This window comes from Pristiophorus japonicus, unplaced genomic scaffold, assembly GCF_044704955.1.
Source record: "Pristiophorus japonicus isolate sPriJap1 unplaced genomic scaffold, sPriJap1.hap1 HAP1_SCAFFOLD_52, whole genome shotgun sequence".
Taxonomy (NCBI): Eukaryota; Metazoa; Chordata; class Chondrichthyes; family Pristiophoridae; genus Pristiophorus; species Pristiophorus japonicus.
In genome coordinates this window covers 4,932,227-5,004,315 of record NW_027254426.1, presented here as the reverse complement: position 1 = coordinate 5,004,315, position 72,089 = coordinate 4,932,227, and the positions used below count along the sequence as shown (strand labels likewise).

At 45.6% G+C, this 72,089-nt stretch overlaps 2 non-coding genes across 2 annotated transcripts; both read right to left on the bottom strand.

The window, feature by feature from the left end:
* Positions 1 to 36,302: 36,302 nt before the first annotated feature.
* Positions 36,303 to 36,376, bottom strand: trnan-auu (transfer RNA asparagine (anticodon AUU)). The gene has a single exon. It is a non-coding gene; the product is annotated as a tRNA-Asn (tRNA).
* Positions 36,377 to 46,497: 10,121 nt separating this feature from the next.
* trnav-cac (transfer RNA valine (anticodon CAC)) lies at positions 46,498 to 46,570 on the bottom strand. Its single transcript has one exon. It is a non-coding gene; the product is annotated as a tRNA-Val (tRNA).
* Positions 46,571 to 72,089: the final 25,519 nt, after the last annotated feature.

Genomic DNA, 72,089 nt, shown 5'->3' with positions numbered 1-72,089 from the left:
CTGCTTCCACCCACAATATGAAATGTGCCACTAACTTATAGAATCATGGAATGGTTACAGCACGGAAGGCCATTCGGCGCGTCGAGCCCGTGCCGACTCTCAGTGAGTCCCACACCCCCGCCCTTTCCCCTGAGGCCTGCAATTGTTTTTCCTTCAGACACTTATCCAACTCCTATTTGAAAGATAAGATTGAGTCTGCCTCCAATACATTCCAGATCCTAACCACTCGCTGCTCAATAGCCAGCTCCTGTTCCTATGTATAAAGTCTGGGAAACACTGGATCAATTCCTACCACACTCACAGCCTTCCTAACTATAGCACCGTCTTTCTGTTCTCGTAAAACCAGCTCCTGAAGTATAGTCCAGCTGTGTAGGTTAAAGCTCTGCTTATGTTCCTAACATTACTTCAAATGCAGTGTTTTCGTAGTGTAGTGGTTGTCACATTTGCCTCACACGCGAAAAGTTCCTGGTTCAAAATTGGGTGGAAACATTTTGAAAACTTGCTCAATTAAATATTGGAAAAAATGGATTGATTCATATTCGTGGTTCAATATTAACAAAACACAATGTCCCACAACCTTGTAAAATTTTCTGATATCACTGTACAGTTCTGTATACACTCAAACTCTACACTTGAACTGAATGCTCATAAAAGTATTGGAGTGGGAACTCACTGGATAACAGCACAGCTGGTAATGTTTGCGGAATATGTTTGTGCAGTCAAAACGCACAATGACAAACTGGAATCATGCAGCACCGAATCCCCGGGGAAAACACAGTTAAAAACTTCGCCTCTGGGTGGGCTTTAACCACCAACTTTTAGGTTAATAGCCCAACGCGCTAAACCATTGCGTCACAGAGACTGACGCAAGTACACACTGCACGACATCCAAAACCAGGGTGTCAGTCAGTTAAACCTTCAGATTGCACCTACCGGGATGGAACTTGTCCAATCTCAGTTGTACTTTTCCCAAATAAAGGGTGGACATTCAGTGTGGATGTATGGAAGCAGTCTGGTCCCGCACACTGCAGACACTTCCATGTCACTGCCAACCAGCTCTTCCACAACCGGTGTGATCTACCTTCCAGCCTTCCGGTGCCTTGTCTGTGAAGAAGTATTCTGATTGTCCCGAAGACTGTTTTCGGTTTTAATTCCTTTTCTGCTCCCGACTGCAGATATTCCTGTCAATAAACGCGAATAAAGTGCTTACAGGGTCAGTTCGATTGACCGTTTCTTTGCTTGGTGAAATTTCAAAGATTGAAAGCAACGCACATCAACCCCAGAAAATGCTGGAAACACTCGGCAGGTCGGGCAGTATCTGTGGAGGTGGGGAAGTGGGAATAATCGATTGGTTTGTTTGCGGCTTTGATCTGCTGCTGGAAAGTGAGACGGTGCTGCAGGATGCTTTTTTTGAGGTGTAAGCAGAGGTTTCCGTCGTGTAACGGTTATCACGTTCGCCACACATGTGTAATATCCTCGGTTTGAGCATGGACAGAAACATTTTTTTGTAGAATATTTTTCTGTGGATTACATTTTTTAAAAGTAGCCCCAGGTTCCTTGTATCATGAGCGATGGGCATTTTAACTCACTCTCCTAAAATACAGTGTGTGTAAAATCAGATAGGGGATAAAACTTCATCAATGATTAAAGTTCCTTAACTCATTAAAGTTCAGTTCTTGAAGTTTCCATCAATTCATTTCATAAACATAATTGAAGTGTGTGAGAGAATTAATAATGGGCTTTAATCTTTAAGGACCCCATTAGTTTATGTTATAGACCCAGGTTACACAATCTCTTGCTTCTGAAAGAGTTGAGGTCCATGTGGGGGTGATTTGGGCACATCTTTCCCCACATTACAAGTGTGTCAGGAAATCAACCATCCAAAGCCCTTTCATTAACCACAGGGGTTCCCGCAATTGTCTGGTCTCAAAGCGGTTTTAGTCCTTGTCAATATCTCTTGTCCATTTCCCGATGTTTCCCGATTCTGTCAGTCTCCCTGGCTCTCTTCAATCTGTGTGTGGCCACCTAGAGATTGGATTTCAATGAATACCTGTGTTTGTGTTTTCAATAACAACAGAAAATGTTTCTTATATATTTCTTATGTTCTCTCCAAATCCTCGATATCCTTCCTAAATTGTGGTGCCCAGAACTGCAAACAGGATCCAACTGAGGCCTAAGCAGGGATTTATAAAGCTTTGGTGTAAGTTCCTCACCGGTGTAATCTATTTCACGTTATAAAGCCAAGGGCCCTGTATTCTTTTTTAATAACCTTATCAACTTGTCTACCCACCTTCAAATATTGCTGTGTGTAAATCTCTCGGTCACTCTGTTTCTGCATCCCCTTTAAAACAACACCATTTAGTTGAAGTTTCCACAGATCTCCACCGTGTGTTTCCCAGACCTTACACAGAGGGACATAGGAACAGGACGATGCCATTTAGCCCCTCGAGCCTGATCCACCATTCCGTGAGATCAAGGCTGATCTGATCTTGGCCTCAGCTCCACTTCCCTACCATCTCCGCCTAACCCTTGACTCCCATATCGTTTAAAAATCTGTCTACCTCCACCTTAAATATATTCAATGACCGAGCGTTCACAGCTCTCAGGGGTAGAAATACAAAGATTCACGCCCCTCTGAGGGAAGAAATTCCTCCTCATCCCCATTTTAAATGGGCAACCCCTTTTTCTGAAACTATGTCCCCTCGTTCTAGATTCCCCCACGAGGGGAAACATCCTCTCTGCATCTACCCTGTCTAGCCCCCTCAGAATCTTACACCTTTCAAAAATATCATCACTCACTCTGCTAATCTCCAATAGGTAGATCCCAACTTGTTCAACCATTCTTCATAAGACAACCTTGTGAACCTTCTGTGAAATGCCCCCAATGTAAGTTTATCCCTCCTGAAATGAGGAGAGCAAAACTGTACGCAGTACTCCAGGTGTGGTTTCACCTGTGCTCTGTACAGTTGCAGCAGGACTTCCGTACTTTTATATTCGATCCCCCTTGAAATAAAGGCCAACTTTCCATTTGCCTTCCTAATTACTTGCTGTATCTGCATGCTAACGTTTTGTGATCAGGAAGGCCAATGGTATCTTGGCCTTTATTGCAAAGGGGATGGAGTATAAAAGCAGGGAAGTCCTGCGACAGCTGTAGAACGTATTGGTGAGGCCACACCTGGAATACTGCATGCAGTTTTGTTTTCCATATTTACGAAAGGCTATACTTGCTTTGGAGGCAGTTCAGAGAAGGTTCACTAGTTTGATTCTGGAGATGAGGGTGTTGACTTATGAGGAAAGGTTGAGTCGGTTGGGCCTCAACTCATTGGAATTCAGAAGAATGAGAGGTGATCTTATCGAAACGTATAAGAGTATGAGGGGACTTGAGAAGGTGGATGCAGAGAGGATGTTTCCACTGATGGGGAGACTAGAACTAGATGGGCATGATCTTAGAATAAGGGGCCAGCCATTTAAAACTGAAATGAGGAGAAATTTCTTCTCTCAGAGGATTGTAAAACTGTGGAATTCCCTGCCTCAGTGAGCTGTGGAAGCTGGGACATTGAATAAATTTAAGAGAGAAATAGACAGCTTTTTAAATGATAAAGGGATAAGGGGTTATGGGGAGCGGGCAGTGAAGTAGAGCTGAGTCCATGATCGGATAAGCCATGATCTTATTGAATGGCGGAGCAGGCTCGAGGGGCCGTATGGCCTCCTCCTGCTCCTATTTCTTATGTTCTTCTGTAAGAGGACTCCCAGATCCCTCTGCTCCACGGCATTTTGTAATCTCTCCCCATTTAAGTAATTATTAGCTTTTTTTGTTTTACCAACCAAAGTGGATAACATCTCATTTCCCACATTATACTGCAGCTGCTAATTTTTTCCTCACTCTCTGACCCTATCTATATCGCTTTGCAGATTGTTTGCGTCCTCCTCACAACTTGCTTTCCCACCATATCTTTGTATCAGCAGCAAATTTGTCCACATTACAAACATGCAGAGCCCAGAACAAATTATTTTGCACCCTGGCGATGTTTTCTCATTGCCTTTGAAGGCGTATATCGCAGATTACCCAGAATGAAACCGTACATTTAAGATTTATACTATGAGGGAAAATTGCACCTTATTTTATTAGTTCGAGGTGTTTCATTAATTGGGTGACATGCTGTATTTGTTTGAGGTGCTGTGGAAAAGGGATCCTTACTCATTGCTGACTCTAAGTTAGAACAAATGAGTGTTCAACTGTAAAATGAGCACTGCACTTTAATTGAGAATTACATATCCAGAGTTATAGCAGGCGGCCGCATACCACCGTGAAGTAGAGCAGACCCGAGAGACTCAGCTAACATTTGGAAAGTAATCACTGAATTAACAGAGAAGAGTGCAAAACATTCATCAGAACAATATACAATCTATACAAAGAGTCTGATTGTGTTTGAAGGAACACGGCCATTGGAGAGATAGTATCGTTTCCAATTATATTATATAATAAGTCTGATCAACATTTTCCAGTTTTGGGACGTTTAGCTTCAATTTCGGAATTTTGCATTTAAACATATTCTATGTCATGAGGGACTCAAATCAGCGGCCGTAATGTGTTTGTTCAAACAACTGAAACTAATTTCAACTCTGTTGCATCTTGACTGTCCAAGTGGGGAGCCCACAGGATATAATTGAAAGGCTCCGGGAATATTTCAGTGTTTAATTCAGAGAGATTGCCTAAAGCACGAAGAGGCAGCATCGCTTAACACAGAAAATGCCTGATACATCCTTACTACACAGTATAAATACACACGAGGCCCATGCTTGAGAGAAGGTCAGTCTGTGACCTGTCCTTTATTCCTTCGCACTCAAGTGATGAAGGTAGGTGGAGCTTCCCCTTTTATACCTGAGGGTCCAGGTTAGGAGTATCTCCCACCTAGTGGCCAGTGTTCTCAAGGTGTACAACTTAGGTCAGTTTATACATGGGTTACAATGCTGGTTGAATACAAGACATCACCTCCTACCCCAAAGTCTTATTGGGATCATAGGTTGAGTCACTCTGGTGGTTTACGCTCCCTTGTAGAGCGCCTGAGTTGGGGCTCCAGTTGTTGGGCGTTGGCCTGAGTGTCTGCTGTTTGCAGTGCTCAGGCCTGTCCGGACTGCCCACAGTGACTGGGCTCTCCTCCCTTTGGTTCCGGTGTTCGGTCACCTGTGGTGAAGTGAACTCTATATCGTTCTCTTCCCCTGCTTCTTCTATGGGGTTGCTGAACCTCCTTTTTGTTTGATCCACATGTTTGCGGCAGATTTGTCCATTGGTAAGTTTAACTACCAGAAACCTATTTCCCTCTTTGGCAACCACAGTGCCTGCGAGCCATTTGGGCCCTGCAGCGTAGTTGAGGACAAAAACAGGATAATTTACATCAATACATCATGCCCTCGCATTCCTGTCATGGTAGTAATATTGTGACTGGCGCCTGCTCTCGACAATTTCTTTCATGGTGGGGTGTATAAGGGATAATTGGGTTTTGAGCATCCTTTTCATTAGTAGCTCTGCGGGTGGAACCCCTGTGAGCGAGTGTGGTCGGGATCTATAGGCCAACAGGAGGCGTGATAAGCGGGTTTGTAGGGAACCCCCTTGGAATCTGAGCATCCCCTGTTTGATTATCTGCACTGCTCGTTCTGCCTGGCTGTTTGAGGCCGGCTTGAACAGTGCCGTTCTAACATGGTTAATTCCATTGCCTGCCATGAAGTCCTGGAATTCAGTGCTTGTGAAGCACGGGCCATTGTCACTGACCAAGATGTCCGCTAGACTGTGGGCGGCGAACATTGCCCGTAGACCTTCTAGCGTGGCAGAGGATGTGCTTTAATTTAAAATGTCACAGTCGATCCATTTGGAGTAGGCGTCTACAACAACCAAAAACATTTTCCCCATGAAAGGACCTGCGTAGTCCACATGGATGCGTGACCAAGGCTTGGCCAGGGGCTAAGGGGGGCTTCCCTGGCCGCATGGCCCAGCTGGGCACATGTGTTGCACCTGCGAACACAAAGTTCCAGATCTGCGTCTATCCCTGGCCACCAAACGTGTGACCTGGCAATTGCCTTCATCGTGACAATGCCCGGGTGCCCATTTTGGAGTTCTCTGATGAACACCTCTCTGCCCATCTGGGGCATGACTACGCGGTTTCCCCACAGTAGGCAATCGGCTTGAATCGAGAGTTCATCCCTGCCCCTGTGAAATGGTTTAAATTCCTCAGGGCATGCCCTGTACGCGGCTGCCCAGTCCCCATTCAGGACACATTTCTTGACTGGAGACAATAGCGGGTCTCTATTTGTCCAGACTTTAATCTGACGGGCTGTCACTGGTGAGCCTTCGCTTCCGAAAGCTTCAACAGCCATGAACATCTCAGCACCATGCTCGGTAGCCCCCTGAGTGGTGGCTAGTGGGAGCCTGCTGAGTGCATCGGCGCAGTTTTCAGTGCCCGATCTGTGCCGAATTGTGTGGTCAAATGCAGCTAACGTGAGTGCCCACCTCTGTATGCGGACCGATACGTTTGCACTTATAGCCTTGTTGTCGGCCAAAAGGGACGTTAGGGCTTTGTGGTCTGTCTCCAGCTCAAATTTCCTGCCAAACAGGTACTGGTGCATTTATTTACCACATATACACATGCGAGCGCCTCCTTTTCTACCATCCCGTAGCCCCTTTCTGCCTGGGACAGACTTCTGGAGGCATAAGCTACCGGCTGTAACTGACTCTTGGCATTGACATGCTGCAACACACACCCGACACCATAGGACGACAGATCGCACGTTAACACAAGTTTCTTACATGGGTCATATAGCGTTAACAGATTGTTGGAACATAACAAATTGCGTGCTCTATTAAAAGCCCTTTCCTGGCTGTCCCCCCAGACCCATTCACGACCTTTGCATAGGAGCACGTGTAGCGGCTCCAGCAGCGTGCTGAATTTGGGAAGAAAGTTGTCAAAATAATTCAGGAGCCCCAGGAACGAACGCAGTTCCGTCGTGTTACGGGGTCTGGGTGCTCTCTGGATCGCTTGCGTCTTGGATTTGTTGGGCTGATGCCGTCTGCTGCTACCCTCATCCCCAGGAATTCTACCTCTGGAGCTAGGAAGACGCACTTCGCAGTTTTCACGCGCAATCCTACCCGGTCCAGTCTGCGTAGCACCTCCTCCAGGTTGTGGAGGTGTTCTTCAGTATCGTAACCCGTAATGAGGATGTCGTCCTGAAGAACCACCGTCCCTGGAATCGACTTGAGGAGGTTTTCCATATTTCGTTGGAAGAGCGCGGCGACCGAGCGAATCCCGAACGGACATCTGTTGTACTCAAACAACCCTTTGTGTGTCGTGATAGTGGTCAGCTTATTCGACTCACTCGCCAGCTCCTGGGTTATGTAAGCTGAGGTCAGGTCCAATTTTGAAAAAGGTTTGCCACCGGATAGCGTCGCAAAGAGGTCCTCCGCTCTCGATAGTGGGTACTGGTCTTAGAGTGACACCCGATTGATGGTGGCCTTGTAATCGCCACATCTCCTGACTGACCCATCCGCCTTGAGCACCGGCACAATCTGGCTCGCACAGTCACTGAATTCGACTGGCGAGATGATGCCTTCCCTCAGGAGGCGGTCCAATTCGCCTTCTATCTTTTTCCGCATCACGTACGGCACCACTCTGGCCTTGTGGTGTACTGGTCTGGCGTCCAGGTTTATGTGAATCACTACCTTGGCCCCCATGAAAGTGCCAATGCCGGGTTGAAATAATGAGACAAATTTGTTCAGGAACTGTGAGCATGATACTCGCTCCACAGAGGAAATTGCATTGACATCGCCCCATTTCTAGTTCATGACAGCAAGCCAACTCCTCCCCAGTAGTGCGGGACTGTCCCATGGGACCATCCAGAATGGCAACCTGTTCTCTGAATCTTTGTGGGTCACGACTACCGTGGCGCTGCCTTGCACCGGAATGATCTCCTTGGTGTAAGTCCGTAGCTGTGCGTCAATCGGCGATAATTTTGGCCTCCTGGCCTTGGATGCCCACAACTTTTTGAACTGTTTGATACCCATCAGGGACTGGCTGGAACTCGTGTCTAACTCCAGTGATACTGGGATGCCATTGAGGAGCACTTTCATCATTATTGGTGGCGTCCTGGTGTATGAACTGTATATGTGCTCCACATGAAATCGCTGAACTTCAGCTTCCAGCGATTTCCCCCAGTGTCCATTTCTGCAATTTCTGCAGGCATTTTGCTCATCTCTGCAAACTCCGGCTGAATGTATGCCTCCACGCCTCCAGCATGAGTTACGGTTTGAAACAAAAGGTCCCTTGCCAGTCGATCGTCCCTGACTGCCCCTGTTATTGTCCTTGAGTGCACCATTAACAGGTGTTGATGGCCCCAGTACTGGCCGCATTGTCCCTTGCAATGGCGTGAATCGCTGTTCAGCTTGCCATTGTCTCTGTCGAACTCCCCCTCTGGGTTCGACTACATGTTGGGGCATGCCTGACTGCCCTTGTCTGCCTGGAGAATTGTGTGCTGCTTTAACAATGTTGAATCTCTTTCCCAACCATTCCTTAACACAGTAACTCTCGTCTGTTCTGCTAGTGGCCATGCTCGCGTGGTTTAAATCCCAGTTTCTTGTCGCCATTGATACGTCCTTACTTCACAGTATAAATGCACACAAGGCCTATGCTTGAGAGAAGGTCAGTCTGTGACCTGTCCTTTATTCAATAGCACTCAAGTGATGAAGGTGGGTGGAGCTTCCCCTTTTATACCTGAAGGTCCAGGTTTGGAGTGTCTCCCACCTAGTGGTCAGTGTTCTCACGGTGTACAACTTAGGTCAGTTTATACATGGGTTACAATGCTGGTTGAATACATGACAATGCCTGCGACATTACCATCATTGATAAAATATTCTACGTGATCCTTGCAGTCACTGCTCTTCCTGGTCAGTGATTATAGTCATTGACGTTGTGTAACTCTGTGTGTGATCCATATTTGGCCTTGTTCTGTATCTGACAATGTAGTGATGACCATTAAATGATAGGGGCAGTGACATAATTTCAATAAATCGGAAGTCTACATTAGCCAAATTCGCACTGCTCATTTATGCCGTTCCTCTAACAGAAACAGTAACTCTGTACTCTGCAGACACGCAAATGATGAAGTTACTGCTGTTGTTGGAACACTTTGTATACTTGCACCTGCCCTCGGCACTAAAAGCTCTCTAAAGTTTGTTTCTCACTGGGATTCGCTGTCACAATAGAGTTGTGAGAACTGAGAGGCACTGGGTAGACTGCAATATCTGACCGGACTGAATCTGTATTACTGGGACTATCTGTCATTGTACAACTGTATTGAGTGCCGTTCATTGACTGGGGTCGAACATCTGACCATAGTGGCCATGTAATTACTGGAATTCTTTGAGGTTACAACGAGCATGGTGGATAGAGGTGTACCGATGGATGTGGTGTATTTAGATTTCCAAAAGGCATTCGATAACGTGCCACACAAAAGGTTACTGCAGAAGATAAAGGTACGCGGAGTCAGAGGAAATGTATTAGCATGGATAGAGAATTGGCTGGCGAACAGAAAGCAGAGAGTCAGGATAAATGGGTCCTTTTCCGGTTGGAAATCAGTGGTTAGTGGTGTGCCACAGGGATCAGTGCTGGGACCACAACTGTTTACAATATACATCGATGACCTAGAAGAGGGGACAGAGTGCAGTGCAACAAAATTTGCAGATGACACTAAGATTAGTGGGAAAGCGGGTTGTGTAGAGGACTCAGAGAGGCTGCAAGGAGATTTAGATAGGTTAAGCGAAAGGGCTAAGGTTTGGCAGATGGAATACAATGTCGGAAAGTGTGAGGTCATCCACCTTGGGGAAAAAAAACAGTAAAAGGGAATATTATTTGAATGGGGAGAAATTACAACATGCTGTGGTGCAGAGAGACCTGGGGGTCCTTGTGCATGAATCCCAAAAGGTTAGTTTGCAGGTGCAGCAGGTAATCAGAAAGGCGAATGGAATGTTGGCCTTCATTGCGAGAGGGATGGAGTACAAAAGCAGGGAGGTCTTGCTGCAACTGTATAAGGTATTAGTCAGGCCGCACCTGGAGTACTGCGTGCAGTTTTGGTCACCTTACTTAAGGAAGGGGTACAGAGAAGATTCACTAGGCTGATTCCAGAAATGAGGGGGTTACCTTATGTTGATTGATTGAGTAGACTGGGTCTTTACTCGTTGGAGTTCAGAAGGATGAGGGTTTATCTTATAGAAACATTTAAAATAATGAAAGGGATAGACAAGATAGAGGCAGAGAGGTTGTTTCCACTGGTAGGGGAGACTAGAACTAGGGGGCACGGCCTCAAAATACGGAGGAGCCAATTTAAAACCATGTTGAGAAATAATTTCTTCTCCCAGTGGGTTGTGAATCTGTGGAATTCTCTGCCCAAGGAAGCAGTTGAGGCTAGCTCATTGAATGTTTTCAAGTCAAAGATAGATAGATTTTTAACCAATAAGGGAATTAAGGGTTACGGGAAGAGGGCGGGTAAGTGGAGCTGAGTCCACGACGAGATCAGCCATGATCTTATTGAATGGCGGAGCAGGCTCGAGGGGCTAGATGGCCTACTCCTGTTCCTAATTCTTATGTTCTTATGTTCTTTTCACACGGCGATGAGAATTGTACAGTGTACTGCAAGTGTGGTCCAAAGAAAATTTTATACCAGTTCAACAGAACTTCACTACTTTTCAACACTATCCATCTTGAATTAACCCTTGGTGCTCCATTTTCTTTTTATGGATGTATAACCCGCATCACGACCTTTACTGTTTATTTGTATTTCTACTCTGAGATCTCTTTGCTCCTCGACCTCACTTAGATTCTTATTCTCACGTAGTATTTGACCTTATTTTCTTACCAAAGTATATGACCTCACTCTCTCTGTGTTGGATTGAATTTGCCAATTCAATGTCCAGTCTACAAGATTATTAATGTCTTGTTGTAGTTTGTTGCAGTCCTCCTCAATAATGTCTATCAGCCCCACCCCAATTTGGCCTCATCTGAAAGTGTAGAAATTGTTTTTTTGATTCCAAAGTCTAAATGGACAACTTAAATTGTGAACAGCATTGGTCCCACACTAATCCTCATGGGAGCCCACTTTACACCTTCTGCACTCAGAATAACAGTCCTTTACTTCTGCTTTCTGTCTTGGGGTCAGCTCGCTATACATTCCATGACTTGTCCCCTAACACCGCAAGCTCTGACCTTATTCATTATTCTAATATGTGATACCTCATCAAAGACTTTTTGGAAATTTAAGTATATTCTATCGACCACATTACCCTGGTCTACTCTCCCTGTTACTTCTTCAATGAAATCAAAGAAGTTGGTCAAGCAAGACTTTTGCTTTTGAATCCACGCTGATTCTACATAATTATATTTTTGGTTTATAGATATTCTTCTATTCTCTACTTTAGAAGGGATTCCATTATTTTCCTACCACCGAAGTTCCACTGACTGGTCTATAGTTCCCCGGACATGTTCTATCTTCCATCTCAAATATAAGTATTACATTAGCTATCCGCCATTCCTCTGACACTACACATTTTTCAAACTAATCATTAAATATTTGTAATAGTGCTCCTGCTATCTCTTCGCTGAATTATTTAAAGTGTATGGATGTAATCCATCCAGACCAGGGGTTCAATCCTCCTTTCATTTGGTTTGTTCATTTAATATTTCTCCTCTTTACTTATTGCAGATATATAATTTCCCATACATTATTCCACCGTCATGTCCATCTGCCCTGTGTCCCTGGTAAATACAGAGGCAAAGTAATTATTTCATATTTTATGTAATTTTTCCATCGCTTCATGTGATTTAATATTGTCCATCGATTTGTGGCCCTATTCCCATCCGACATTCTTTTTTAAATGAATGTGCCTGTAGAAAGTTAGATGAGCGATTATGTTATCGGCCACCTAATAGTGGGAAGGATAAAGAGGTGTAAATTTAGGTAAAATGCAGAAAGATTCAAGATCTGTCGTGATAATGTGGGACTTCAAAGTAAACTGGGAAAATAACCATGCAAAGGGAAAATGCAGGGAGGTTTTCCTGAAATCTGTATTAGAACTTTCTCCATCAGTATGTTTCCAGCACGATGGGGAAGAAAGCAGTTCTGTATATCGGAAATGGATTAAGTAGAGCATGTTTCTGTGGAGGAGCATTGAGGAAACAGTGATCACAATATTATTAGGTTTAGAGTAGTTATGGAAAAGGAGAAGGTATAATCATGTGTGAAAATACCCAACAGTAGGATGACTAATTTTTTGAGTTGAAAGGGATCCGGCCCAGGTAGATTGAAACCAAAGATTACTCGGTAAAACAGTAAATGCACATTGGGAGACATTCAAAAAGGAGATAGATCGGGTAACGACTAGACACGTTTTCATGCAGGGTGCAGAAATAGCATGATAGCTAGCTACAGCTCGGTGGATGAATGAAGATCAACTAAAACACAAAAACGGAAGCTTGTGATAAACTTCAGGCTCATATTTCAGTAGAGAACCTAGCAGAATACAGAATGTACAGAGAAGGACTATCAAAGGAGGAGGAAGTAGAATCAGCAGAAAAACAGGATATTCGCCCATAGTACTTATCTGAGGAAGGAAACACTTGCCTTGGAGGTGGTGCAACAGAGATTCAACAGATTGATTCCTGGGATGAGAGGGCTGTCCTATGATGAGAGATTGTGTAGAATATGCCGATTCTCTCTTGGGTTTCGAAGAATCGGAGGTGATCTCGTTGAAACGGACAATATTCTGAAGGGGATTGACAGGGTAGATGTTGAGAAGCCTGGCTAGCTCAGTCGGTAGAGCATGAGACTCTTAATCTCAGGGTTGTGGGTTTTAGCTCCATGTTAGTCGGTTACTGTTCCTTAAAATTTATGTTGCTTTCACGGGAAAACATCATTAATGAACACATTATCTTCTTTTGCACAACGAAAGAAATACGAACTGAGGGAGAGTTGATCATTTAATCATCTGTTCTGTGCTCTGCATAAGAACACAAAAACCAGGAGCAGGAGTCGGACATTTGGCCCTTCGAGCCTGCCTTCTTTTGCACTGGAACAAATTATAACCGTGAGTTTAAATTAGCAGTGCGAGATATTTACAGGGCACCTTTCAATGCTTCACACACCCATTCCTTTCGCTACAGCCACCCGGGATCTTTTCCCGGTTTGGGAAGTATATTTGATATCAGCGCTTGCAATTGAAGTGGAGTAATTTTATTACGTCAGATGGATGTCCCAAAGCACTTCAGAGTGGTGTCAAAACAAATGAGTTTGCAATTTAGAACACTGAATGTCAGGAGTGCGATTTGAACCTACGTCTCACAGAAGAGACTGCGACCTGAACGCAGCGCCTTAGACCGCTCGGCCATCCTGACGGTTCGATGTTTCAGTTACAAGTTATTACTCAGGAAAGTTTCGGACCGGGCGCTTGTTCAGTGTTGCTGGAAGGCCCAGTGATCGGGATATCCTCTCCCCCGGGGTTTTCCTGAGCCTGTGATCGGTGCACGAGGAGGTTTGGCCCGGGTTGGAGGTAGCTTACATTCCAGGGATGGACAATAACACTCTGAGCTCAGGAACTGGGGAAGAGCGAATAATTAATGAGCTGTTTGTGGGTTTCAAATGCAACTTAGATCTGATGGTCTAAACCGATAGTGTTGTTTCACAGAATGAAAGAAATGCGAACAAGGACAATCGAAATTTCAATAACTGAACTTTAATAATGAGTGAAACTTTAACCCTTGATGAAGTTTTATCCCCGATCTGAATTTACACACTCTGTATTTGAGTAGATTAGTTTTAAAATGTTCATTGCTCATGCGACAATGTACCCTGGACTGCTTTTGTTCAATTTTATTGCAGACAAGTTTTTGCTTCACAAATAATGTTTCCGCACAGGCTCGAAACAGAGACTTTTCGCGTGTGAGGCAAACATGATAACCGCTACACGACGGAAATTGCTCCTTAGCTCAGTGCCCAGAGAGAAGTGTTCAGCAACAAGCTGAAATGCTCAATCCCTCTCTCTGCAAAAAGTTCATTTCACAAACATTTCTCTGACCGGAACTGCACCAAACAACAATGTTCTCCTTTCAAAGTCATTAAACTCCCAATTTCCACATCTGCAATGTTAAGGACAAGGACTGAAAGCGCTTTGCGATCAGAAAATTGCCGGAAACCCCTGTGGCTAAGGACAGGACTTTTGATGGTTGATTTCCACACACACCTTGTGTTATGTATTTAACCTTTGGCCACCTGCATCACACCACCACCAGAGGGCCGACCTGTTGGAGTCCAAAGGGTTCCCAGCATCCATTGGTATATATAAGCACGCTGGAGTCTTATTAAAGGAGCTAATGTCACACTAACTCATTGTTCTTTATTATGAGCGTATCAATTGGCGACGAGACAACGAACAACCACGCGAAAATGCAAGTAACAGTTGGTATAACTTGATAACAGCACAGATGGCAATGATTGCGGAATATATTCGTGCAGCCAAAACGCACAATGACAACCTGGAACTGCAAGGCACCAAATCCTCAGGGAAAAACAATTAAAGGCTTTGTCCCTGAATGGGCTGCGATATAAAAACCTTGCAGTTAACAGCTGAACGCCCGAATTCATTGCACCAAAGAGACTGATAGATGCACATATTGCAAGACATCCCTGTGATATCTTCACAGAGCACAGCACACACAGCTTCCGAACATGCAGGCTGCTCTCTCGGAACTCTCCGGAAAGAGCCTGTTCTCTTTCATGATTAACTGTTCAGTTGCAGTACACAATACGTCCACATCCACAGTGTGGCGCTACAAGCATTACATGCTTACAGACATTACAATCCCAAACCAGGGTGTCAGTCAGTTAAAGCTTCACATTGCTCTGACCAGGATGGAACTTGTTCACTCTCAGTTGTACGTTTCCCAAATAAAGGGTGGGACATTCATTGTGGTTGTGTGGAAGCAGTCTGGTCCCGCACACTGCAGACACTTCCATGTCACCACCAACCAGCTCTCCCACAACCGGTGTGATCTCCCTTCCAGACTTCCGGTGCCTTGTCTGTGACGAAGTATTCTGACTGTCCCGAAGCCGGTATCCTTTGTCATCAATAGGGTTTTAAGTTGTTTCGGTCATTTTTACCAGCTGGACAGTCGAGGCACAATTTGTAGAGTGGAACACTTGCGTGGACCCCGGTTTTCTAGTGGTTGATTATCCTGGTTGGGTCCGTCGGTCGCGGTGGTCCGGTTGATGCCTGTTACCAAGTCAGTTGGTATTGATGTTCCACTGATTGGTTTTTTGAAGTTCTTTTCTCTGATGTCATGATGTCTCTTCCTGTGTTTTCTTGCCGTGTTCTCTCGATCTTGATCTAGTTGTTCCAAAGTAATGGTCAGAAAAATAGGTTGCTCTTGGTACGATAGGCCCCCAGTTATACTCTGAGAGGCTGCTTAATCTTCGTGCCAAATCTAACGTTTCTTTTGTTTAAGTTTTTCTGCCCATTGATTTAAGTGGTCTTCTTTGCATAAGTTTTGGCGGACTAGCTAACTGAGACTTGATTAAATGTTTTAATCTGGTGTTGATAGACTTTGGGACGGCGATACTACTTCTTTATGAACTGATGAACTCTTGTCCATTGTAATAGCACTGCTTTGGCTTCGGGAAGTCTGAGCTGAGCCAGATATTTCTATACATATTGAAAAGGTGTTGGAATATGGATGTGATATTTGGGTCCTGTGGGTAAGGTGGATAATGTTTCTTCCGTGGTCGATTGTTTAAATGCTAATGTTTTCTGGGAGCCTGACTATGGTTAAAGAGCTCCCCAGACAAACTGATTAGCTACAATATCCAAACTCTAAATCCCACCCCTCTGTCACTGCAGCTTTTCCCCACAGGCCCAAACATGTCTTTTAAAAACCCAAACTTGATTAAGAATTGTAGATTTCTTCCATATGCTTTTTAGAATCCCAAACTTAATGTCTACTTGTCCCAAATCGAATTTCCTTTTCAGTGAGTCCAAACACTGGGGGGTTTCAACGAATTTTGGAATCTACATAGGCAGTCCCTCGGAATCGAGGAAGACTTGCTTCCACTCCGAAAATTAGTTCTTTGGTGGCTGAACAGTCCAATACTAGAGCCACAGATCCTATCACAGGTGGGACAGATAATCGCTGAGGGAAGCGATGGGTGTGACAGGTTTGCTGAACGCTCTTTCTGCTGTCTACACTTGATTTCTGCATGCACTCGGCGATGAGACTCGAGGTGCTCAGCGCCCTCTCGGATGCACTTCCTCCACTTAGGGTGGTCTTGGGTCAGGGACTCCTGAGTGTCAGTGGGGATGTTGCACTTTATCAGGGAGGCCTTGATTGTGTCCTTGTAGAGTTTCTGCTGCCCACCTTTGGCTCGTTTGCCATGACGGAGCTCCGAGTAGAGCACTTGCTTTGGGAGTCTCTTGTCTGGCATGAGGACAATGTGGCCTGCCCAGCGGAGCTGATCGAGTGTGGTCAGTGCTTCAAAGCTGGGGATGTTAGCCTGAATAAGGTCGTTGATGTTGGTGCGTCTGTCCTCCCAGGGGATTTGTTGGATCTTGCGGAGACATCGTTGGTGATATTTCTTCAGCAACTTGAGGTGTCTACTGTACATGGTCCATGTCTCTGAGCCTTACAGGAGGGCAGGTATTACTTCAGCCCTGTAGACTATGAGCTTGGTGGCAGTTTTGAGGGCCTGGTCTTCAAACACTCTTTTCCTCAAGCGGCCGAAGGCTGCACTTGCGCATGGAGGCCGTGTTGAATCTCGTCGTCGATGCCTGCTCTTGTTGATAGGAGGCTCCTGAGATATGGGAAGTGGTCCATGGTGTCCAGGGCCGTGCCGTGGATCTTGATGACTGAGGGGTAGTGCTGTGCGGTGAGGACAGGCTGGTTGAGGACCTTTGTCTTACGGATGTTAAACGTAAGGCCCATGCCTTCATAGGCCTCAGTAAATACGTCGACGATGTCCTGGAGTTCAGCCTCTGTATGTGCGCGGACGCAGGCCTTGGTGAGGCCAAACCTGGAATATTGTGTACAGTTTTGGTCTCCTAATCTGAGGAAGAACGTTCTTGCTATTGATGGATTGCAGCGAAGGTTCACCAGACTGATTCCCGGGAGGGCAGGACTGACATGTAAAGAAAGACTGGATCAACTAGACTTATATTCACTGGAATTTAGAAGAATGAGAGGGGATTACAAGGAAACATAAAATTCTGACGGGATTGGACAGGTTCGAGGCAGAAAGTATGTTCCCGATGTTGGGGAAGTCCAGAACCAGGGGGCACAGTCTAAGGAAAAGGGGTAAGCCATTTAGGACCGAGATGAGGAGAAACTTCTTCACTCAGAGAATTCTGAACCTGTGGAATTCTCTACCACAGAAAGTTGTTGAGGCCAGTTCATTAGATATATTCAAAAGGGAGTTAAATGTGGCCATTACGGCTAAAGGTATCAAGGGTACGGAGAGATGGCAGGAAAGGGGTACTGAGGTGCATGATCAACCATGATCATATTGAATGGTGGTGCAGGATCGAAGGGCCGAATGGCCTAATCCTGCACCTGTTTTCTATGTTTCTATGTTTCTATGTTACTATGCAAAGCACAGAAAAAAATGGTTGAAGTATCGACTCTGCCTCAGTTAGCATTTCTTTCATTGTGCAAAAGAAGGTGACGGGTTAATTAATGATGCAATCCCGTGAAAGCAACACAAAAGTTGAACAAAAAAACATACGGTGACTGGCAGGTGAGCGCTGCTTCTGACACCCGGTGGGAATGGGCGTGGATTTAAAAGCCCCTTGTATTGTGAAACCTTCAGATAGTCAAACATTTCCGATGTGCTGTATCGACCTCGTGGCGCAACGGTAGCGCGTCTGACCGCAGATCCCGTCGAGGTCACTATTCTTCAGGGTAATTCGGGAATTAATATTTTCTTTGCTGTTTGGCAATAACCAGACCCTTGCTCCAAGTTCTGTCTCACTGTTTCCCCGGTGTCAGACAGAGATACGCCTGCTGCCCTCATTTATTTCATGTGACAGGACACAAAAGTTCAAAATCAACCTGCAGATGGCCACATACAGCATTAAATAGTCAGGATGGCCGAGCGGTCTCAGGTGCTGTGGTCAGTTTTAGTTTTTTTTTAGGAAGCGTGGGTTCAAATCCCACTTCTTCATTCTCGTCATTGAGCAAAACTCATTGTTTGACACCACGCCCAACTCCTTAAAAGTGGGATTCAGCAGTTCACCTGCTCGCTTCACATTTCTGTCTGACCAGGTGCTGAAAGTGGTGATGATTCCGCAGTATAGCGGCTAACACGTTCGCCTCACACGCGAAATCTCACCGGGTGGGAATATTTTCTGGAACTTTCTCCTCCTGCTCAGAGGCGAGTTTGTTCTCCTGTGAAGGTCATAAGAACATAAACATGTAAGGATTAGGGGCCGGAGTAGGCCATTCAACCCCTCTAGTCTGGTCCACCATTCAAGAAGACTTTGGCAGTTCATCGACAGCAAGTTTAAACATCTGGGGCGGAGCCAACAGGCACCTGGCTGTAATCAACGACAAAAAGGTCTTTTTTGCAGAAGCCCAGCAAACTCAGTCAGGAGATCATGAGATTCTAAAACGAGCCCCACGTTGGGTGATTATTTTTCATAGAATTATATAATCAGAAGTTTACAGCATGGAAGGAGGCCATTTCGGCCCATTGTGACCGTGCCGGCCAATAACAGGCTCTCCAGCCTAATCCCACTTTCCAGCTCCAGGTCCATAACCCTGCAGGTTACTTCACTTCAGGTGCACATCCAAGCTCTTTTTAAATGTGGTGAGCGTTTCTGCCTCGAACACCCTTTCAAGTAGTGAGTTCCAGACCCCCCAACCCTCTGCATGAAGAATTCTCCCCTCAAATCCCCCCTACACCTTCTACCAAGACTTTACATTTATGCCCCATGGTTGTTGACACCTCTGCGAAGGGAAATGGGCCCATTCTATCCAATATATCACGGCCCGTCATGATTGTATACACTTCAATGATGCCTCCCCTCAGCCCACTTTGTTCCAAGAAAAACAACTCCAGCCTATCCAATCTGTCCTCATAGCTAAGATTCTCCACTCCCGATAACATCCTCGAAATCTCCTCTGTAAGTCTCCAGTGCAATCACAGTCTTCTTCCTGTAAAGCGGTGACGAGAACTGCACACAGTACTCCAGCTGTGGCCTAACCAGTGTATTATATTCAAGCATAACCCACCTGCTCTCTTATTCTAAGCCTCGGCTAAAAAAGGCCAGCATTCTGTATGTCTTCTTAACCAGCTAATCCACCTTGCCTGCTACCGTAAGGGATCTGTGGACATGCACTCCCAGGTCGCTTTGTTCCTCTACAATTCTCAATGTCCTACCATTTAAGGTTTAATCTCTTTCTATTGTGTCTGTCAGCATTCAAGTAATGATTCCATGAGGCAAGGTATTGCACTTGAACTGTGGTGACCTTAGTCCATTTATTGCAGTTCCTGAGCGAGGGTACAGTATGGTGAGCTCCGTTTTATACCTGGTTACCTGTCGTGTACCGGTGATCCCGAGGTCTCCACCAGTTGCACCCTCTGGTGGTAGAGGCATCGTATATACAGTGTGAAGGTACATCCAGTAGTCTTATGTAACTGTACATTGAGTGTACAGGGAGTATACTTATATTATACAGACACAACATCACTCGCCCCTTAGTCTTGTGCCACTGGCCTTTTCATTGTGTGCTCTGGCCCGAGACGTGAGTGCCCAAAGCCCTTGCACCTTGTCAATGCTTTGGCTTGGTTCTCTCCCTGTGGACCCACAAGTCCTTATTACCACGACATTGGGAAATGGGCAGCATTGGATGGTTGGAGGTTGCAGTGGGGGTTGTGTGAGTTCTGGGTGTGATCCATGTGTGTCCATGGCGACATACATCCATTCCCCCGCCCCATACATAGACCCTGTGTGTGGCTCAACATCTGCATGTGCAGACCTGTACGAACAGAAAGAACAAAAAAACATCGGATTAGTTACATCACTGTTTGGGTTCTGCAGTAGTGGTACAAGTACATTTTACAGTAACACACTTGGTGTCACAGTCTTGCCCCTGGGTTGTGCAGGTGCAGGTGGGTGAGGACACTAGTTCCAGAGTAACCAGACTGTGTCCAGTTTGTCTGATGGCGGCGCTGTGTCCCCTGCCAGCTGGGTGGGCTCAGATCGCTCACCTGGCTGAGTCTCAGAGCATTTGCCGTTGCCTCGTGGTCGGCAGAGCCACAGGAGTGTGTGGCCTCCCTGTCCACCTTTGAAGGCTGCGGTGTCTCCCTGCTGCTCTTCAGCGATAGTGGGAGCCTGGTCATCCCAGGTCCTGTTGGGAGGTCAGGAGGGTGCTTTCCGCTCGCTCCCAATACTGGCCCTGGTGGCCAGAGAGGTGGAGCCAAACGGGGGCAGGCTACCGGTAGTGGTGCCTTTGACGTCCGCCGATCACTGGCCCTGCAGCTGGTATGCTCCCTCTGTGTGTGGCCACATTCCCTGGGGTATCACATTGGTCCCGGAGGGGCAGGCTACATGGTCGCTGGACCTGGGTGCTGACGGGAGGTTGCCCTTGGTTTTGTCGGCATGCTTGTAAATCGCAGCATCGCACGTCATCACTTCGTTTACTCTCACAATATATCGGTTCTGATCGCAAGTGCCCGACTTATCATGATTAGTTACATTTACAAACTTGAAATTGTCAGTTACATCTTTTACATATGTATCACCATCATCGCTGTTTTAACATAGAAACATAGAAACATAGAAACATAGAAAATAGGTGCAGGAGCAGGCCATTCGACCCTTCTAGCCTGCAACGCCATTCAATGAGTTCATGGCTGAACATGCAAATTCAGTACCCCCTTCCTGCTTTTTCGCCATACCCCTTGATCCCCCTAGTAGTGAGGACTTCATCTTCTCCCTTTTGAATATATTTAGTGAATTGGCCTCAACTACTTTCTGTTGTAGAGAATTCCACAGGTTCACCACTCTCTGGGTGAAGAAGTATCTCCTCATCTCGGTCCTAAATGGCTTACCCCTTATCCTTAGACTGTGACCCCTGATTCTGGATTTCCCCAACATTGGGAACATTCTTCCTGCATCCAACTTGTCTAAACCCATCAGAAGTTTAAACGTTTCTATGAGATCCCCTCTCATTCTTCTGAACTCCAATGAATACAAGCCCAGTTGATCCAGTCTTGCTTGATAGGTCAGTCCCACCATCCCGGGAATCAGTCTGGTGAACCTTCGCTGCACTCCCTCAATAGCAAGAATGTCCTTCCTCAAGTTAGGAGACCAAAACTGTACACAATACTCCAGGTGTGGCCTCACCAAGGCCCTGTACAACTGTAGCAACACCTCCCTGCCCCTGTACTCAAATACCCTCACTCTAAAGGCCAACATGCCATTTGCTTTCTTAACCGCCTGCAGTACCTGCATGCCAACCTTTGAATGACTGATGTACCATGACACCCAGGTCTCGTTGCACCGCCCCTTTTCCTAATCTGTCACCATTCAGATAATTGTCTGTCTCTCTGTTTTTACCACCAAAGTGGATAACCTCACATTTATCCACATTATACTTCATCTGCCATGCATTTGCCCACTCAAGAGTGGAACTGTCCCTTTAATTGTGATGGGTTGCCGGTCCCCTTTTTGAGGGTCTTGCAAACTTTACCCCAATCCGGTTCCCCGCTCGGCATCACGTGTTGCTCCCTTTTGGCCTGGCTGCCGCCATCTTGACTTCAGGCGCTTCACCTCGTGGTTTGGACGCCATCTTCTTTCTCTCCATGGGGTAGGCTGCGGTGATCCTTTTCTCCCCAGGTTCTGCCACGGAACCCGGGAAGTTACCTTCTGCGTGAATTTTCTTCTCTAGAGTCCTGCCACTGGAGCCTGGAAGGTGAGCGCTGGTTGTTTGGGCTGCATCATCTCGCCGTTGGGTTGAGCGGTCTGTGTCGTCGCCTCACAGTCGAGTTGGGCGGTTGGTTTTTCAGGTGTTGTGCTGGATCCAACTTCGGGGCCGCGGAGGACGTCGATCGCTGGAGGTTGGAGCTTTTCCCAGCTCCAAGTGATCTTTTTCATCCACCTTCTTCCTAATAGTTTTGGACCATCCCCAGCAATGATCCACAAAGGTAACCTGTACATCGTGCCGCCATGGGACACCTGGACATCCACGCTGCCAACGACTGGGATGTATCGTTTGTGTAGGTGAGCAGTTTCACTTCAATCGGGATCATTTAAGTCGTTCGATTGGATTGTCCCCGAGTTTCTCAAAGGCCACCTGATTCATCAGTGACTGGCTCGTCCCTGTATCCACCTCCATCGTGACTGGAACATAGTTGATTTCAACTTCCATTTTCAACGGGGAACTCTCGGTGGTGCAGGCAAACACTCCGTACACCTCATTGTTGCTGGACTCCGGATGATCGGCCAACTCTTCATCGACTCGGTGAGTACGATTTCTCTTGCATATTCGCTGGAGGTGGCCCTTCATGTTACAGCCTTTGCAAGTACAGTCTTTTTGCGGCACTGGTGGGCCCTGTGATTTCCTCCACAGCGCCAGCATGGGGTTGGCCGGTTGGCCCCATGTGGTGGACTCAGGATTGCGGGAATCAGGGTTCTCTTCTCTCTTCCCTGAGAGACACGGCTAGCAGCAGCCCTGCCTCTAAAAGGCACCAGTCGGTTCACAGTACTTGCCAGGTTTGAGTCCTGGGGGTGAGACATCCACTTGGAGATGCAGGCCGAGATCATGAATGCCTGGCTCACGTTAATTGCCTTCTGTAGGGTGACCGTGGTGTCTGCAGAGAGCAGCCTGTGGAGAAGGCCCTCGTGGCCGATTCCAATAACAAAGATGTCCCTTAGTGCTTTGGTGAGGTGATCGCTAAAATCACATGGTGCAGCCAATCGTCTCAGCTTTGCAGCATATTTTTTGCGATTTCTTGGCCTTCGGGCCACCGGTGGGTACAGAACTGGTGTCCAGCTGTGAGGATGCTCTCTTTAGGTTTGAGCTGTTCCTGTATCAGCGTTATGAGCTCCACATATGTTGTTGTCTTCCATGGGTCTAGCAAATCCCTGACAAGGCCATAGACGGTGGGCCCACAACTGCTGAGCAGGATAGCTCAGCAGTTATCAGCCAGCGAGGTCGGGTCGTCTCCCGCCAGGTCGTTCGCAATAAAGAAGTGTTCAAGCCTTTCCACAAAGGCCTCCCAATCTTCCCCATCGGCGAATTGTTCAAACGTGCCAAGGTTAGCCATTGTCGCGTGGAAATTCGTATTCTCGTCACCAGTTATTGTGTTTGTAAGCACTCTAGTAATGACTCCATGAGGTAAGGTATTGTACTTGAACTGTGGTGACCTTCGTCCATTAGTCAGGGAAAGCATTTTTACAGAGCAAGTTGTCAAAAATAATTCAAGTCTGTGAGAGACTGTTACAATAATTGTTTCAATCATCATTATTCCACCCACATGCTTTGCACACTGAAGGAAATACAAATATGTTTGCTGAGCGACGGCCGAATTTTAATAACTTTTTATACAACTGTAGAATCAGCAGAAAAACAGGTTATTCGGCCCATAGTACCTAATATATAGCCCATAGTATAAGAGTAAGGAAATCTTGCTACAATTGTACAGGGCCTTGGTGAGACCACACCTGGACTTCTGCGCACAGTTTTGGTCTCCTTATCTGAGGAAGGATACACTTGGCTTGGAGGTGGTAGAACAGAGGTTCACCAGATTGATTCCTGGGATGAGAGGACTGTCCTATGGTGAGAGATTGTGTCGAATATGCCGATACTCTCTGGAGTTTAGAAGAATGAGAGGTGATCTCATTGAAACGGACAATATTTTGAAGGGGATTGACAGGGTAGATGTTGAGCAGCCCGGCGAGCTCAGTCGGAAGAGCATGAGATTCATAATCTCAGTGTCGTGGGTTCGAGTTGGGCGAATTATTTTCCTTAAACTTTATGTTGCTTTCACGGGAAAACATCTTTAATGAACACATGATCTTCTTTGCACAATAAAAGGAATGCGAACTGAGGGAGAGTTGATAATTTAATCATTTGTTCTGTGATCTGCATAGGAACACAAGAACCAGGAGCAGGAGTCTACCATTTGGCCCTTCGAGCCTGCCTTCTTTTGCACCGAAACAAATTATAACCGTGTTTTTAAATTAGCAGTGCGAGATATTTAGAGGGCACCTTCACAAACCAGGAATCGATCCCAGGTGGCTGTCGCGAAAGGAACGTGCTACAGCCACCTGGGATCGATTCCTGGTTTGTGAAGTAAATTTGATATCACCGTTTGTAATTGAAGTGGAGTAATTTTATGAAGTTAGATGGATGTCCCAAAGCACTTCAGAGTGGAGTCAAAACAAATGATTTTGAAATTAAACACAATGAATGTTCGGAGTGGGATTTAAACCCATGCCTCCAGAGAAGACTGTGACCTGAGCAGTGCCTTCGACCGCTCGGCCATCCTAACTATTGGATGTATTTGTTACAAATTATTACTCTGGAAAGTTTCAGACCGGGCACTTGTTCAGTGCAGCTGGAAGTCCCAGTGACCGGGATATCCTCTTCCATGGGGTTTTCCTCAGCCTGTGCTCGGTGTACAGGGAGCGTTGGACCAGGCCTGAGGTAGTTTGCATCATGCGTCAATGTACCCTGGAATGCTTTTGTTCAATTTTATTGCAGACATGTTTTTGTTTCAACAACAATGTTTCTGTCCGTGATCGAGCTGCGGACTTTTCGCATGTGAGACGAACGTGATCACCACTGAACGTCGCAAGCTGCTGCTTAGCTCAGTGCCCAGAGAGAAGTGTTCAGCAACAAGCTGAAATGCTCAATCCCTCTCTCTGCAAAAAGTTTCTTTCACAAACATTTCTCTGACCGGAGCTGCACAAAACAACAATGTTCTCCTTTCAAAGTCAAAAACTCCCGAATTTCCACGTCTGCAATTTTCTGGACAAGGACAAGGACTGAAAGCGCTTTGTGATCAGAAAATTGTCGGAACCCCTGTGGTTAATGACAGGGCATTTGATGATTGATTTCCGTACACACCTTGGGCTTCAGGAGAACCGATTTCGTGGTTTGAAGTTCGAGGTAAACCCACGGGGCGGAGCCAACAGTCGCCTGTCAGCAATCAGCGACAGGAACATGCAACTTAAGCAGGCTCTGCTATCAACGGCATTATCATCGCCGAATCCCCCACCATCAACATCCTGGGGGTCACCATTGACCAGAAACTTAACTGGACCAGTCACAGAAATACTGTGGCAACAAGAGCAGGTCAGTGGCTGGGTATTCTGCAGTGAGTGCCTCAACTCCTGACTCCACAAAGCCTTTCCACTATCTACAAGGCATAAGTCAGGAGTCTGATGGAATAATCTCCACTTGCCTGGATGAGTGCGGTCCCAACAATACACGAGAAGCTCGACACCATCCAGGAAAAAGCAGCCCACTTATTGGGCACCACATCCACCACCTCCAACATTCACTCCCTCCACCATCGGCGCACCATGGATGCAGTGTGTACCATCTGCAAGATGCACTGCAGCAACTCACCAAGGCTTCTACAGCAGCTACTCCCAAATCCGCGACCTCTACCGCCTAGAAGGACAAGGGCAGCAGGCGCATGGGAACACCATCACCTCCATTCTCCGGGGAGTGGGTGAACAGCCAGAGATCGTGGTCCATATCAGGACCAATGACATGGGTAGCAAGAGAGTAGAGGTCCTGCAGGCAGACTTTAGGGAGCTGGGAGAGAGATTAAAAAGCAGGACCTCAAAGGTAGTAATCTCCGGATTACACTCGGTGCCACGAGCGAGTGAGTACAGAAATAGGAGGATAGAGCAGGTGAATTCGTGGCTGGAGAGATGGTGCAGGCAGGAGGGCTTTAGTTTCCTGAGGCATCGGGACCACTTCTGGGCGAGATGGAACCTGTACAAGCCGGACAGTTTGCACCTAAACAGAGCCGGGACCAATATCCTCGCGGGGTGGTTTCCTCGTGCTGTTGGGGAGGGTTTCAACTAGTTTGGCAGCCGGATGGGAACCTGAGAATAGATTCAGTAGGGAGGGAAGTAATGCTGGAATTATAAAGCAAAAATAAAGAAAGTGAGTTTGAAAGAGAGAGGAAACAAGCAGGTAAAAAGGGTGAATAAACATATTGAAAGACACTGTTGTTTGAAGGCAAAGGCACCTGCTGAATATATAAATGTATGTATGTTTAAAATGTTAGCCAAATATAAAATGGCTGCCAGGGGGCTTAGCAAAGCATGATGGGGACTCGGTAAGCCAAGTTGGCTAAAACTGCTGACTGAGCGCTGACCCTGGAGAGCCTGGTACCAGGAATGTCTTGAATCAACAACTTGAGGCAAGATAGTATACAGAACACTGTGGTACCTATTACGGAATGTCGTCAAGTCAATGACGCCCAGATGGGGTGCCTAGCAACCACGGAGATAAGTAGCTAGTCACCGGTGGAACAAATGATTAACGAAGATAAGGGAGGTCTGGAAAACATCACACGGATATGAATCAGCCCCCAACTGTCATGAACTGATCATGCAGCCCCCTGATGTACCGGGGTTAATTATATTGGCCCATTTCAACCTATATGTAATCTATAATCATTATGATTGGATTATGTCCAGCCAAAGTGGGCTGAGTAACTGTAATGAACGATTGTAAAACATATAAATATCGATGAATTTTTTTGTTCGGCGGAGTAAAGTGCCTGGAGTTGGACCAGAGGCTCTCTCCTTGCCGGCGGAATAAAGGCCATTTTTGCATTGGAACCGACCCCGAGTGTCGAGTGATTCTTCCAAGAAAACATTTGCGCTCACAGTGGCGTCATGAACAGGATTTCGCGGAGTCGCTGGACGTCCTTGGAAAAACCTGGGTGAGTATCAAAAAATTTTAATTATAAAGGGTGCTGAAGGTGGAGGCCGGTTGACCGACACGAGGAGATGGTCTAATATCTCAAACGCCTAGCCTGAGCCTGAATTAAGAGGACTTTTGTCCCACGTGACGGCCAGGAACTAAGTAGGCGTAGGGAACGCACGTAGACCGTGGGATCGTGATACCGAGCGATATCTCCTGGACCCAGCCGTGTGATTTGAAAATATACCCCGGAGACCAGGCGGTGCACAGCGACCAAAGGAAACCAAACCTGTGAACAGGGTCGGACCGACAGACAAAACGGTGGTCGGTAATCGTTTAGGAGGCGTGGGGCACAGCGGGAATTGATTAAACGCGTTTTAAGAATTGTATAAGTTTGTGTAATTGCAGAACTTGTGACCAAACAGTAGCCAGGAGACGGTCTGCTACAAGTTACACTAGGAAGAATGTGGACCTCTGAGAGTCAATTCCTAACGGTCCGAGTCCTACCCAGGAATGGCCAATAAATCAAGTAATCTCGAGTGGGGACTAGAAGGGTCCCTTACCCGCCACCTGGCGGAAAAACAAAAGAAACTAATTGAGAAGATGATTCAGTCAGGATGGAACCCCCAGGACCCGCCAGCAAATCAACGGGAATGGTGGGAGAAGGAAAGGAAAGATAAAGATGAGCAAGCCGTGGTCTTGATTCTTCAAGCCCACATAAAATTAACAGAGGAGGTTCATCAATATGTAAGAAATAAAAAAACCTGATAGTGATGATCTTAAGTGAAGTATGGATCCAAGAATAGAGCCAGCCAAACAATAAACTTTGCTGAATGAAAAGAGACTTTTATGAACGTCTGTCTAGGAATGAGATAAAGAATGGAGAAGGGAAGCTGTAATGTCTTTAAAAAAAGCCTGTGTCTCTGGAGGCTGCAGGCTGGGGAACTACGCTCCCATTTTTCCTTTGTGTAAAACCTTGACGCGAAAGCTTTTTGCTCAGGAAAGAGATTTTTAAATTACAGATTGGCAGTACAATACTTAAATTGTGATTTTGAGATATTTCAGGTGAGTCTCATTGATAAACATTTTAGTTGTATCGGAAAATCTTGGGTTTGGAAGCCTTTTTAATAAAAGTACACATACTGCGTCAGGAACTGAAGCTTAAAAAAGTTGTAATTTATGAGATATAGTACCACAAAATTGAAGTTACAAAGCAAAAGATTAGAGTTTTTGATCAGCTTCTAAAACGGAAGTTAGGCAAAAAAGTCCAGTAATACCATATTTGACATTTTGTAATTCAACAATAAATACAAATTCCACAAAAGGGGAGCAGAAATTAGGATGGGAACAGTGAAGAGTTAATTTTGTTGTGAAGGTTTCAAGTGCCACTGGTAAAGAAAAGGCACAACAAAATGCGATACATTTAAAACAAAAAGTTAAATCTGATCTCTTTTAAAAAAGAAAACTAAAAGGTTTGGAAAAAAAGACGTAACGTACTAAATAAGTGCTGAAACAAAAGTGTTTGCGATGGAAAAAGAAATAAAAGGGGTCAGAGGGTCTAGTAAGGAGGAGGAACTGAGGGAAATCCTTATTAGTCGGGAAATTGTGTTGGGGAAATTGATGGGATTGAAGGCCCATAAATCCCCAGGGCCTGATGGACTGCATCCCAGAGTACTTAAGGAGGTGGCGTTGAAAATAGCAGATGCATTGACAGTCATTTTCCAACATTCCATTGACTCTGGATCAATTCCTATCGAGTGGAGTGTAGCCAATGTAACCCCACTTTTTAAAAAAGGAGGGAGAGAAAAAAGAGGGAATTATAGACCAGTCAGCCTGACCTCAGTATTGGGTAAAATGATGGAATCAATTATTAAGGATGTCATAGCAGCGCATTTGGAAAGAGCTGACATGATAGGTCCAAGTCAGCATGGATTTGTGAAAGGGAAATCATGCTTGACAAATCATCTGGAATTTTTTGAGGATGTTTCCAGTAGAGTGGACAAGGGAGAACCAGTTAATGTGATATATTTGGACTTTCAGAAGGCTTTCGACAAGGTCCCACACAAGAGATTAATGTGCAAAGTTAAAGCACATGGGATTGGGTGTAGTGTGCTGACATGAATTGAGAACTGGTTGTCAGACAGGAAGCAAAGAGTAGGAGTAATTGGGCACTTTTCAGAATGGCAGGCAGTGACTAGTGGGGTACCTCAAGGTTCTGTGCTGGGGTCCCAGCTGTTTACACTATACATTAATGATTTAGACGAGGCGATTAAATGTAATATCTCCAAATTTGCGGATGACACTAAATTGTGTGGCAGTGTGAGCTGCGAGGAGGATGCTATGAGGCTGCAGAGTGACTTGGATAGGTTAGGTGAGTTTGCAAATGCATGGCAGATGATGTATAATGTGGATAAATGTGAGGCTATCCACTTTGGTGGTTAAAAACAGAGACAGACTATTATCTGAATGGTGACAGATTAGGAAAAGGAGAGGTGCAACGAGACCTGGGTGTCATGGTACATCAGTCATTGAAGGTTGGCATGCAGGTACAGCAGGTCGTTAAGAAAGCAAATGGAATGTTGGCCTTCATAGCGAGGGGATTTGAGTACGTGGCAGGGAGGTGTTGCTGCAGTTGTACAGGGCCTTGGTGAGGCCACACAAGGAGTATTATGTACAGTTTTGGTCTCGTAACTTGAGGAAGGACATTCTTGCTATTGAGGGAGTGCAGCGAAGATTCACCAGACTGATTCCCGGGATGGTGGGACTGACCTATCAAGAAAGACTGGATCAACTGGGCTTGTATTCACTGGAGTTCAGAAGAATGAGAGGGGACCTCATAGAAACGTTTAAAATTCTGACGGGTTTAGACAGGTTAGATGCAGGAAGAATGTTCCCAATGTTGGGGAAGTCCAGAACCAGGGGTCACAGTCTAAGGATAAGGGGTAAGCCATTTAAGACCGAGATGAGGAGAAACTTCTTCACCCAGAGTGTGGAGAACCTGTGGAATTCTCTACCACAGAAAGTTGTTGAGGTGAATTCACTAAATCTATTAAAAATGAGTTAGATGAAGTCCTTACTACCACGGAGTTCAAGGGGTATGGCGAGAAAGCAGGAAGGGGGTACTGGAGTTGCATGTTCAGCCGTGAACTCATTGAATGGCGGTGCAGACTAGAAGGGCCGAATGGCCTACACCTGCACCTATTCTTCTATGTTTCTATGTTTCTATAACTTACTAAATACTAGTTGATATTGGCTGTGAGAAAGGTATTGGTTTAATTGGGAAAAGGAAAAAAAAATTGGAGGAGGTAAAAGACACTCTCCATTGATAATGATTTTAAATTACGAGAAAGTTTCACTGCAGTTTGAAAAGATTTCCAGAATAGACGTTATTAATCAAGAAAAGTCCCGAACAGTCTAAACAAGCAGGAGGGTTTTGAAAATAACAAGGAGAAAAGATCTAAGCTATGCGAACTCAGCAGAGAGAGAAATAAAACACAAGATTTGCCCATTGAACGGGACTGTTAAAAAAAAACCGAAATGTTGGCATGTTAACACCTTGTGTGAACATTGGATTTCAGTAAACAAAATAGCTATTCAAAATGTGTGTTCTTATTTCAACAAAAATCTTTGGCAAGTACTTGAATTAGATGTTAAGCAAAAAAATTGGAGTTTAATCTAAAATGCTGTCTTTCCGGATGAGAAGATTTTTATTATGACCACTTTACGAATGATTTCTGCTGTTTTAACGGATTCCTAATTTCTAAGCAAGTTTTGAAGGCACAAAGATTTGGATGATTACGCGAAGTCACGTAATGACATCAGGCCTTCTTATAAACCTGTAAAGGAGTTAACCCTTTCCATTGACAGCTGTTTTACACTGGACCTTACTAATTTGAATGTCTTACTGAAATAAAGAAGACTCACCTGACAGACAGTGGAAATGGTGGGATAGTCAGAATAAAAATAAAACAGAACTCGCTGGTCAAGAGTTAAAAGCGAAGATAAATAAGCTGGAAGAGATTTTAAAAAACAGGACCAGACGGATAGTGCAGTGTGCAGCCAAAGCACCATCACCTATGGCAATCGAGCCAATGTATCCCACGGTGGGTCGGTGTAGTCCACAAACCCAACCTAACAGTAAAGCTGACTGGGATGTTTGGAGGAATAGTGGTGGCATTGGTGTTGATTCGAGTTTGGATAATATTTAGATTGGTCATCGTGCAGGCTCGAGCACAGCAGGCTCAAATACAAAACCGACTGCAGCCCAGACAGGGACATGAAGTTTTCGAGGTGGTACGACTATAAAGAAAATGGATAACCTAACCCTTACCTCCGATTCCACAGAGTGACCGCGACACAAGTAGACCAGAACCTAACACCTGGTGACGACCAGGCTATCTGTTTAAAATTTGCAGATAAAACCATCACCGAGATGGGACCGCAGTGGTGACTTCGACTCTGGGGACTCATGATACTGGGAACCTTGAGGCCCACACAAGCACTGGATAATGCAGATGGACTACGAGAGATACAGCACACGCAAGAAAGACACAACTGCATCAACTATAGGGTTTTGTTTACTTTAACTGACGAAATATTGATTCCAGCAGCCAAGGACTGGAGCAAGGACAGAACTTATTTTAAGGCGTGGCTGCAAATGAATCCGGATAAGAATAGAGTATGTGTGCGATGCTCCACGGGTACAAGAAGCAGTTGCATTAGACGAAGGGAGGCCGGGGGGGCCCGATGAATGTACCTTTTGAATAATTTGAGCGCCTCCTGCCCAGCCACAACCGTTCGCCACCCACAAAAAGAGGGTGGGGCTGTGTGGATACTATGAAGAGGTAGAGGCTGCCACAATATCATTGTATGTATGCTTCTCACCCACTCCGACACCGCGCCCCATAATAAGCACCACACTCCCCATGGAATTGTCATGTCCAACAATTACAAGGGGACCGGAAAATGGGATTGTGCTGTCCAACGAGGGTGAACTATTGTATGATAATGTTAAGCATGAAATTGTGCCTGTCCTGATCAATAACTCAGATATACAGATTCCGGAATATTGTACAGAACAGGCAAGAAATATGTATAATGTATTAATTAAAGTTGTAATTCAGCGGGCTGCCGATGCCATGGATGCCAGTAGATTCCAAGGACAGGAGCCAGTTCATAGGACTAAGAGGGAAATAGTTAATGATGTTGCGACCGGTTTTAATGCCGGAACCTCCATAGTAAACTCACTGGACATACAAAGGCTAAATGAAAGGTTGGAGCAGCATAAAGGTGTGATGAAGGGATTATTAGAACGGGCAGAGCAGACTCAGGAAGGTCAATCCGAACTTGGAAGAGAGGGTGCCGAAATCCAATTGGATGGCCTCTCGGTCCTGGAAGCTCAGGCAAAAACAATCAATCACCTTTTCGACAGAGAGAGAGAAGATACCGCAAAACTGAGACAGGGTCAACATTGTCACGTTTATGGCATATGGATGGTCGGACAGATACGGCACAACCACGATCATATCCAAAGGGGGGAGTTGCCAGACTGGATAGACAGCCCACATCTGGCTCAGTTGGCCAAACTCTGAAGGGACTAACCAGAGTATGCCCAGTGATCCCAAACTGCCGAATGAGCAAAGCTGCCGGAATGGGAATAGCCCTGATGATACCTATAGTCACACAAGACTCAGGATCGTTTCCCCTTTATCAACTGTAGAATATCGGGATCATACGGGGAAACACCTCCCTCCATTACTATCTGACCGCAGCCCCTGCTGTCCGCAGAGACAACACACGCTATGGGATCTCCCTGACGGGATGCAAGCAGACGGGTGACATTACGGTGTGCCCTCACCCGGTGGGACAGGGAGAACTAGTCGAATGTGGATTTAATCCAACCGATGGATGTGTATTGGAAATAGTACCTGCCCCCACACATTTTGCCAGAACAGGTTACGGGGGCAAAGGGAAATACTGTGTCTCTACCACGGCACATTCATATCGGTACAATGGCTTACAATGCCAGATCTCGCAACCAAACTTTTGCTTCACAGCCCTACGACCTCACAATAGGACAAGCCCGCATTATCCAGGTGAGACACCGAGGCACAAAATCATTAACGCCATCGATCAGCTCCACGATCACCTGCAGGATTATGACGAGCCAGAGCAGGCCCCTATCCCACATTTAGTTGCAGTGTGAAGGGAACTAAGACTCAGAGTAGGCCAGTGTGTCAGACTCTACCACCAACTACAGACAAAGATTGAAATACTGGAGAAGGATACTGACCATGAGTTACAAAACCAGAGTTAGTGGAGGAGGGTCTGGAACTGGGGCATGAACGTAAACATCCACCCCTGGATTGGAATAATATCACACATACTGGTAGGGATACAGCTGGTCTTAGCACTAACATGGAGAGTCATGGCCTGTCGATCCTGCAGGCATTATGCACGACAAAGGAGTATCAGAACAAGGGCTCAAGTAAATAAAGTGACTTGTCCAGCAGAGGGACAGGGGAATCTGAACTATATCAATTTGATCCAAGCAACTGGGACTTCTGACACCACGTGACTGGCCAGCACGTTGTGACAGGAAGTACCGGGTGGTACATAAAAATATAAGTCGAGTAACAAATAATGTTGTCGGTTAAAGGAGACTAGGATTAGTCCATTACCGAAAGGGGGGATTGTTGTAGGGCAAAGGCAAAGGCACCTGCTGAATATATGTCTGCATATATGTATGTGTAAAATGGTAGCCAGATACAAAATGGCTGCCAGGGATTCTGCAAAGCACTAGGGGAATTCAGCTGACAGTTAGCTTGAATACATTTTTGGTTAGCTGATGACACTGCAGTTCCATGTACAGGAACACTGGAAAGAGCGAGCTCAGCAGAACGTCCTTAAACAACAAACCACAGACAAGATGTCCCAGCAGAGTACTGAACAAAGAAATTCCAGTGACTGTATAAGGATAAGGAGGTTAGGTGCAGACAGAACCCAAGGACAGTAGAGATAAGGGGATCTGGAGAATCTCACGAGGCCATGAATAAGCCCCAGCTAAAACATGAGGTGATCACACAGTCCCCTGGTGCCTGGGGGCCAATTCCATTGTCCCAGTGGAATCGATTTGTAATTTATAGTCCTTATGATTGGATTGTGTCCAGCTGACATGGGCTAAGTAATTGTAATGAACTGTTGTAAAACATATAAATATCGATGAATATGTTTGTTCAGTGGAGTGGAATGCCTGGAGTTGGACCAGAGGCTCTCTCCCCGCCTGTGTAATAAAGCCCATTTTGGGATTGGAACCGACCCCGAATGTCGAGTGATTCTTCCAGAAAACGATTTGTGCTAACATAACCCGTGCTATAGCAGACCTGGGAGAGATTGATGGGAAAGTGTAGAGGGAGCTTTACTCTGTATCTAACCCGTTCTGTACCAGCCCTGGGAGAGATTGATGGGACAGTGTAGAGGGAGCTTTACTCTGTATCTAACCCCGTGCTGTACCAGCCCTGGGAGAGATTGATGGGACAGTGTAGAGGGAGCTTTACTCTGTATCTAACCCCGTGCTGTACCTGCCCTGGGAGAGAGTGATGGGACAGTGTAGAGGGAGCTTCACTCTGTATCTAACCCCGTGCTGTACCAGCCCTGGGAGAGATTGATGGGACAGTGTAGAGGGAGCTTCACTCTGTATCTAACCCCGTGCTGGACCTGCCCTGGGAGGGTTTGATGGGACAGTGTAGAGGGAGATTTAAACACGTGCTGCACTGTAATGTATATATGCGCGGGTTTACCTGCCACCAGGGGGACCGACCGTCGAAGGTCATTGGGCCACAGACACACACATGCAACTCTTGTATTTTAAGGAAGCCTCCATGTTTAATCCTTTGTTCGAGAGCTAGAAAAGTACGGTCAGGATGCAACTGATTGAGTTCACGGTAGTAAGCCAACTGAGTTATTGCATATGCAACATGCACCTGCCCTGGAAGAGTTTGATGGGACTGTGTCGTGGGAGATTTATGTTGTAACTAATTTGTGCTGTACATGCCCTGAGAGTTTGATGGGACAATGTAGAGGGAGCTTTCCTCTGTATCTAACCCCGTGGTGCATCTGCCCTTGGAGCGTTTGATGGGACAGTTTAGAAGAATCTTTACTCTTTATTTAACGCATGCTGTACCTGCCCTTGGAGAGTTTCATGGGACAGTGTTGAGGGAGCTTTACTGTGTATCTAACCCGTTCTGTACCAGCCCTGGGAGTGTTGATGGGTCAGTGCAGAGGGAGCATTACTCTGTATCTAACGCGTACTGTACCTGCCCTGGGTGAGCTTGATGGGACAGTGGAGAGGGAGTTTTACTCTGTATCTAACATGGGCTGTATCTGTCCTGAGAGGGTTTGATGGGATAGTGTAGAGGGAGCATTACTCTGTATCCAACACGTGCTGTACCTGTCCTGGGAGAGTTTGATGGGACAATGTAGAGGAAGCTTTCCGCTGTGTCTAACGCGTACTATACCTGCCCTGGGAGGCTTTGACGTGACTGTGTAGTGGTAGCTTTACTCTTTATTTAACATTATTGTCCTTTTTAATCCACTTGTTTCACACCGAAACAAATCGTAAGCATGATGTGAATTTAACGCCACGTTCTTTGAAATCATCTTTAAATGATTGGGTAAAACCACTTCTTATGCCACCGAAAAACAGCTTTGATTCCAGGTCTCGGCGATAAATTTTGAAACACCATTTTTAAATTCAAAACCTAATAAAATTGACGATATGCAGCCAACGTGCAAAAGTAAGAATTCTTTTAAACACCGTTAATTAGCCGATAACCTTCTTCAGAATGAAATAAATAATAATATAATTACTGAGGAACAGTGATATCTTCAATCATTCATTTTCTCTTTACATGTGATGAAGTTTTATCCCTATCTCATTTACACGCTGGATGAGAATGGTTTAAAATTGTAAGTGTATATGACTCAGTTGTAAAACCATTGATTGTGTGTGTGCCGATTCTTGATAGGAGGAGCACTTGAGACCGTAGTTCCAGTTCTTTCTATGTATCAATAGAATCAATTTCCACTCGTTTCTTCAAACCCAATAACAGAATTTATTTCGAGTGGGCTGGATGGAGGAACATGATCCATGTAAAAAATTGTTCTCGTTTTACTTGAACTGAATGCTCATAAAATATTGGAGTGGGAACTAATTGGAGAATAGCACAGCTGGCAACATTTGCGGAACAGATTCGTGCAGCCAAAACGCACAATGACAACCTGGGACTGTGCGGCACCGAATACTCTGAGAAAAACAGTTAAACACTTCGTCCATGCGTGGGCTCGAACCACCAACATTTCGGTTAATAGCCGAACGCGCTAACCCATTGCGCCACAGAGACTTATGGAAATGGAATGTTCAAGGCATCCCAAACCAGGGTGTCAGACAGTTAAAGCTTCAGATTGCTCTGACCGGGATGGAACTTGTCCACTCTCAGTGGTACTTTTCACAAATAAATGGAGGGACATTCATTGTGGATGTGTGGAAGTAGTCTGGTCCCGCACACTGCAGACACTTCCATGTCACCGCCAACCAGCTCTCCCGCAACCGGTGTGATCTACCTTCCAGCCTTCCAGTGCCTTGTCTGTGACAAAGTATTCTGATTGTCCCGAAGCCGGTGTTCAGTTTGAATTCCTTTTCAGCTCCTGACTGCGGATATTCCTGTGATTAAACAGGAACTAAATGCGAACAGGGACATTTGGATTCACCTTTTATTTGCTTGGTGAAATTTCAAAGATTGAAAGCGACACACATCAACCCCAAACCTCCCGTGAGATTGAAGCCCAGTTGCTGTTTCAAGCTTGAATGCAGGTACAAGCAGAACTTATTCAAAGAAAGTCCAAGTCCCTGAGGCGCCTGATTATTTGCACCAAACTCTTTGCAAATAGTAGAGGTTCATGTTTGGTGATCTGGGCACATCTTTCCGCAAACTACAACACTTCAAACATAACTCAATGGCTGTAAAGCGCTTTGAGGCGTCATGAGTTCCTGAAAGGCACTGCAGATATGCAAGTCCTTCTTTGCAAAAGTTCTAGGCAATTTCAAAATATGCGAGCAATATCAGGGCTCCTCTGGGACCCCTCGTAAATTTCAATGAACTACTCCGATGGGAAATCACAGCCCGAGACCAACGAGCCAACTGTTTAACAAACGTGAAGATAAGGTGTAACCATGATCAAAGCATTTTTTTGTGTGTCGCTATTCAGAACATAAGAACTTAAGAACTAGGAGCAGGAGTAGGCCATATGGACCCTCGAGCCTGCTCCGCCATTTAATATGATCATGGCTGATCCGATCATGGACTCAAGTCCACATCCCTGCCCATTCCCCATAAGCCTTATTCCCTTATCAGTGAAGAAGCTATCTCTGTCTTAAATTTAGTTCGACAGATTTACAACCCTCTGAGAGAAGAAATTCCTCCTCATCACAGATTTAAATGGGCGGCCCCTTATTCTGAGATTATGCCCCCTAGTTCAAGTCTCCCCTATCAGTGGAACCATCCTCTCTGCATCCACCTTATCAAACTCCCTCATTGGCTTATACGTTTCGATAAGATCACCTCTCATTCTTCTGAATTCCAATGAGTTGAGGCCCAACCTACTCAAACTTTTCTCATAAGTTAACCCCTCATCTTCAGAGTCAACCCAGTGAACCTTCTCTGAACTGCCTCCAAGGTAAGTATATCCTTTCGTAAATATTGTAAGTATTTGTGATCCTTGCCAAATTGCCAGACGGACGGTTTGAATCGCCCCCACCTTACGAAAGTTCTCGATCCGGGAATTATTGTTCAGAGTGTAAATTAAATGAGTCACGGAAAGGGATGCTTCAGTGATAAATCGTAGTGTATTTATTTGGTCTAACATACAATGTCTAAAACATGCACTGCTAAACGAAATCACTGTCTCTGTGGAGAATAAAATCCCGGTTACAAACAACATACATACAGTACAGAAATGAACCTAGTAACACGCATTAATTCCCTGGTAATTCTAACCCCACCCCTAATAATGAATTAACCTCTCCAGAATAGCCCTGAAAAGCTTCACTTCTGAGAAAACCCTGAGCCCTTACCCAGCTGGCCTGGGATATCTGGTTACTGGCTTGGGACACTCGCGACCATATTCACCACCACACGCAGCCGGTTTCCTTGCTCAGCTCAGCTGTGGGAAGTCACTGCCTGGTCTTCAGTCTCGATGGCTTCTTCTGCAGTACTGCGGCCCCTTCCTCTGGTACATCGATCGGTGGAGCGAGAGCGAGAGGGAGAGGGGGCTCTCTCTAGACACAAGCTGCAAGCTGCAAGCTCCAAGCTTCACACCAAGCTCCAAGCTAAAAATAAAGTGGAAAGGACCCTGTCTTTCTGGGAGTCTTTCTACCCCTATCTTTCCCACCAATCTTTAAAACCCCTTTGTTTCAAAGCACGGGTACTTAGTCAGTGCATTGGGCTGATGGCCCTTAGTCTGGGCATCTCTCTGAGCCTTTGTGTTGGGAAAGAGCCAGCTCCTCCTTGGCTGGCCAGGCTGGTGGGTTCATTGTTCTGTGTCTCCTTCTGAGATGGAGGTGAGAAGTGCTTTTACAAATTAGAGTGGCTTTGTCAGTGGCCCCCCTTCCTGGCTGACAGCTCTTTTGTCAATGGATGACTGATAGGTCTTTGTCCCAGCTAACTTCCATGCGGTCTCTGGAGTTTTAACAAAACCATTTTTTTCACATATTTGCGCTGGGTGTTCCCAGCACAGGAAAGATAGCCTCAGAAAAATGAAATCCGCAAAATATTCTTGACTGAGTCCATTCTTTAAACAGAAACTTTGCGATCTCTTCATTCTGCGCTGCTAATTATCGATCTTGCCACGTAAAAAGTGCGTTGGCATTGCAATGCATTAATGTAAAATTAATGAAAAGAAAATGCAACGTTTTGTCGAGTGCAAAACAGGCAGTGCCTGCATTTCAAAAAGCATTGCTTTTATTAATCCTGCGGAATGCATATTGCACAGATAATCTCAGCACACATTGTGCAGGCAAAGGCAGCATTAGACAACAAAGTGATTTGTCCTCCGCTGATTTGTAGCAGATAACTGACGGTTGAGCACATAATTTGACAACTGGACTTGTAGATCAAGCATCAATGAAAAAGGCAACAAAACTGCCCACCAGCACCAGGTGTCCCAAATTTTCAGCAGCTGGGACAACAAGAATTTAGGATTGACCGAGATTTAAACTCAGATCGCTATATTTAAAATCAAGAGGGCTCACCATTACACCATGGAACCAACTATTCCAAAATTTTTGAAACATACTTCGTCACAGACAAGGCATTGGAAGTCTGGAAAGTAGATCACACCGGTTGTGGGAGAGCTGGTTGGTGGTGACATGGAAGTGTCTGCAGTGTGCGGGACCAGACTGCTTCCTCACATCCACAATGAATGTCCCACCGTTTACTTGGGAAAAGTACAACTGAGAGTGGATAAGTTCCATCCCGGTCGGAGCAATCTGAAGCTTTAACTGACTGACACCCTGGTTTTGCATGTCTTGCAGTGTGTATCTGTGGCGCAATGGTTTAGTGCATTCGGCTGGTAACTGAAAGGTGGGTAATCCAAACCCATCTCCGGGCGAAGCCTTTTAATGTTTTTCCCCGAGGATTCGGTGCCGCACAGTTCCGGGTTGTCATTGTGCATTTTGGCTGCACGAATATATTCCGCAAACATTGCCAGCTGTGCTGTTATCCAGTGAGTTCCCACTCCAATACTTTTATGAGCATTCCGTACAAGTAAAACGAAAACAATTTTTTACATCGATCATGTTCCTCCATCCAGTCCAATCAAAATAAATTATGTTATTGGGTTTAAAGGAACTGGTGAAAATTGATTCTATTGAAACATATATTGAACTGGAAATTCGGTCTCAAGTGCTCCTCCTATCAAGAATAGACACACACACAATCAATGGTTTTACAACTGAGTCATAAACACTTACAATTTCTCATATAGCATGTAAATGAGATAGGGATAAAAATTCATCACATGTAAAGAGAAAATGAATGATTAAAGGTACTACTGTCCCTCAGTAACTATATTATTATTTAGTTCATCCTGAAAAAGATTATCGGTTATTTAACGGTGATTAAATTAATTCTTATTTTTTCATATTAGCTGCATGTCGTCAATTTTATAAGGTTTTGAATTGAAAAAAGCTGTTACAGAAGTTACCGCACTGACCTGGAATCGAAGCTGTTTTTCGGTGGTATAAGGAGTGGTTTTACCCAATCATTTAAAGGTGATTTCAAAGAATCACGTGGCGTTAAATTCAGATCAAGTTTACGATGTGTTCCGTGTGAAACAAGTGGATTGAAAAGGACAATAATGACACCAAGCATTACGATGCAGCGATGCAGCAATGCAGCGTTCCCTGGTGGTCCAGTGATTAGGATTCGGCGCTCTCACCACCGCGGCCCTGGACGATTTCCGGCCAGGGAAATTGCACTTCCATCAAAATTAAAACCTTAGAAGAAAGAGTTACATGCATCTCATGTGGAAAAAAAGATTCATTGATTTAAACATCATTAATTAATCCATTGTAGAACTTCAATAATTTATTTTGCCCTGAGTATGTGAGGAACGTTTATCCCGACCTCATTGTATTTTAGGAGCAGGGTCCAGCCCCGGTATCTCCACCTGTGAAAGTAGGAAACTGCTGGAAATACACAACAGGACAGGTAGCCTTTGACAAACAATTAAACCCAGGTTACAGACTCTCTTCCTTCCCCTGCCCTTTGCGGGACACTTGTTCCCCTTTAATTTTACAGACTGACTGAGTTCACTAACCGCGGGGAGAGAGTAGGTATCTCCGCGGCCCCACTGTGCTAACATGGAAGATAACACGATGAGGATGTGGGGTGGTGGGTGGGGATCAGTGACATGTTTGTGTAAAGGGAAGCGGAGGAGAAGGATTGACAGCTGTCAGTGAGGGACAGAAGTTGTTTAAGGTGAGCCAACACATTCCCGATCAGCACAGAAAGCATTCACTGGTCAGCTGCCCTCTGCTGCACTTCTGGTCAGAGCGGTTTCCGCAGTGGAGCCCTTATCACGTTTGCTTTCCACGTGAAAGGATCCCCTGCAGGAAGATTATGTTTAAACTTGCTGTGGATGAACAGTCATGGGCGAGTTTATTCTCCTGTCAAAAGGGCGACAATGGCTTCTCCCTTAATCTTTAATTGCTCTTTATTTCAATTCACTAAATAGATATATTTGAGTGAGAGAAATTGTCCCAGAGTGTCGCACACTTCATCTTTTGTTCCCTTTTAAACACATAAAATGAGGCCAGGGGAATAAATCCAGAAAACAAAGCCGAGGGATATAGACAAGTGGAGGGAAAAGGGGAAATACTGCCTCCATACACCGGAGAAGTGTGAGCTTGTGGACCGGAGAAGTTGCAGCTGCTGGAGCTGTGCGTTTAATCGGGGAGGGACGGGGGGAGAGCCCGCCGAGCGACCGGAGAAGTTGAGAAGCTGCTGTGCTTTTCATAGGGTTTGACACTGTTTAAAAATGGCAGAGTGCCAAGTTTTCTCTCACTACTGCCCATGCGCGAAGGTGCCGGCAGTGTTTTCGGCGCAGGCATTTGGCTCCGCCCCCCACTTCACCATCGACACCACGCCAGGACTCCGGGGACTGTACACAGCGGCCAGGATGCGGCGAGTTTTTCCCCGCGCCGTTTCCAGCGCGCAAAATCGGTGCGCTTGAGGTCAGTGCGCCGACAAAACTGCTTGGGGAAAATCTAGCCCTTGAAGAGTAAGGAGTACACTGAAGGAAATACAAATATGTTTGCCAAGCAACTGTCAAATTTTAATAACTTTTTATACAACCATCGAATCAGCAAAAAAACAGGGCACTCGCCCCATAGTACCTAATATATAGCCCACAGTACAAGAGTAAGGAAGTCTTGCTACAATAGTGCAGGGCCCTGGTGAGACCACACCTGGAGTACTGCGCACAGTTTTGGTCTCCTTATTTAAGGAAGGAAATATTTGCCTGGGAGGTGGTACAACAGAGGTTCACCAGATTGATTCCTGGGATGAGAGGACTGTCTTAAGTTGAGAGATTGTGTAGAATGAGCCGATACTCTCCGGAGTTTAGAAGAATGAGAGGTGATCTCATTGAAACACACAATATTCTGAAGGGGATTGACTGGGTAGATGCTGAGGGGTTGTTTCCCCTGGGCTGGAGTGTCTTGAACCAGGGGGCACAGTCTCAGGTTAAGGGGTCAGCCATTTAAGACAGAGATGAGGAGGAATATCTTCACTCAGAGGGTTATGAATCTGTGGAGTTCTCTGCCCCATAGGCCTGAGGATGCTGAGTCTCTGAATATATTCAAGACTGCGTTAGATAGATTTTTGGAGTCTCGGGGAATCAATGGATCGGGAGATCGAGCGGGAAAGTGGAGTTGAGATCAACGATCAGTCATGATCTTATTGAATGGTGGAGCAGGCTTGAGGGGCCGTATGGCCTACTACTGCTCCGATTTCTTATGTTGTTACCTGTGCTGGCTCTGTGAAATAAATTTCCAATTAGTCCCATTCCTCAGCACCCTGCAAATGTTTCTTTTTCAACTATATTTCCCTTTGGAAAGTTACTATTAAATCTGCTACCAAAACCCTGTCAGGCAGAAAAATATTCACATTAATTTTATAAAGTCCCATTTTAAACAGGCTTTGCATGTCATGAATTATTATCCCTTCCCATTTTACACACAGCATTTTAGGACATTGCTTTAAAATGTTTGGTGCCTGTGACACCAGCCATTGTTAGATTTATTCACACACTATCCTGACTTGGAAATATATCGGTCGTTCCTTCATCGTCACTGGGTTAAAAGCCTCGAACTCCCTCCCTAACAGCTCTGTGGGAGCATCTTCACCACACGGACTGCAGCGGTTCAAGATGATGCCTCACCACTATTGTGTTCCTCACACAGATGAGGCTGCAAACAGAGCGATTAAAGTAACAGTGACCTCAGTCTTTAATAAGACATTCCAGTGTGAGGAACATGCCTCAGGGGCCGGCTAATATATAGTGCTACCAAGGGATGCTGGGATCCCTTGGGACTTCAGGGGATGAGCTCCCTGGTGGCGGAACATGGGAGTGCATGCTTTACAGATACACAACATCACTCCCCGCAAAGTCAAAGTTGAAAAGTATTTACAAGGTGAGGCGGTCGGGAGCCATTCTTTCCCTGGTGGACCACCTCGGTACAAATGTCTGTTCTCGTGTGCTGTCTGTGTCCTCGCTGGACTGGCGTGTTGTTAGCCCTGCAGGGCTGCTGGGTGAGCCTGGCCTTCCTGTGTCATGTAACCGAAGTCAGGTCGAGCTTGGTGAACGTCTTGCCTCCTGCCAGCGTTGCAATTAGATCGTCTGCCTTAGGTAGCGGGTATTGGTCCTGTCGCGAGAAACGATTAATAGTTACTTTATAATCGCCGCAAATCCTGACTGTGCCATCACTTCTGAGTACTGGAACAATCGGGCTGGCCCACTTGCTGAATTCCACTGGGGAGATGATGCCCTCGAGTTGCAGCCTGTCCAGCTCGATTTCCACTCTCTTCATCATCATGTGAGGTACTGCTCGCGCCTTGTGGTGAATGGGTCGTGCCTCTGGGACCAAGTGGATCCGCAACTTCGCCCCGGAAAAGTTTCCAAATCCTGGCTCAAAAAGGGAAGGAAATTTTTTAAGAACCATGAGGTCTCATCGACATGTGATAGCGCTCGGATGTCATCCCAATTCCAGCGGATTTTGCCCAGCCAGCTCCTTCCAAGCACTGTGGGGTCATCGCCCGGGACAATCCAGAGTGGCAGTACATGCACCATGCCCTCGTAGGTGACCTTGACCATGGCGCTGCCCAAAGCAGTGATAAGCTCTTTGGTGTATGTTCTCAGTTTCGTGTGGATGGGGCTCAGGGCTGAACTGAATGCCTTGTTGCATCACAGTCTCTCAAACATCTTTTTACTCATGATGGATTGGCTGGCGCCAGTGTCCAGTTCCATTGCTATGGCTAAGCCATTCAATTTTACGTGCAGCATAATAGGTGGGCATTTCGTCGAAAATGTGTGCACCCCGTGTACTTCAGCATCTGCCTCCTCTATCGAAGGCTCTAAATTGCTTTGATCCACCATGGACCGATCTTCCTCCGCCACGTGGTGGTTAGCAGGTTTTGCAGAGCTTGCAGCTCGTTTGCAAGCTCATTGGAGGTGCTCCATTGTTCCACAGCACTTGGAAACATACCCTTTGAAGGGTTATGAAAAGGCTGAATGGAAGCATCCACAAGCTGTGAATTGCCTTGCATTTATTCTTTGTTGGGGACTCTGAGTCACCTGGATCACCTGAGGCCTGCTGGCAGTTGCAGACGCGTGGTTTCGGCCCTGTACATTTCTGCTCGCAAGCACAGTTCCAGTTAATTTATGAACATTGCTAGCACTTGCGTGCTGAGAGATTTGTTTTGTGTTTGCACTGGTGGACATAAACGCCTGTGCTTTTGCAATGGCCTCACTGAGGGTTGGTGTCTCTACAGTCAAAATTTTTCGGAGGATGGTCTCTTGGCCAATGCCCAGTACAAAAAAGTCTTTGAGCATTTGCTCCGGGCAGCCATCAAACTCACATTGTCCTGCAAGTTGCATTAGCTCGGCGACGCAGCTCGCCACTTCCTGACCGTCAGATTGCTTGCACGTGTAGAACCAATACCTCTCCATCAGCACGCTCTCCCTCGGGTTAAGATGCTCCCAAACCACTGTACGTAGCTCCTCATATGACTTATCAGTGGGTTCCACAGGAGCCAGAAAATTCTTCATGAGGCTGTAAATCGTTGCCCCACAGATTGTGAGGAGGACCGCTCTCATTTTGCAGCGCTTCCTTCTCCATCCAGCTCGTTGGCTACAGACTACTGGTCTAGCCGTTCGACATAAGCTTCCTCCGAGCTTGCTACCTCCGAGAACTTCTCCAGGATGACCGCAGTTTGCTGCATCTTTGCGTTGGATTCGTATTCTCGTCGCTAGTTATTGTGTTCCTAACACAGATGAGGCTGCACACAGGGAGGTTAAAGTAACAGTGACCTCAGTCATTAATAAGACACTCCAGATTGAGGAACAGGCCTTGGGGGCCGGCTTATATACAGTGCTCCAAAGGGATGCTGAGATCCCTTGGCACTTCAAGGGATGAGCTACCTGGTGGCGGAACATGGGAGTGCATGCTTTGCAGATACACAACAACCACCAGCTTCTCAAGGGCAATTAAGGTTGGGCAATAAATTCTGGCCTTGCCAGTGACACCCAGATCCTGTGAACTCATATAAAAAACACTATTTTAGGAGTCTGGTTCAAAATATTCATTGCTGACGACACCAGGAATCTGGGGCAACTTTTGTCAAATTGGGCTCAAAACTGGAGCGGTAATTCCTACCGTGCACAGAAAATAGAATCAGTATTGAAGGTAAAATCACCTGGTGCTCATTTTCAGAATCAACGCAGTAAGATTTGAAATAAAGTGAAGGAATTTTATTGTGAAAGGATTTGGAAATTAAATGTGACTTTTATTTCGGTCTTTAATTAAACTTTGTGGCGTCTGTCTGCCATTCATGTTTCTGTTGAATAAGGAAGGAGGGGTTTGACATTGACCAGACTGCACTGCTCCTGATATTTGTGAGCTCATCGGTTATAATGAGATGTTTGTACCCATTGGTCAGTGCCAACTTTAGCTCAGCTGTTACTTCGTGATAGCAACTTTGTGAAAAGTTTGAATTGGTCTTAATGCAGTCACTGCCTGGTGTTTTTGTTGTCATTGCAATCCCCTTCTTTCACACTGAAACAAATCGTGACCGTGTTTTTAAATTAGCAGTGTGAGAGTTTTAGAGAGCATCTTTAAATGCTGAACAAAACCATTCCGGTCCCTTCAGCTTCCCTGGTTCGATTCCCAGTTCGGGAAACAATTTTGCTACCACCGTTTTTAATTAAAGTGAAGTAATTTAACTAAATTACATAGATGACCCAAAGCACTTCAGAGTGGTGTCAAAACAAATGAGTTAGTAATTAGAAAGAAGGAATGACAGAAGTTGGACTTGAGTTTCTGGGATGGAGTATAAATAACCCACTGTGCACTGGAACTGGGAAGGGTGAATAATGAATGAGTTGTTTCCAGGTTTGAAATGCGGCTTAGATCTGCTGGTATTAACCGATAGCATTGTTGAGCAGAATGAAAGAAATGCTAACATGATCACTGAGGGTCAGTCGAAACTTCAACAATTTCATTTTAATAATTTGTGAAACTTTAATCATTGAGGACGTTTTATTCCCTTTCTGATTTTACACACTCTGTATTTTAGGAGACTGGTTTTAAATGTTCTTCATGGAATCAGAGAAGTTTACAGCACAGAAGGAGGCCATTGTTGCATGCGCAATGAACATTTAAACCCAGTTTTTGTTTCAAAAACAATGTTTCCACCCAGGCTTGAACCGGGGACCTTTCGCGTGTGAGGCGAACGTGATAACCGCCACACTACGGAAACTGGTGCCTAGTGCAGTGGCCAGAGAGAAGTGTTCAGCAACAAGCTGAAATGCTGAATCCCTTTTTCTGAAAAAATTCCTTTCACAAACATTTCTCTCACCGAAACGGCACAAAACAAAAATTTTCCTTTCAAATGTGGCAATTATTTTCATTAAACTTTTATTTTGCTTTCATGGGATAACATAATTAATGATTCGATAATTTTCTTTTGCACAATGAAAGAAATACTAACTGAGGGAAAGTCACTACGTCAATAATTTGTTCTGTGCTCTGCATGTATGTAATGTCGCCAAGTTTGCTGATGATACAAAGATAGGTGGGAAAGCAAGTTGTGAGGAGGACGCAAACAATCTGCAAAGCGATATTGATAGGCTCAGTGGGTGGGCAGAAATTTGTCAGATGGAGTATAATGTGGGAAATATGAGGTTATCCACTGTGGGAGCAATAATAAAAAAGCAATTAATTATTAAAAGAGGGAGAGATTACAAAATGCTGCGGTGCAGAGGGACCTGGGGGTCCTTGTACATGAAACACAAAAGGTTAATATGCAGAAACATCCTCTCTGCATCCACCTTGTCAAGCCCCCTCATAATCTTACACGTTTCCATAAGATCACCTCTCAATCTTCTGAATTCCAATGAGTAGAGGCACAACCTACTCAACCTTTTCTCATAAGTTAGCCCCTTCATCTCCGGAATCAACCTAGTGAACCTTCTCTGAACTGCCTCCAAAGCATCTATATCCTTTCTTAAATATGGAAACCAAAACTGCACGCAGTCTTCCAGGTCTGGCCTCAGCAATACCCTGTATAACTGCAGCAAGACTTCTTTGTTTTATACTCCATCCCCTTTGCATTAAAGGCCAAGATTCCATTGGCCTTCCTGTTCACTTGCTGTACCTACATACTAACCTTTTGTGTTTCATGCACAAGTACGCACAGCTCCCGCTGTACTGCAGCACTGTGCAATTTTTTTCCATTTAAATAACAACTTGTTCTTTAATTTTTTTTGCCAAAATGCATAGCCTTGCACTTTCCAACATTATACTCCATCTGCCAAATTGTTCACCACTCACTTCGCCTGGCTATGTCTTTTTGCAGATTTTTTGTGTCCTCCGCACACATTGCTTTTCCTCCCATCTTTGTATCATCAGCAAACTTGACTATGTTATACTCAGTCCCTTCATCCAAGTCGTTAATATAGATTGTAAACAGTTGGGGTCCCGTCACTGATTCCTGCAGCACCCCATTAGTTACTGATTGCCAACCAGAGAATGAACCATTTATTCCGACTCTCTGTTTTCTGTTCGTTAGCCAATCCTCTACCCATGCTAATATATTACCCCCAACCCCGGGAACTTTTATCTTGTGCAGTAATCTTTTATGTGGTACCTTGTCAAAATGCCTTCTGGAAGTCCAAATACACCACATCCACTGGTTCCCCTTTATCCACCCTGTTCATTACATCCTCAAAGAATTCCAGCAAATTTGTCAAACATGACTTCCCTTTCATAAATCTATGCAGACTCTGCCTGACTGAATTATTGTTTTCCAAAAGTCGGAGGAGCAGTGACCGGAGGAGGTGTGAGCAGCGGCCTATAAAGGCCCAGCGGTAGTCCGGGGATCGGCGGCAGTCGGAGGAGCAGCGGCTGGACGAGCAGCGAGCAGCGAGCAACAGCTGGTGCAGGGTCAAAAGTAAGAAAGAAGTCAAAAGTAATCAAAGGGTGACGTCACAGCCAAGAGAGTAAGTGATTGGCTGGTTGAGTGGTGAGTAGTTTTCTGTTTCTTTGATTTCTTCTTGTTCTTAGCAGCAAGGAAACTTTGGAATTGTTGCCAAATTAAGTACATTTTATGGTTAAGTCATAGCAGGAGAGCTCGGACACATGTCATGCTCCTCCCGTGCTATGTGGGAAGTCAGGTACGCTTCCAGTGTCCCTGATGACTACATGTGCAGCAAGTGTATCCATCTGCAGCTCCTGACAGGCCACATTGGGGCACTGGAACTGCACACGGATTCACTCTGGAGCATCTGCAATGCTGAGGATGTCGTGAAAAGCACGGTGAGTGAGTTGATCAAACCGTAGGGAAAGGTTACTCAGGCAGAGAGGGAATGGGTAAACATCAGGAAGTGAAGTGGAAGGAAGGTAGTGCAGGGGTCCCCTGCGGTCATCCCCCTGCAAAACAGACACACCACCTTGGGTACTGTTGGAGGAGATGACTCATCAGGGGAAGGCATCAGCAGCCAAGTAGATGGCACCTGGGGTGGCTCTGCTGCACAGGAGGGCAGGAAAAAGAGTGGGAGATCTATTGTGATAGGGGATTCTATTGTAAGGGGAATAGATAGATGTTTCTGCGGCTGCAATCGAGACTCCAGAATGGTATGTTGCCTCCCTGGTGCAAAGACCAAGAATGTCTCGGAATGGCTGCAGCGCATTCTGGAGGGGGAGGGTGAATAGCCAGCTGTCGTGGTGTATATAGGTGCCAACGATATAGGGAAAAATGGGATGAGGTCCTATAGCTGAGTTTAGGGAACTAGGAATTAAATTAAAAGGTAGTAATTTCAGAATTGCTACCAGTGCCACGAGCTAGTCAGAATAGGAAATGCAGGATAGCTCAGATGAATATATGGTTTGATGAGCAGTGCAGGAGGGTGGGATTCAAATTCCTGGGACATTGAAACCGGTTCTGGGGGAGGTGGGACCAGTACAAACCGGACGGTCTTCACCTGGTCTGGACCGGAACCAATGTCTAGGGGAATGTTTGCTAGTGCTGTTGGGGAGGGGTTAAACTTATATGGCAGGGGGATGGGAACCTATGCAGGGAGATAGAAAGAAGTAAAATGGGGGCAGAAGCAAAAGATAGAAAGAAGAAAAGTAAAAGTGCAGGGCAGAGAAAAACAAGGCAAAAATTAAAAAGGGCCACATTACAGCAAAATTCTAAAGGGACAAAGTGTATTAAAAAGACAAGCCTGAAGTCTCTGTGCCTCAATGCGAGGATTATTCGTAATAAGGTGGATGAATTCACTCAGAGGCAGCAATTCCTGAATATGTTATAACTGGGATGCCAGAGACATGGCTCCAGGGTGACCAAGGCTGGGAACTCAACATCCTGAGGTATTCAACATTCAAGAAGGACAGACAGAAAGGAAAAGGAGGTCGGGGAACGATGCTGGTTAAAAAGGAAATTAACGCAATATTAAGGAAGGACATTAGCTTGGATGGTGTGGACTCTGTATGGATAGAGCTGCGGAATACCAAAGGACAGAAAACACGAGTGGGAGTTGTGCACAGACCACCAAACAGTAGTATGAGTTTGGGGACAGTATCAAACAAGAAATTATGGATGCGTGCAATAAAGATACAGCAGTTATCATGGGCGACTTTAATCTACAGAAAGATTGGGGTAACCAAACTGGTAGAAATACAGTGGAGGAGGATTTCCTTGAGTGTATTAGGGATGGTTTTCTAGACCAATATGTCGATGAACCAACTTGAGGGCTGGCTATCCTTGACTCGGTGAGGTGTAATGAAAAAGGACTAATTAGCAATCTTGTTGTGCGAGGCCCCTTGGAGAAGAGTGACCATAATATGGTCGAATTCTTTATTAAGATGGAGATTGAAACATTTAATTCAGAGACTCGGGACCTGAACTTAAGGAAAGGGAACTTCGATTGCATGAGATGTGAATTGGCTAGAATAGACTGGCAAATGAGACTTAAAAGGTTGACGCTGGATAGGCAATGGCAAACATTGAAAGATCACATGGATGAACTTCAACAATTGTACATCCCTGTCTGGAGAAAAAATAAAACGGGGAAGGTGGCTCAACCGTGGCTAATAAGGGAAATTAGGGATCGTGTTAAATGCAAGGAAAAGGCCTATAAATTTGCCAGAAAAAGCAGCAAACCTGAGGACTGGAAGAAATTTAGAATTCAGTAGAGGATTCAAAGGGTTTAATACGGAGTGGGAAAATAGAGTATGAGAGGAAGCTTGCGGGGAACATAAAAACTGACTGCGAAAGCTTCTATAGATATGTGAAGAGAAAAAGATTAATGAAGACAAACGTCGGTCAGTTGCAGTCAGAATCAGGTGAATTTATAATGGAGAACAAAGAAATGGCGGACCAGTTAAACAGATACTTTGGTTCTGTCTTCACGAAGGAAGACACAAATAACCTCCCTAATGTACTCAGGGACCGAGTGTCCAGCGAGAAGGAGGAACTGAAGGAAATCTTTATTAGTCAGGAAATTGTGTTCAGGAAATTTTTGGGATTGAAGGTTGATAAATCCCAGGGCCAGATAGTCTGCATCCCAGAGTAGTTAAGGAAGTAACCCTCGAAATAGTGGATGCATTGGTGATCATTTTCCAACAGTCTATCGACTTTGGATCAGTTCCTATGGACTGGAGGGTAGCTAATATAACACCACTTTTTTAAAAAGAAGGAAGAGAGAAAACGGGTAATTATCGACCGGATAGCCTGACATCAGTCGTGGGGAAAATGCTGGAATCAATTATTATGGATGAAATAGCATAGCATTTGGAAAGCAGTGACAAAATCAGTCCAAGTGAGCATGGATTTAGGAAAGGGAAATCATGCTTGACAAATCTTCTCGAATTTTTTGAGGATGGAACTCGGAGAGTGGACAAGGGAAAACCAGTGGATGTAATGTATTTGGACTTTCAAAAGGCTCTTGACAAGGTCCCACAAAAGAGATCACTGTGCAAAATTAAAGCACATGGTATTGGGGGTAATGTATTGACATGGATAGAGAACTGGTTGGCAGACAGGTAGCAGAGATTCGGGATAAATGGGTCCTTCTCAGGATGACAGGAAGTGACTAGTGGGGTGCTGCAGGGCTCAGTGCTGGGACCTCAGCTATTTACAATATACATCAATGATTCTGATGAAGAAATTGAGTGTTCTATCTCCAAGTTTGCAGGTGACTCTAAGCTGCGTGACGGTGTGAGCTGTGAAGAGGATGCTAAGAGGCTGAAGAGTGACTTAGAAAGGTTAGGTGAGTGGGCAAATACATGGCAGATGCACTATAATGTGGATAAATGTGATGTTATCCACTTTGGTGGCAAAAACGTGAAGGCAGATTATTATCTGAATGGCGGCAGATTAGGAAAAGGGAAGGTGCAACGAGACCTGGGTGTCATGGTACATCAGTCATTGAAAGTTGTCATGCAGGTACAGCAGGCGGTGAAGAAGGCAAATGGCATGTTGGCCTTCATAGCTGGGGGATTTGAGTATTGGAGCCGAAGGTCTTACTGCAGTTGTACAGGGCCTTGGTGAGGCCTCACCTGGAATATTGTGTTCAGTTTTGGTCTCCTAATCTGAGGAAGGATGTTCTTGTTACTGAGAGAGTGCAGCGAAGGTTCACTTGACTGATTCCCCGGATGGCAGGACTGACATATGAGGAGAGAGTGGATTGACTGGGCCTGTATTCACCGGAGTTTAGAATAATGAGAGGGGATCTCAAAGAAACATATCAAATTCTGATGGGACTGGACAGGTTTGAGGGAGGAAGAATGTGCCCGATGTTGGGGAAGTCCAGAACCAGGGGTCAGAGTCTAAGGGATAAGGGGTAAGCCATTTAGGACCGAGATGAGGAGAAACTTCTTCACTCAGAGAGTTGTTAACTTGTGGAATTCTCTGCCGCAGAGAGTTGTTGATGCCAGTTCATTTGATATATTCCAGAGGGAATTAGCTGTGGCCTTTATGGCTAAAGGGCTCAAGGGGTATGAAGAGAAAGTAGGAAAGGGGTACTGAGGTGAATGATCAGCCATGATCTGATTGGAATGTAGAAACAGAGAAAATAGGTGCAGGAGTAGGCCATTCGGCCCTTCGAGCCTGCACACCATTCAATGAGTTTATGGTTGAACATGCAACTTCAGTACCCCATTCCTGCTTTCTCGCCATACCCCTCGAACCCGCGAGTAGTAAGGGCTACGTCCAACTCCTTTTTGAATATATTGAGTGAATTGGTCTCAACAACTTCCTGTGGTAGAGAATTCCACAGGTTCACCACTCTCTGGGTGAAGAAGTTTCTCCTCATCACGGTCCTAAATGGCTTACCCCTTATCCTTTGACTCTGACCCCTGGTTCTGGACTTCCCCAACATTGGGAACATTCTTCCTGCATCTAACCTGTCTAAACCCGCCAGAATGTTAAACATTTCTATGAGATCCCCTCTCATTTGTCTAAACTCCAGTGAATCCAGTCTTTCTTGATATGTCAGTCCCGCCATCCCGGGAATCAGTCTGGTGAACCTTCGCTGCACTCCCTCAATAGCAAGAACGTCCTTCCTCAAGTTAGGAGACCAAAACTGTACACAATACTCCAGGTGTGGCCTCACCAAGGCCCTGTACAACTGTAGTAACACCTCCCTGCCCCTATACTCAAATCCACTCGCTATGATGGCCAACATGCCATTTGCTTTCTTAACTGCCTGCTGTACCTGCATGCCAACCTTCAATGACTGATGTACCATGACACCCAGGTCTCGTTGCACCTCCCCTTTTCCTAATCTGTCACCATTCAGATAATAGTCTGTCTCTCTGTTTTTCAACCGAAGTGGATAACCTCACCTTTATCCACATTATACTTCATCTGCCATGCATTTGCCCACTCACCTAACCTATCCAAGTCACTATGCAGCCTCATAGCATCCTCTTCGCAGCTCACACTGCCACCTAACTTAGTTTCATCTGCAAATGTGGAGACACCACGTTTAGTCCCCTCGTCTAAATCATTAATGTAAAATGTAAACAGCTAGGGCCCTTGCGGTACCACACTAGTCACTGCCTGCCATTCTGAAAAGTGCCCATTTACTCCTACTCTTTGCTCCCTGTCTGCCAACTAATTTTCAATCCACGTCAGCACACTACCCGCAATCCCATGTGCATTAACTTTGCACACTAATTTCTTGTGTGGGACCTTGTTGAAAGCCTTCTGAAAGTCCAAATACACCACATCAACTGGTTCTCCCTTGTCCACTCGACTGGAAACATCCTCAACAAATTCCAGAAGATTTGTCAAGCATGATTTCCCTTTCATAAATCCATGCTGACTTGGACCTATCATGTCACCTATTTCCAAATGCGCTGCTATGACATCCTTAATAATTCATTCCATCAATTTCACCACTACTGATGTCAGGCTGACCGGTCTATAATTCCCTGCTTTCTCTCTCCCTCCTTTTTTAAAAAGTGGGGTTACATTGGCTATCCTCCACTCCATAGGAACTGATCCAGAGTCTATGGATTGTTGGAAAATGACTGTCAATGCATCCGCTATTTCCAAGGCCACCTCCTTAAGTACTCTGGGATGCAGACCATCAGGCCTGGGGATATATCGGCCTTCAATCCCATCAGTTTCGCCAACACAATTTCCCGTCTAATAACGATTTCCCTCAGTTCCTCCTTCTTACTAGAACCTCTGACCCCTTTTATATCCGGAAGATTGTTTGTGTCCTCCTGAGTGAATACCGAACCAAAGTACTTGTTCAATTGGTCTGCCATTTCTTTGTTCCCAGTTATGACTTCCCCTGATTCTGACTGCAGGGGACCTACGTTTGTCTTTACTAACCTTTTTTTCTTTACATATCTATAGAAGCTTTTGCAGTCCATTTTAATGTTCCCTGCAAGCTTCCTCTCGTACTCTATTTTCCCTGCCCTCATCAAAACCTTTGTCCTCCTTTGCTAAGTTCCAAATGTCTCCCAGTCCCCAGGTTCGCTGCTATTTCTGGCCAATTTGTATGCCACTTCCTTGGCTTTCATACTATCCCTGATTTCCGTTGATAGCCACGGTTGAGCAACCTTCCCTTTTTTATTTTTACACCAGACAGGGATGTACAATTGTTGCAGTTCATCCATGCGTTCTGTAAATGTCTGCCATTGCCCATCCACTGTCAACCCCTTAAGTATCATTCGCCAATCTATCCTAGCCATTTCATGCCTCATACCTTCAAAGTTACCCTTCTTTATGTTCTGGACCATGTCTCTGAATTCACTGTTTCATTCTCCGTGGTGGTGCGGCTCAAAGGGCCGAATGGCCTTCGCCTGCACCTATTTATTTCTGCACGCAGAGGGATGTGGGGGTCTGGAACTCACTGCCTGAAAGGGTGGTAGAGGCAGAAACACTCACCACATTTAACAAGTGCTTGGATGTGACCTGAAGTGCTGTAACCTGCAGAGGTATGGACCTCGAGCTGGAAAGTGGGATTAGGCTGGATAACCTCGTGTTGGCCGGCGTGGACACGATGGGGCGAATTGGCCTCCTTCCGTGCTGTAAACTTCTATGATTCTATGAACTCCTTCACAAAGAGTTGAGGTTCGGGTGGGGTGATTTGGGCACATCTTTACTCACGTGACAACATTTCAAAGGTAACTCAACGGCTGTAAAGCGCTTTGGGGCGTTATGAGCTCCTGACAGACGCTGCAGAAATGCAAGTGCTTCTTTGCAATAGTTCGATGCAAATTCAAAATTCACGGCAAAAAAAGGGCTCGCCCGGGATCTCTCGCAAATTTCAAGTAACAACACCAAAGTGAGAATCATACAACTAGACCAACGAGCCAACTGCTTAGCAAATATGGAGATAAAGGCCTTACGAAGTGCTATCTGTTAATAAACCTCCAGTCAAATCTTCTCAGATTATTAAAAGCATTGCCAAAGGAAAAGCATGAGTTTTACCCTATATCTCAAGGGATATCTTGGTGACTGCAATCAAGAGTTGCCACAACAAATTAGCACAAATAGAACTTTGATGGGAAGAATGTATTCGCACTACCATTGTGGTGTCTTTAGACTGTGGAGGCTGCAAGGAGATAAAGTGTAATCATCATTGAAACATTTTTAGTGTGTGTTGTTATTCTTGATCGGAGGAGCACATGAGACGGAAACAGTGACTTTGCCTTTTCGACATGTTTTCTGAAGCGCCGCACGGTCCCACTCCTGCAGTCAATGAGCTGTTGGGACGTTGATGTATCCATTATCATCATCATCATCATAGTTGGTCCCTTGAAACGAGGATGACTTGCTTCCACGCCGAAAAAGGATGAGTTCACAGGTGTTTCAATGAAAGATCCGAACTACAACCCGAAGGGTGGAAATGCCTGTGCGTGGATTTTTTTTATTTGTGATGGCCGTTGCACCACAGCCATCAAACAAGCTTGACAGAGCGAGGTCTTGCTCCAGTGGCAAGGGTTAAGCAGGTCGACTGGAGACCAGTTCTGCTGCACGGACCCAGTGCACACATATCGCAGTGTGGGCTGGCCCGTGCTAACCCTGGGCCACTGGCCCTGAACTCATGCCTCCCCTGAACCCTGATCACATCCCTCCACAGTCTCTCGCCGCTCCTACGCAACGATCTCGCCGCTCCTGCTGTATTTGCCCACGCTCCAATCACCGACCTGGACCTTGATGACGTCACTCTTAGCTGCCGTCGCCCTCCTGCACCGGCTCGCGCTGCTCCCTGGAGTTGTCTCCCGGGACCTCCAAGCTGCTCCCAGGGCAGCTCGCCGTTCCTTTTATGGCCCCGACCTGCCGCTGGTGTTCTCCCGTTAGTGTATCCAGGGTGTGGGTGGCCACCACGAGCGCAGCAGAGGAATTTCTGCATTAGTTCTGGGTGGGGACAGTATCTTTCCCCTTCTCTCTTCCTCTTGTCTTTATCATGTGCTTTTATTTCTCTATTTATTCCCCCTGTCTCAGTTTCTAGTGTTTAAAAGGGAACAAAAGATGAAATGGCTGTCACTGTGGAACAATTTCTCTCACTCAAAGTTAGATGCACTACCGTTGCAAGATGGGGTCTCGGTCGCGAGCCATTGATATTCAGGTTCATATATAAATATATATAAATATATCTACATGTATCATAACTGTTCCCTGTTGGTCGAGGGGTTAAGATCCGGCGCATTAACCTAGCTTCAATTGTCGATCAATTCATCGCATAAAAATAATTGAGTTCTGTGAGACGATTAATAATTGCTGCAATCACCATGAATACCAATACTTTCTGTGATAGACCAATCTTACAGACGATCTGGCTTCTCCTGCCCTTTGCCGGGCACATGTTCCGGGTTTAATTTTGTAAACTGTGCGAATTCACTGATCGCGGGGAAACGGTAGGAGCCTCTGTGGCCCCACTGTGAGGATGTGGAAGTGAACACGGTGGCTGGGTGATCCGTGATATTTCTGTAAAGGGCAGTGGAGGAGAAGGATTGAGAACTTTCAGTGTGGGACAGAAGTTGTTTCATGTGAGCCAACACATTCCCGATCAGCACAGAGGGAGCTCACTGGTCAGCTCCCCTCTGTTGGGGCTGCTGTGCCAGAGGTTTCTGTTGTGCAGTGGTTATCATGTGTGCTTATCACGTTTGCATCACACATTAAAGGTATGAGGTTCGATCCCGGGAAGGAGCATTATGTTTTAACTTGCTAGAGAGGAACAATCAGAAGCGAGTTTCGTCTCCTGGTAAATGCTGCCTGACCTGCTGAGATTTCCAGCATTTGCTGTTTTTATTTGCTATTTATTCTCCTGGCAAAAGTGATCCCTTATTCCTTAAGTGCTCTTTATTTCACTTCAATAAATAGATAACTTTCAGTGAGAGAAACCGGATTCACCGGGTACATTTCGCGTGTGAGGCCAACGCGATATCCGCCACACTGCAGCCCATCAAAGGGCGAGAAACCACTGAATATAAAGGATGAGTTCACAAATATCAGGGGCAGTGCAGTCTGGTCAACGTCAAACTCTCCTTTCTTATTCAGCTGAGACATGAACGGGAGTCAGACGCCACAAAGTTTAATTAAAGACACAAATGCAATAACACTTCCAAATCTTTTCACTGTAAAATTATTAAACTTTATTTGAAATCCTACTGCGTTGAATCTGAAAATGAGCACCATGGGCTTTTATCTTCACTACTGATTCTATTTTCTGTGCATGGTCGGAATAACCGGTGCTATTAAATTTGACAAAAGTTGCCCCAGATTCCTGATGTCATCGGCAATGAAGATTTTGAACCAGATCCTAGAATACAGTGTGTAAAATGGGTCAACATGCAGAAGAACATAAGAACATAAGAAATAGGAGCAGGAGTCGGCCATACGCCCCTCGAGCCTGCTCCGCCATTTAATACGATCATGGCTGATCCGATCATGAACTCCGGTCCATTTCCCTGCCCGCTCCCCAAAGCACAGCACAAATGATTGAAGTATCGACTGTCCCTCAGTTAGCATTTCTTTCATTGTGCAAAAGAAGGTGAGGGGTTAATTAATGATGCTTTCCCGTGAAAGCAACACAAAAGTTTTAGAAAAAAACAAAGAGTGACTGGGAGGTGAGCACTGCTTCTGACACCTGGTGGGAATGGGCGGAGATTTTAAAGCTCCTTGTATTGTGACACCTTCATATAGACGAACATTTGAGTCTTATGATGTAGACCTCGTGGCGCAATGGTAGCGTGACTGATTTCAGTTCCGAAGGTAGCGTGTTTAAATCACATCAGGGTTCCTGTACTTTTAGATATTGTTCTTCCAGAATTAATATATTCTTTGCTGTTTGGCAATAACCAGACCCTTGCTCCAAGGTTTGTCTCACTGTTTCCCCGGTGTCAGACAGAGATACGCCTGCTGCCCTCATTTATTTCAAGTGACAGGATACAAAAGTTCAAAATCAACATGCACATGGCCACATACAGCATTAAATAGTCAGGATGGCCGAGCGGTCTCAGGTGCTGTGTTCAGGTTGCAGTCTTCTCTCGAGGTCTGTGTTTAAATCTGACATTTTTATTTTTAATCATTAAGTGAAACTCATTGTTTGACACCACGATCAACTCCTTCAAAGTGGGATTCAGCAGTTCACCTGCTCGCTTAACATTTCCGTCTGACCGGGTGCTGAAAGTGGAGAGGTTTCCGCAGTCTAGCGGTTAACACGTTCGCCTCACACGCGAAAGCTCACCGGGTGGGAATATTTTCTGGAGCTATCACCTCATGCATTCTCAGGGGCGAGTTTGTTCTCCTGTGAAAGGTCATAAGGTCATAAACATGTAAGGATTAGGGGCCGGAGTAGGCCATTCGGCCCCTCGAGCCTGGTCCACCATTCAAGAAGACCTTGTCAGTTCCTTGACAGCAAGTTTAAACATCTGGGGCGGAGTCAACAGGCACCTGGCTGCAATCAACGACAAAAACGTCTATTTGGTAGAAGACCCGTGAGATCAATCGGTTGAGCATGAGAATCTTAATCTCGAATTTGGGGTTTCGAGCCCCACGTTTACTGTTAAAGCATGTCCCAATTTTCACAGTGTGTTTTCGGTGTCTGGTTCAAAATGTTCATTGCTGGTAACATCAACAGGAGACTGGGCAAACAGTGAGAAAGACTTTGGAGCAAAGGTCTGGTTATTGTGAAACACCAAAGGAAATATAAATTCAAGAAACGTAGAAAATAGGTGCAGGGGTAGGCCATTCGGCCCTTTGAGCCTGCACCGCCATTCAATGAGTTCATGGCTGAACATGCAACTTCAATACCCCATTCCTGCTTTCTCGCCATTGCCCTTGATCCCCCTAGTCTGAAGGACTACATCAAACTCCTTTTTGAGAAGAATAACCTCGAAAAGAAATGTGACCCCGACACCCAAGAAGAAGTGTTAAGGCAGAAGATTAAATTCTGCATTCCTCTGTTCAAAAAATTCCTTTCACAAACATTTCTCTGACCGTAACTGCACAAAATAAAAATGTTCCTTTCAAAGTCATTAAACTTCCGAATTTCCGCGCCCCCCGAATCTCCTGAATCAGATGCCTCCAGTTTTGACGACTCAATCCATGTCCCTTTGCAATGTTCTGCTTCCACCCACACTATGAAATGTGCCACTAACTTATAGAATCATGGAATGGTTACAGCACGGAAGGCCATTCGGCCCGTCGAGCCCGTGCCGACTCTCAGCGAGTCCCACTCCCCCGCCCTTTCCCTGTCGCCCTGCAATTGTTGTTTCTTCAGACACTGATCCAGCTCCCGTTTGAAAGATAAGATTGAGTCTGCCTCCACCATCCTTTCAAGCCGTGCATTCCAGATCCTAACCACTCTCTGCTAAATGGCCACCTCCTGTTCCTATGTGTAAAGTCTGGGAAACACTCGATCAATTCCTGCCACACTCACAGCCTTCCTAATTATAGCACCGTCACTCTATTCTCGTAAAACCAGCTCCTGAAGTAGAGGCCAGCTGTGTAGGTTAAAGCTCTGGTTATGTTCCGAACATTGCTGTCGTGTTTCCATAATGTAGTGGTTATTAGATTCACCTCACACGCGAAATGTCCCTGGTTCAAAACTGTGTGGAAACATTTTGAAAACATGTTCAATCAAGTATTTGAAGAAATGGATTTATTCAAATTGGTGGTTCAATATTAACAAAAAACAATGTCCCACAACCTTGTTAAATTTTCTGATATCTCTGTTCAGTTCTGTATACACTCAAACTGAATGCTCATAAAAGTATTGGAGTGGGAACTCACTGGATAACAGCACAGCTGGAAATGTTTGTGGAATTTATTCGCGCAGCCAAAACACTCAATGACAACCTGGAATCATGCAGCACCGAATCCACGGGGAAAAACAGTTAAATGCTTCGTTCCTGGGTGGGCTCAAACCACCAAACTTTTGGTTAACAACCGAACACGCTAACCCATTGCGCCACAGAGACTGACGCAATTACACACTGCAAGACATCCCAAACCAGGGTGTCAGTCAGTGAAAGCTTCAGATTGCTCTGACCGGGATGGAACTTGTCCACTCTCAGTTGTACTTTTCCCAAGTAAAGGGTGGGACATTCATTGTGGATGTGTGCAAGCAGTCTGGTCCCACACATTGCAGACACTTCCATGTCACCACCAACCAGCTCTCCCACAACCGGTCTGATCGACCTTCCAGCCTTCCGGTGCCGTGTCTGTGACGAAGTATTCTGATTGTCTCGAAGCCGGTATTAGGTATTAATTCCTTTTCAGCTCCTGACTGCGGATATTGCTGTGATTAAACGCGAACACAATGCTAACAGACACAGTTCAATTCACCGTTTCTTTGCTTGGTGAAATTTCAAAGATTGAAAGCGACACACATCAACCCCAAACCTCGTCACCGACTCGCTAACTCGACAAAATTTTGCATTTTCTTTCCATGCCAAGCATTGTACATTAATGCATTGCAATGCCAACGCACTTTTTACCTGGCAAGACTGAAGTACAAGCTGTGATGAACAGTGTGAAACAGAAACAGCTACTTGAAAAACCATAGCCTCGATGGCATCTGTGTGAATTGGTCTGCATCGATAATTAGCAGAGAGCAACGAGAGGAAACTGATGGTGTGGATGAGATAAGGCCGAGCCAAAGTGTACTGTTGGAGATGATTTTGTTGTTTTTGAGAATTGTTTCAAAGATTTTACCATGGTTGGTTCCATCGTGTAATGGTGAGCACTCTAGGATCTGAGTTCAAATCTCGGTGGAACCTGATTCCTTGTTGTCCCAGCTGCTGAAAATTTGGGACAAACAAGTGAAAGACACCTGGTGCTAGTGTGCAGTTTTGTTGCCTTTATCATTGAGGCTTGATCTACAAGTCGAGTTATCAAATCGTGTGTTCAACCGTCAGTTACCTGTTACAAAATGTTGTAAACGGCTGTCTTGCTCTTTTTGCTTCGTTGCTTTTAACCTCGAATTACCCGCACACATTTAGTTGTCGTAAAGGCAGGATCGGGTCTTTTATTTAAACATTCATACCAAACAAACCAAGTATGAAAGTTACTGAGAACACTTCACAAAGGCAGCTTGCTTCGATTTCCGTGGCTGCTTGAGACACACACATTCCGAATGTCCAGTGTCTCTGGTGTCTGCGTGTGTGAGTCTCATCTTTATACTCTTATTTCTTTGCATTTGGACAATCACGGCTAACGGCTTTGTGAATTGTTTCACATACAGACTTAATATTGCTTGTTTAACCGACAGATGTCCTTAAATAGTAACAAAGGTACAATCAAATATTTAACATACAGACAATGACCAGTTACTCATTTCAATGGCTGAAGGCACCACATTATCGAACAGTCTCTTTCCATCCAAACTTCAATCTTCCTGTTTTTTAATTCAAACTTCAGACTGCGTGCTGAAGCAAAGAGTTCAGCAATGCGGTACTGTGCTCCCACATTCCCCCACTTCTTCTCCTCGCCTCTCTGCAGATCTTATCTGGGTAACATACATTTGCATGGTGGCTCGAGCTCGTTCAACAGCATTATCCAGTTGTAGTCCTTGTTTTTCAACACGACATCCGCAGTAAATCAAAACAAGCAGCATGATCAGCTGAACCAGCACCAGCATAAGGACAGGGTGTATCATTGTGTTCATCACGCCTGTTGCCATCGGGCTCCATCCCAACAATGACTCCCACCAGCTTACATGTCCAATCTGGTCCAAAGTTGTGTGAACCTTCTCGATTTCCGCAGTGTGATGGTTAATGTCCACAACAATTGCTTGATTCAAACTCTGTAGCTGTTGAAATGTTGTATTCCATTTCCGTATTTCCTTCTTCCAAATAGCAGCACGCTTCGGGTCAAGTAGGGTTGTTGTAGATTCAGATTCTCAGGATGCCATTTTAAAGTCCGTTGTCTGTGATCACCATATCCATTTTTACTTAAAAGTCAATTTTCAATTTTTGATGTTTCCAACTGAATTCCATGCTGTTTACATTCAGAAATGTAAACTCACAATCGGTGTCTTCGACTAAGTCTGTTACCCTCTGCACAGGTTTTAACAATTTCCTCTGCTTTGTGGGAGAAGTGTAACAACATCGATTAAAGGATGACGGAAATGCTGAATAGTCAGTCGAGAGACCCAGTCCTTCCCTCAGTTCACCCTTCGGAACTGCTGTCATTTACTCTCTCGACATTTGCAACAATCCAACTTCTATTTCACATCCTTACACATCATGTTTGTAACTCCCACATTTGAGCTTTTCACTGAACATCTCATCAGTTCTGAGACAGCCCATTCCTGCAGAAACTTTAAATGTTTCTGAACAAGCTTCTCCCACTGCTTTCATCTCTGACTGTTCAGTAACTGCTCCTCGTGTATCTTGGATGTTAGGGAACTGTCTCTGAAGAGGGGAATCCCCTTCCTCCAGGAGCACCTTCATTTTTCCAGCTGACCCTGTGTCCATTTCCCGCTGCCCTTCCACACAAGCCTCGATAAGGGTATGGCCACCCCTATCCTGAAGTAAGGGTCCGAAAGGAACGAAATGTGTGGTTGAGGCGCGGCATCCCTATAGGGATCCTCCCTCATCTGCGGAATCTATCCCCGACCTCAGCAACTGAGGTATAATTCCTGTCTGTGACTCTCGCTTCTCTTTCCTGATTCTTCAACTTTTCTTTTAACTTTTCTAATTCTTTAGCCAGTCTATCCCTGTCCTCTATCAACTGACGGCCACCACCTCGTTCTGCTCCTTTTATGTGACTCCTCGCGGGATTCATCCACTCAGGCCCTTCTGCCTTCCATCGCTGTAACCCCTGTCTCACTTCCATGACTGAAATTCCTGCAGCTCCCTGCTACAAGCTTTCTACCCTTGCCCACCATTTATCAAAACGTTTGTCCCCACCCCAGGCATCTACTTCCAGAACTACTGACGGGGGTAGGATAGTCAAAATGATCTCTCTATGTGTACCATCCCCATAATGACTGATATCAATCCAATTACTTCCCAAACTTTTACACAACTGGAATATACATTCCCCAGCTTCCCTGGGTCCTTCCCTGGTAATAATGCAAGCCGCTTTATTAACTGTGGCCCTGAGTGAGTAACAAAGATTGTAGCTATTATTCTACCAAGCATGAGACCTGGAAGTTGTTTCAAAACCTACTCCCGTTCCCCGGTGATTCCCTAAAGCTCACAGAACCATGTGAACCCTCGGTTTCTCTGATATGTTCCCAGACTGTCACCATCCCAGAATATTACACCACCACTGGGCAAACTTATTAAGATCCTGAAGGTGTGCGGGTCCCACTTCACTAAGGATAGCTCTCATGTCCTGTAACTTGACCCCTCCTCGCTCATACCAGATATCCCCAAAACCACTTAAGGTCGTGTTCCCTTCACGAGCTCCACAGGGAGCAGAGGAATCATGATCCTGCTCTCGTCTTGTCCGCTCGAGCGTGCTTCCCCCACTCTCCACATTACCGGAAGGTCGTGTATAATGTTGTGGGGTGTTAAGCGTCTGAGTAACCGAAGAGGCATTTAAGTGCTCCGCCTCCGATCCTAACATTGCCACGTAAACCACACGGGTTCGAGGCTCCGAAGTCAGAGAAGAAAAAGGAGCTGTGGATGGGAACGGTGGGCATTCTTCCTGTCCCTTAATCCCCTTTTCAACTCTCAGACCTGGGGAATCCTCCGAATACCACCCAGCTTTATCAATTGCTGTCTCCGTGGGCAACCTAATACCACCATCTGCTGCAGCTTAGATATTCCTTTCTCTAGATCTTGATTACGCTTCTGTTCATCAGCAAGATGCTGATCCAGTGTCAGAACAGTCCTGGCTGCCCCGAGTGCCTGAAAGCACCAATTCTCTACTTCTTTACTCACTGCTGTTATCTGCTCTCTGAGTTCTGAGACTTCCCGATCTCGAGCCTCAGCCTCTTCTCCTAACATTTGAATCCGCAGCATGAGACACTGCAACACTAACGCTTTTCTCTTTTTATCACTTTTTAACCCAAAAACTTTAATCTTTTTTAACTGGACACCCTTCACGAAGGACTGCCGTGTCTCTCTCCATCCTCCTGTCATTGTTTCCTGTCTTATCCCATAAGTTCCCCCTTTCAACTCAATCCACTCATTAAGAAATGACCGGACTTCAAATGAAATATCCCCTGAACCTCCCATTACTAACTGAAGATCCCTTTAATCACGACAACAAAGAGAATGCTCACCCCCTCGAACTGATGTGTGGGAAACACTTCTTCCAACAACTCAGCCAACTTTCTGCTTCATGTCGGGGACTTCGAATAAGCTAACGAACTTTTGAAAACCACGTCGGGGTCACCAAAATGTTGTAAACGGCTGTCTTGCTCTTTTCGCTTCGTTGCCTTTAACGTCGAATTACCCGCACACACTCCGTTATAGTAAAGGCAGGATCGGGTATTTTATTTAAACAGTCATACTAAACAAACCAAGTATAAAAGTTACTGAGAACACTTCACAAAGGCAGCTTGCTTCGATTTCCGTGGCTGCTTGAGACACACACCTTCCGAATGTCCAGTGTCTCTGCTGTCTGTGTCTCTACAGTCCATAAAAGTCTCATCTTTATACCGAAAAAGCCTTTGAACTCTTATTCTTTCCATTTAGACAATCCTGACTAACTGCTTTCTGAATCTTTTAACAGACAGACTTAATGTTGCTTGTTTAACCTACAGATGTCATTAAATAATAACAAGGTTACACTCAAATACTGAACATACAGACATCATCAAATCGTTTAGTCCTGAGTTTCCATTATTCCCACCGTAACAAGGTACTCAAATATTTAACATCCAGACAATGACCAGTTACTCATCTCACTGGCTGCAACGCACAACATTGTCTAACAGTCTCTTTACCATCCAAACTTCAATCTTCCTGTTATTTAATCCAAACTTCAGACTGCATACTGAAGCAAAGAGTTCAGCAATGCGGGACTGTGCTAACACAGAGCACAGGATTTGACAACGAGACTTGTAGATCAAGCATCAATGACAAAGGCAACAAAACTGCCCACCAGCACCAGGTGTCTCTCACTTGTTTGTACCAAATTTTTAGCAGCTGCGACAACAAGCATTCAGTTTCAAACTCAGATCGCTGGATTCATGTCCAGAGTGCTCACCATTACACCATGGAACCAACGATGCCAAATTCTTTGAAACATTTCTCAAAAACAAGATCATCTCCAACATTACACTTTGGCTCGGCCTTTTCTCATCCACACCGTCAGTTTCCCCACTTTACGCTCTGCTAATTATCGATGCAGAGCAATTCACACAGATACCGTCGAGGCTATGGGTTCTCAAGCAGCTGTTTCTATTTCATTCTGTTCATCACAGCTTGTACTTCAATCTTGCCAGGTAAAAAGTGGATTGGCAAAATACTTGGCATGAAAAGAAAACGCAACTTTTTATTGAGCGCTAAACATGCATTGCCTGCATTTCAAAAAGCAATACTTTTATTCATCCTGCTGAATGCATATTGCACAGATAATCTCAGCACACATTGTGCAGGCAAAGCCAGCATTAGACAACCAACTGATTTCTCCTCCGCTGATTTGTAACAGGTAACTGACGGTTGAGCACACGATTTGACAACGAGACTTGTATATCAAGCATCGATGACAAAGGCAACAAAATTGCCCACCAGCACCAGGTGTCTTTCACTTGTTTGTCCAAAATTGTGTGCTCCTGCTACAAAGAATTGATACACACAATAACATGCTTTTATAATGGTTACACTTTATCGGCATTCTTGTCAAGCAGTTGTTTCGTTGGTCCAGGGATATGATTCTCACTTCAGGGTTGTTAATGGCAATTTGCTAGAGATTCCACGTTTAAATACCGAATGAGACCTTTCAATTTGCATAGGACTTATGCAAACAAGTGTTATGCATGTAAACCTGTAAATACCTTGTTTAACCACCAGAGGGCTCATCCCCTGGACTCCCAAGGGATCCCACAATCCCTTGGGAGCACTTGTACTTAAGGAGGCCTCACAGGCTGGAGAAGCACTCTGGAGACCTGCAATAAAAGACTAAGGTCACAAATTACTTTGAGCTCACAGTATCTGGTCAGACTTTTTATTCATGCAATACAAATAGCGATGAGATGCAGATGACGAACCCCACCGCAACGATGCAGAGACCAATGGGCATCCTGGAGAAATTTTCGGAGGGAGATGATTGGGAAACCTAAGTGGAGCGACTCGACCAATACTTCGTGGCCAGCGAGCTGGAAGGAGAAGCGAATGCTGCCAAAGGAAGGGCGATTCACCTCACTGTTTGTGGGGCACCATCTTATGGCCTCATACAAAAGCTGCTTGCTCCAGCGAAATGCACAGAGCAATCGTATGTTGATTTGTGCACACTGGTCCGGGAGCATCTTAACCTGAAGGAAAGCGTTCTGATGGCGAGGTTCCGGTTCTACATGTGCAAAAGGTCTGAAGGCCAGGAAATGGCGAGCTATGTCGTCGAGCAAAGACACCTTGCAGGCATTTGGAATTTGAAGGACATTTGGAGCACATGCTAAGGGAATTCTTTGTACTTGGCATTGGCCATGAAGTAATATTTCGTCAAATAATTTTGACAATCAAGACCCCAACCTTGAGTAAGGCCATAGCGATAGCCCAAGCGTTCATCGCCACCAGTGACAATACCAAACAAATCTCTCAGCAAACGAGTGCTGTACAAGTATCGTGAAACAAGTAATGTTGTTTTCAAATCGTTACGTACAGGGCAGGCCTCACATGCCTGTTGCTGTACGTCTGCAGATGTTTCAGAGTCCACCATCAAGGGTGATGAATGCAAGGCCATTAAGACCTTGTTGGCGCTGCGGGGGTGATCATCGTTTCCATTCATGCCGCTTCAAAGGATACGTTTGCAAGGGCTGTGGAACAATGGGACACCTGCAACGAATGTGCAGGCAAGCTGCAAACCCTGCAAATCCTGCAAAACACTATGTTGCAGAGGAGGCAGATCCACGGCAGATCACAACGTACCAGCGCATCAGGCCGAGGAGGTAGAGGTATATGGGGTGCATACATTCACCACAAAGTGCCCCCGATAATGCTGAAGGTTGAATTAAATGGACTCCCGGTGTCAATGGAGCAAGACATGGACGCGAGCCAGTCCATTATGAGCAGAAAGACTTTTGATAAATCGTGGTGCAGCAAGGACTCAAGGCCAGTCCTGACTCACATTCGCACTAAACTGAGAACTTACACAAACGAACTGATTCCTTTAATCGGCAGTGCTACTGTAAAGGTCTCCTACGATGGAGCAATACACAAGTTACCACTCTGGGTGGTACCGGGCGATGGCCCCACGCTGCTCGGCAGGAGCTGGCTAGGGAATATACGCTGGAACTGGAACGACATCCGGGTGCTCTCGCCCGTCGACGACATTTCGTCTGCCCAGGTCATAAACAAATTGCCCTCGTTGTTCGAACCAGGCATCGTGAAGTTCCAAGCAGCAAAAGTGCAGATCCACCTAATTCCCGGGGCGCAACCTATCCATCACAAGGTGAGAGCAGTACCGTACATGATGAGAGAGAGGGTGGAGATCGAGCTGGACAGGCTGCAACGAGAGGGCATCATTTTGCCGATCGAATTCAACGAACGGTCCAGTCCGGTTGTTCCAGTCCTCAAGGGAGAGGGCACCATCAGATTCTGTGGTGATTGCAAAGTAACTATCAAATGTTTCTACCTTCAGGATCAATACCCACTACCAAAGGCAGACAACCTTTTTGCGACGCTGGCGGAGGAAAGACGTTCACGAAGCTGGACTTGACCTCGGCTTACATGACGCAGGAGCTGGAGGAATCATCGAAGGGCCTCACCTGCATGAACACGCACAAAGGTCTCTTCATTCACAACAGATGCCCATTTGGGATTCGATCAGCCAGAGAATTCCAGAGAAACATGGAAAGCTTACTGAACTCGGTCCCGCGCACCGTGGTCTTCCAGGACAACATCTTGGTTACAGGTCGGAACACAGATGAGCATCTGCAGAACCTGGAGGAGGTTCTTAGTCGGCTTAATCGCGTGGGGCAAAGGTTAAAATGATCAAAGTCCTGGCGCCCGAATTGGAGTTCCTGGGGAGAAGAATTGCGGCGGACGGCATCAGGCCCACCGATTCGTAGATGGAGGCAATCGACAACGCACCGAGGCCACAGAACGTGACGGAGCTGCGGTCGTTTCCATGACTCCTGAACTACTTTCGTAACTACTTACCGGGTCTCAGAACACTGTTCGTACCACTGCATGCTTTACTGCAGAAAGAAAACGAATGGGTATGAGGTAAAAGCCAAGAAAATTTCGTTGTAAAAGCTAGAAAACTGTTATACTCAACCAAATTGCTTGTGCTGTATGATGCATGTAAGCGTTTGGTGCTAGCATGTGATGCGTCGTCATACGATGGTGATTGTGTATTGCATCAAGCTCATGAATCTGGGAAATTGCAACTGGTTATTTATACATCCAGGAGTCTGTCTAAGGCTGAGAGGGCCTACAGCATGATCGAAAAAGGAGTGTTAGCATGTGTTTATGGAGTAAAGAAAATGCATCAATATCTGTTTGAGCTCAAATTTGAATTGGAAACTGACCATAAGCCACTTATATCCAACTTTTCTGAAAGTAAGGGGATAAATACAGATGCATCGGCCCACATCCAGAGATGGGCGCTCACATTGTATGCATACAACTACGCCATCCGCCACAGACCAGGCACAGAAAACTGTGCCGATGCTCTCAGTAGGCTGCCATTGCCCACCACAGGGGTGGAGATGGCACAGCCCCCAGATTTAGTTATGGTAATGGAAGCATTTGTTACCGCCCGACAGATTAGAACCTAGTTGAGCCCGGATCCCTCATTGTCCTCAGTAAAAATCTGTGTGCTCCACGGGAGTTGGTCTCGTGTTCCGTTAGAGATGCAGGAAGAAATAAAGCCGTACCAGCGGCGCAGAGATAAAATGTCCATACAGGCAGACTGTATCAAGTAGTGGTGCCAAAAAACGGCAGGGACACTTTCATTAGTGACCTCCACAGTACCCACCCAGGCATTGTAATGATGAAAGCGATAGCCAGATCCCACATGGCCCGGTATCGATGCGTTCTGAGAGTCCTGCGTTCACAGATGTAATACATGCTCGCAGTTAATGTACAAAGGGAGGCGCTGCTAAGTTTTGGTCTTGGCCCTCCAAACCGTGGTCTAGGGTACACGTCGACTATGCAGGCCCGTGCTTGGGTAAAATGTTCCTTGTGATTGTAGATGCGTACTCCAAGTGGATTGAATGTGAGATGATGTCCGCTGTCACCATTGAAAGCTTGCGGATCATGTTTGCCATGCACGGCCTGCCTAACGTTCTTGTCAGTGACAATGGGCTGTGCTTCACCAGTGCTGAGTTCAAAGAGTTCATGACACGCAATGGGATCAAACATGTCACATCTGCCCCGTTTAAACCAACATCCAATGGTCAGACAGAGAGAGCAGTGCAGCAATCAAGCAGAGCTTGAAGAGGGTAACTGAGATCTCACTGCAGAGTCACCTATCCCGAGTCCTGCTCAGTTACCGCACAAGACCACACTCGCTCACTGGGGTTCCCTCCGTGGAACTGCTCAAAAAAAGGGCACTGAAGACAAGGCTCTCGTTAGTTCACCCTGATCGATACAAACAGGTAGCGAGCAGGCGCCTTCAAGAGAATACATGTCATGATCAAGTAAATGTGTCACACGAAATCGAGATTAATGATCCTGTATTTATGTTGAACTATGGACAAGGTCCCAAGTGGCTTCCCAGCACTGTCGTGGCCAAAGAGGGGAGTAGGGTGTTCCTGGTCAAACGTTCATATGGAATCACCTGCAGGAAACACTTGGACCAAACCAAACTCAGATTCATGGACTATCCAGGACAAAATAGACTCTACCTTTTTCACTCCTCCAACACACACACAAGTGGCAATCAACCCAGCGGTTGACCACGAAGCAGAACCCATCACCCGCAGCAGCCCAGCAGGCCAGCGAGGGCCCTACAAATGACTCACCAAAACCAGCATTTGCACCGAGACAATCAGACAGGGAAAGGAAGGCCACAGATTGACTCAAATTGTAAATAGTTACACGACTGACTTTGGGGAGGCTTGTGGGGGCGGGGTGCGGGGGGAGTGTTGTTACATATATAAACCTGTGAATACCTTGTTTAACCATCAGAGGGCTCATCCACTGGACTCCCAAGGGATCCCACAATCCATCAGGAGGCCTCACTGGTTGGAGAGGCACACTGGAGACTTGTAATAAAGGACGACGGTCACACTTTACTTTCAGTTTGCAGTATCTGGTCAGATTCTTTATTCAAGACATAACACTCTGTATTTAGGAGACTGGTTTAAAATGTTTATTGCTCATGTGACAAGGAATCTGGGGCGACTTTTGTTCAATATATTTTACGGCAAAAATAGTCTCAAAATTCACATTCCGCCCGGGATCCTTTCGCGTGTGAAGCGAACGTGATAACAACGAGGCTGCGGAAACACTGCGGTTAAAATGATGTTCGGAACATAACCAGATGTTTAAACTTGCTGTCGAGGAACTGCCAGGATCTTCTTCAATAGTGGACCAGGCTTGTGGGGCCGAATGGCCTAATCCAGCCCCTAATCCTTCCATGCTTATGATGTTATGACATTTCACAGGAGAACAAACTCGCTCCTGAGCATGCATGAGGAGAAAGCTACAGAAAATATTCCCGCCCAGTTAGCTTTCACTTGTGAGGCAAATATGTGAACCGCTACACTGCGGAAACATCTCCACTTTCAGCACCAGGTCAGACGGAAATGTGAAGTGAGTAGGTGAACTGCTGAATCCCAGTTTTTCAGAGTTAGTCATGGTGTCAAACAATGAGTTTCTCTTAATGATTAAAAGTAAGAAATGTCAGATTCAAATCCACACCTCCAGAGGAGACTGCGAACAGAACACAGCACCTGAGACCGCTCGGCCATCCTGACTATTCAGTGCTGGGTGTGGCCAACTCCAGGGTGATTTTGATTTGTTGTGTCCTGTCACATGAAATAAATGAGGGCAGCAGGCGTATCTCTGCCTGCCACCGGGGAAACAGTGAGACAGACCTTGGAGCAAGGATCTGGTTATTGCCAAACAGCAAAGAAAATATTAATTCTGGAAGAACAATTTCCAAAAATACAGTGACCCCGACGTGATTTGAACAAGCAACCTTCTGATCTGGAGTCAAACGCGCCACGATGCCTACATAAGGAGCCTGGAATGTTCGTCGATATGAAGGTTTCACAATACAAGTGGCTTTAAAATCCCCGCCCATTCCCACCAGGTGTCAGAAGCAACGCTCACCTGCCAGTCACCGTATGTTTTTTTCTGCAACATTTGTGTTGCTTTCATGGGAAAGCATCATTAATTAACCCCTCACCTTCTTTTGCACAATGAAAGAAATGCTAACTGAGTGACAGTCGATACTTCAATCATTTGTCCTGTGCTTTGGGGAGCGGCCAGCGAAGTGGACCCGAGTCCATGATTGCATCGGCCATGATGGTATTAAATGTCGGAGCAAGCTCGAGGGGCGTATGGCCGACTCCTGCACCTATTTCTTATGTTCTTATGTTCTTCTGCATATTAACCCATTTTACACACTGTATTTTAGGATCTGGTTCAAAAGCTTCATTGCCGATAACACAAGGAATCTGGGGCAACTTTTGTCAAATTTAACAGCACCGGTTATTCCTTCCGTGCACAGAAAATATAAT